Genomic DNA, 52,236 nt, shown 5'->3' on the forward strand with positions numbered 1-52,236 from the left:
AGCACATTTCTAACATTATAACCGATGAGTGTAGATTCGCCTTTGGTCTCTCGGCTGAGCCTATGAACTTGCTTCTCTTTTCTTCCTCTGCTGGAGCCTGATGGAATTGCTGCTGACAGAGGACAGCTGTAGGATAGGACCAGCCAGATAGCAACTGTTCCCTGAGTAGAGTCCATGTTTGCCAGGCTGGATGTACAAGCAAGTAGAGAGGGTGGGAAACAACCTCTGTTGGGATAGCAGAGGTGCTCATGTGTAAGAATGAAGTAAGTGCAGGCTTTTCTGTGCGTTGGGGAGTGAGTAATTTTGCCCTGCCTTTCAATGTGATATTAAGGTAGGGAGAGAGCAGCAGAAATGAGAGTGTTTTTATCTTGTATATTTTGTGAGTATGGCTGGGTTTTTTTCTTTTGTATTGTGGATCTGCTAATAGTTATTATGAGCTCTGTATGTTGCCATTGTCTGTAGTTTATACTGATTTTTAAGGGGGTATCTTATCTCAGGCATAGCCAACATGGTGCACTCTAGAAGTTGCACTATACAATCATAGAATTATAGAGTTGGAAAGGGCCATGAGGGTCATCTAATGAAATCCAACCACCGGCAATGCAGGAATCTTTTGCCCAATGTGGAGCTGAAGCCCACGTCCTGAGATTAAGAGTCCCATAAATCCCTCCACCTCTGGCTGTTGGCCATACTGTCTTGGGTTGATGGGCATTGGTGCCTGAAAGCATCTTGAGACCACAGCATTGGCTACGCCTGTCTTCTCCAATTGACCAGTGCCACTGTAGTGGCCCTTTTGAACCTGTATATGGAAAGAGAATGAGATTCGGAAAGTAAAAATATATATATTTCTCATCTCCAGGGCTGTACTGGAAGAACTTCAATTTTAATAATCTAGATTGCTGGTATTCAAGGGTTTGACAAATTGGTCTTCTTACAAACTAAACATATTTAAAGGGCAGAGGGCAAATCACCTTTTTTAAAAAAATATGTGGCATGATTTTGTTTCTCATACAAATATTGAGGCACATGATCACTCAGTGCCATCAGCATACGAAATGCCTGGCTCATTTAAGGCTATATAGAACAGTCATCCCCAAACTTTGGCCCTCCAGATGTTTTGGACTACAATTCCCATCATCCCTGACCACTGGTCCTGTTAGCTAGGGATCATGGGAGTTGTACGCCAAAACATCTGGAGGGCCGCAGTTTGGGGATGCCTGATATAGAACATTTATTCTCAGTAATGATGGAATTCACAGATGGAAAATACTTTTATTTTTACAAATCGTTATTATTTGTAAAGGAAATCTTTGTATGAATTAATACTTTATTATTCCTTTGGAGCTGTGCTGTATCTTTGTACGTCTGTCCTGTGATGCCTTATGATTTAAATTTTTGATTCTTTGTTTTCTTTTTGTTGTGTTTGCGCTTTTATTTATTTTATTTCTACTTTTCTTATATTTCATCATGGTGCTGTAAACTGCTCAGAGATTTCTTTAAAATAGGGAGCAGTATATGCATGACTTAAATAAATAAATAAATAAATAATGGACATATGTGCTTGGGATGTCTCTAGATACCCAGAAAAAAAAACTGTGAATATTTGATACCATGGAGTGGAACAGTATAGAAATAAAGGAGCATGTTTTCCATTGCATTTATGTTGAGGCTGTACACATGTTTCTAAATATATATATATATATCTGAATCAGCAGCCTCTGGGAATTCAGATCTCCAAAACGAAAATCATTCAGTGTAGCTGCATCATCACATGAAGAAAGGAAAGCAAGTCTGCAGTTTGTGAAAGAGGAAGTCACCAAATTGAGAGTGATTTATTTTACCAAAATGTGACAACAGGGTTGTACAAATCTACTGAGAGAGGGGAATGAGCTGCGTTTTGTTACATCTCACTGTTCAGTGTGAGGCACCACAAATGGGCTCACACAAGCACTGTCCTGGTGGAAGTCTGTTTTGGGGGTACCGAAAAGCCTTCTCTTTGTTGAGATCATAGTCGACTCACCTCCCGCCTCCAGATCTCCTCTCCTATTTTTCTTCATACGGCAAATGATGAATCTATTTTCCAGATCACATGAACCAAAATGTGGGGGAATCCTCTAAGGAGCAGAGACTTGTTTGAAGGTGATCAGAAAGAGGTATGGACTTCATAAGGGGATGAACTCTCAGGCAGAACGGAAATCTTTCATGCAAGTGAATTGTCCTCAGGAAGCTACCAGAGATATGACTGAAGAAAGTGTCACCAGGAAGTTCAGTGCCCCAATCCAAACATACTTCTGTTTCGCCATCATTTCTCTCACAATCTGCCTTCTTGCATCTTTGGGAACCATTGTGGTCTTGGTACTTCAAAGGACGGTAAGTTGCTTTCTGCTTCTGCCCTAGGGCTCTCTTCACTCCTGTTGTCCAGATAAAATGTTGAGTTTCAGCTTCCATGGCACACCTTTTGCAATTATTCAGGGTTTGGCTTCAACTGATCCATGAAAGCCAACTCCACTGTACAATGCCAGTCAATTGCATTGCAGAGAGTAGGTGACTGGATATGAAATACAGGCGGAGATCTTTACTGCTTGAAATGTCACAAAATTCCTACAAGCAGACTCAAAGTGTTGATTTCAAGCTTTTGGAATAAGGACATTTGTTTTGCTGATGGTATTCTGTAAAACATGGGTAGGAAAATGTTCACATCCAGATATTGTTGGACTCCAATTCCCATTAGACTCATCCACTGTGGCCAATATTCAAGCATGTTTTAGGCCAAGAACTATTTCACAAATACAGAGAACAGCAAAAATTAAAGTGCTATTACATTTTGTTTTATGTATTAGTCTAGAAGGTGAGAAATAGGTTGGTTTGCTCAATTTAAATCCTCCTCCATCCCTAATTGGAAACTGCCTTATACAGTATGTGGTCATATTTTACTCCTTGGAGTCTAAGGTAGAGGTCCTTTAACTGGGAAATGACTGAAATTGATCCCAGGACCTTCTGCATGCAAACACTATGCTCTAGCACTGAGCTATGGTCCTGATCTATCTAGTGGATGCTTATTTAAGAAAAGAAAATGTTTGATAGATTAAAAAGGCGCCCCATATAATTGTGCACATATGTATGTACACACATATTGGATCCAACTAAGTTATACATACAGTAGACCCATTGAAATTAATAAGCCTAAGCCAGAAATATTCATTCATTTCAATGGCTCTACCCTAAGTAGAACAAACACTGGATTCATAAAATCATATAACAGTAGAGTTGGAGTGGCCCTTAGGGTCATCTAGTCCAACCCCCAGCAAGGCAGGAATCTCAATAAGGATAGCAATAAGGATTCAAAACAGAGAATGGGGAGAAGGGTTAGAAAAGAAATAGCAGAAGCAAAAACTTTAGGGGTATCCAATATCCTTACTTGGATGCTCCCTCCCCCCAAAAAGTATGGCCCATTAGTAGATGATTTTGGGATACTCTCCCTCATGTTCTGAGCTCCTGAGGAGTCTCCAGAGGAAGCTCTCTCACAACCCTTGATTATTCATTATCAGTTTGTGGATTTCCTTTTATATAAATGTCTCATGAAAATTCATAGAAATATAATAAGATCATAGTTTTAAAAGCAGTACAAAACACATACTGAAAACATGACTTAAAACAGTTCCAAATGAACCCCTAAGGCAAGATATATTTTTTTCCAGTGAGCTGTTGAAATGTCTTCAGGTATTTCCAGAAGGTGCACATAGTGGGCATCTGCTGTATCCTGGCAGGTGTGCTGTTTGCAAATTTTGCTATCAATATGACATATGACAGAGTGAGTCCCTGTGCTGATGGGGTGCTTTTTTCCTGATGAAATGTTTCAAGTAAATATGCTAAGATTTGTTTGCATGAAGTTCTAATATGGGAGTGGGAAAATATTAAAGGGGAGACTGGTCACTTAAAAGGCGGCTTTGTCTCCTCTTCATATAAAATACAAACAAACATTTCTTTTGACTCTAAGCAGGGTCTTGGACTCTGGCAGAAATCTAACTGGGACACCTCATTAGAGCAGGAAGAATGGAAGGCACTATGATCCCAGCCATCTTATAAATCATCATCTGCCCAAACAAAAGAACTGTCACTAAAGGTGACCCATGGCTGGTACCTAAAAACTTGACAGCTCTCATTTATGCAGTCAGGGTGTTCACACATGTGCTATAAGGGTTGTCCAGACACATGTGGTGGGATTATCCCAAAGTTGAAGATTTTTGGAATAAGGTATTTAAGGAGATTTCTAAAACTACAATGCTATTCATCCAATGAAGCTGAATGTCAGAAGATTCAGAGCAGGCAAATTATTTCTCCCTGCAGTGCATAGTTAAAGCTATGATATTCACTCCCACAAGTTATACTGATGGCCTCCAACTTCGGTGATTTTAAAAGAGGATTAGATAAATTCATGGAAGATAAATCCGTCAAGGCTACTAGCCACAGTGGCTGTAATCTGCCTTCATGGTCATAGGTAGTATGCCTCTGAATACCAGAGTATTCAGAGTGTGGACAATGCTGCTGTTGCACTCAGGTCCATAGTTTGTGTGCTTTCCATGGGCATCTGGTTTGCCACCTTGCAAACAGGATGCTGGATTAGATGGGCTATTGCAGGCACGTCCAACAGGTAGATCGTGATCTACCGGTAGATCATTGGACGTCTCTGGTAGATCACTGGTAGATCACTGGCTCCCCCCAAAGAAGCGAAAAAACTTTGGCTCCGCTAAAAAAATCTCAACATCTTTGCCCTGCACCCCTAAAATGACCTGAACCACCAAAAACAGGGCTTTCCTTCCTAGAAAAAAAAGCTCATCGTCGCTTTCCTCTTCCCTAAAGAAGCTCAACAACTTTTACGTGAACCCCCCAAAACAGGGCTTTCCTTCCCAAAAAAAAGCTCAACAATTTTGACCTGAATCCCCCCAAAGCGGGTAGATCACTGCCAGTTTTTAATTCTGTGAGTAGATCACAGTCTCTTGGAAGTTGGCCACCCCTGGGCTATTGGCTAGATCAAGCAGGTCTATTCCCAAGTTCTTATGAAGGGAAATTCCTAGTACAGATAAAATAAAAAAAATTCCTTCAGTAGCACCTTAAAGACCAACTAAGTTTTTATTTTGGTATGAGCTTTCGTGTGCATGCACACTTCTTCAGATACCTAGTACAGATAATTCAACAGTCGTTCTGTGAGCATTTAGAAAAGGATGCTGTGGTTACTAAGACCCAGCATGAGTTTCCTTTAAAAAAATCTTTTTTAAATATGGAATTACACACTTGGTGGATCAGGGAAATGCTGTGGATATAGTGTATCTTGATTTCAGTGAGGCTTTTGACAAAGTCCTCCACGATTTTCTCATGAGGAAGCTGGTAAAATGTGAGCTGAACAAGGTAACTGTTAGGTGGATTTGTAGCTGGTTGAGTACTCATTAATGGTTCTTCACCATCCTGAAAAAAAATTAAAAGTGGGGTGCTGCAGGGTTCTGTCCTGGGCCTGTTGTTGTTCAACATCTTTATAAATGACTTGGATGAAGGAATTGAGGGGAATATCATCAAATTTGCAGATTACACCAATCTGGGAAGGGTAGCTAATGCCACAGAAGGCAGAATCAGAATTCAAAATGACCTTAACGGATTGGAGAACAGGGCGCAAGGTAACAAAATGAATTTCAGTAAGGACAAATGTTAGGTTCTGCACTTAGGCAGGAATAACCAGATGCACAAATATAGGATGGCAGACACCTGGCTTACTAGCAGAACATGAGAGTATTATCTAGGGTTATTGCAAAGCTAATGCTATTCTAGGCTGAATCAACAGAAGTATAGTGTCCATATCAAGGGAAGTCATAGTACCGTTCTATTCTGCCTTGGTCAGACCACACCTGGAATACTTTGTCCAGTTCCAGGCACCAAAATTTAAGAAGGATGTTGACAAGCTGGAACATGTGCAGAGGACGGCAACCAAGATCCTGGGCCTGGAAACCAAGCCTTATGAGGATTACTTGAAGGAGCTGGGCATGTTTAGCCTGGAAAAGAGGAGACTGAGAGGAGATATGATAGCCATCTTCAAATATCTTAAGGGCTGTCACATGGAAGAGGGGGCTTCCTTGTTTTCTCCTGCTCTTTCAGATAGGATTCAAGGCAATGGCTTCAAGCTCCAAGAAAGGAGATTCCAACTAAACTTTCAGAAAAACCTTCTGACAGTAGGAACTGTTCAGCAGTGGAACAGACTCCCACGAGAGATGGTGAACTCTCATTCCTTGGATGTTTTTAGGTAGAGTTTGGGTGGCCATCTGTCATGGATGCCTTAGCTGAGATTCCTGCATTGCAGGGGGGCTGGATTAGATGACCCTTGGGTACCTTCCAATTCTATGATTCTGTGGTTTTAAGTCTGGAAGATTCAGGACAGACAAAAGAAAGTACTTCTTCACAAAGCACCTTGCTAAACTATGGATTTCAATCCCACAAGAGGTGGTGATGGCCATCAACATGGATGGATTTAAAAGAGGATCAGACAAATTCATGGAGGATAAGGAGGATATTGATGTCTAAGTTCTACCTCCTCACTACTAGGAATGAGGGGTGTGTGCAGAAAGCAGTATTTTGTAAGGCACAGCGCACAAATTAAGATGCACATCTGCATCTGGTCCGACTTACCATTGGTTTGTGGCCCCCGGAACATTATCCATGAGGGCGAGCACCGCCAGGATTGACACCATGGTGCCAGAAACAAAGCCCCAGGATTTGTGGTTTGATCTGGTAGACATCAGTGCTTCACTTCCCAGACGTCACAAAAGCGGGGGAGGCCAGGAAGAAAATGATGTTGCTATACTTTCAAGAAGTAGCAGCCTGTGGTCATTACATTGGTTGATAGGGTTTGTGCAAATCCAGTTGGGAAAATCAGGTGTTGCTTGCTGGTCCTCTTCTTAGGGTTGCCAAGCCACTACAGCTGCAGTAATAGGTAGAAACCAAAACTAGGAAAATTCCCCCGTTGTTGTCTAGACTCTAGACATTTAGCAGCCACTTCCTTCAGGCACCCTGGGTCTATAGAACTCTCCTTCGTACTCCCATCTCTCCATAGCTTACAATCCTTCCTAGTCTCAACCACTATGGAATTTCTTTCCTAATTAAAACCGTAAAATCAAAGAGTCAGATGGGATCTTGAAAGTTAGCTAACCCAACCCCATGGGTTTGTGCTGGATCTTCCATGCAGGATGCAAGTAGATCAGGCATCCCCAAACTGCGGCCCTCCAGATGTTTTGGCCTACAACTCCCATGATCCCTAGCTACCAGGACCAGTGGTCGGGGAAGATGGGAATTGTAGTTCAAAACATCTGGAGGGCCAAAGTTTGGGGATGCCTGAAGTAGAGCATCCTTGATGCACGACTGTCCAGCCTCTATGACAGAATATAAGAAGAGTCCTGCGGCATAATGCCCAAGGCAGGGCTGATTAATTTTAATGAGGATTTGTTTTCTTTACAAACTGATGTGGGAAAATGAGAAATCAAGAGGAAATGGTATTCACAGATTTGACCAGTCCTAGTCCTGCTAGATTTCCACATGTGGCCAGTGAGGTTGGTTAGTCCAAAGTCATACTGTCAGATTAATCACAGAATAGCACGCCAAAGGCCCATCTAGACCAGCATCTTGCTGCAGAAGCCCATAAGTAGGATGTGATAACAACACATAGCTGCCAAGTTTTCCCTTTTCTCACGAGGAAGCCTATTCAGCATAAGGGAAAATCCCTTTTAAAAAGGGATAACTTGGCAGCTATGTAACAACAGGTCTCTCTTGCTGTCGTCCTTCAGCAACTGGTATTCAGATAAACTGCCTCTGAACAGGGAAGTTCCACTGTGTTAATCATGGCCAATAGCCATTGATAGACTTTTCCTCCATGGATTTGTCTAATCCCTTTTTAAAAGCCTTTTTGTGGGAAGCCATGTGATTTAAATGTGTATCAAATGCTCTTTAAAAGTATGGTGTGGATCTGACCTGTGTCAGCAGTCTTCACCACCTCTCCTGGCAGTGCCTACCTTATGTGAAGACCATTTAATTAATTTTAACCTGGATATAAAATTGCAGGTTGTGTGTGTGTGTGTGTGTGTGTGTGTGTGTGTGTGTGTTTGTCATAAAGCAAAGGTTCCCTTTCCAGAAGACCAAGCCTCTGGAGCATCCCTGATCATTAGCTATGATGGTCTTGATGGCAGGGGCTTATAGGAATCAAGATTGGCACCCATCCCTAGAAAAATAGGATCACCTATCCCCTGTCACTTTGTGTTTCAAATGTGTGGAACCCCTGAATGCAGGGGAAACCCCTCCATAAAGGGAGGGGAAGATTTGGTATCATGAGAATGTGTGTGTCTCTCAATCCCTTCCGATCTGTGCTTTATTTTGTCCGACCAAAGCTGGCAATGTCAATGGGAATAGAGCTTTGGCAGTATCTGCTGCTGTTTATTCTGAACACAAATGTCATCATTATGAGTAGTATTCTTTACTAACCCTTCACCCTAAGGTTTTTTTAGCACAATGTCAAAACTACGATAGTTTAAAACAAAGTAAGATCACAGAAATAACAGGGGTCCTAAAAATACACATCCTAGGTGTCAAAACCAAGGGTAAAGAGATATGTCCTCGGCATTAACTGAAAGCTATATACAGTGGTATGGGACCCAGGTGGCGCTGTGGTTAAACCACTGAGCCTAGGGCTTGCTGATCAGAAAGTCGGCAGTTCGAATCCCCGCGACAGGGTGAGCTCCCGTTGCTCCATCCCAACTCCTGCCAACCTAGCAGTTCAAAAGCACACCAGAGTGCAAGTAGATAAATAGGTACCGCTCCAGCGGGAAGGTAAACGGCGTTTCCGTGTACTGCTCTGGTTCGCCAGAAGTGGCTTTGTCATGCTGGCCACATGACCTGGAAGCTGTACGCCGGCTCCCTTGGCCAATAATGTGAGATGAGCGCCACAACCCCAGAGTTGGTCATGACTGGACCTAATGGTCAGGGGTCCCTTTACCTTTATATACAGTGGTACCTTGGATTACAAACACTTCGGGTTACCGACTCTGCTAACCTGGAAGTAGCACCTCAGGTTAAGAACTTTACCTCAGGATGAGAACAGAAATTGTGCGCTGGTGGCAGCGGGAGGCCCCATTAGCTAAAGTGGTACCTCAGGTTAAGAACGGACCTCTGGAACAAATTAAGTTCGTAACCAGAGATACCACTGTGATGAAGATGCCAAATTCACATCCATGGGGAGGGAACATTTAGGGGACTAGCCTGCCACAAAGAATGTCCTCTCCTGCCATCTACCAAACTTCTTAGGGTGGAGGAATTGCCAAGATCCAGTGCTTTATTTTCTTTTAAAAAAAATGTTTAGGGGTACTCTCATTCTTACTCAAGAATATCACCATTTTATAGTTCAAACAAACAAATACAGTAAATGGACAAAAGTACAAAGATTCACAAAATGTTTAGGGGTATGCGTACCCCTGTGTCCCCCCCCCCCAGGCAGGGGCGTTGCTAGCCGCTCCGTCTGGAGACACCCCCGGGGGTGGGGCGCCACTCCGCAGCATCGTGACGTCACGACGCATACGTCACGACGTGCAGGCGTGACGCAGCCTCGCTGGCCTGCCCCTCGACTCCGCCCTGCCGTGCGCCGCAGCAGGAATGGAGAGTGTGCATTGGCTGAGCAAGCCAAGCCCTGCAGCGCCTAGCAATGATTTTGCCGGGCGGCTGCCGGGACTGGCTTGCTCCCTCGGCCGACGGGCGCTTTCTCTTCCTGCTGCAGCGTGCGCTCTCCCTGGGTGGAGTTGAGGGGCAGACTAAGGAGGCGACGCTTGTGACGCCCCTCGCTGGCCCGCCCCTCCACTCCGTCCAGGAAGAGAGCGCGTCAGCTGAGGGAGGGAGGAAGCTCAACCCGGCCCGCCGCCTGGCGAAAACCTTGCTCGGCTTGCGGCAGCGGCTGGCTTGTGGGGGTGGAGCCGCGCGCGGAGGCGAGGGGCGTGCCAGTGAGGCGTCACGCGTGGGGCTGGTGTGACGCCCCTCCTCGTTGTGGCCCGCCCCTCGCCTCCGCACCCCAGCCGGGGAAAAAAGGGGAAAGCACGAGCCGGCAGCGGCCGAGCGAGAGAGCAAGCACAAGCCAGCCGCCGCCTCACGCCAAGCAAGGTTTTGGGATCGGCTGAGTCGCAGATCGCGGGGGTGGGGCCCCAGCGAATGTCTGTCACCCCCTCTGGGGCGGTGCCCGGGGCGGCCCGCCCCCCTGTAGTGACGCCCCTGCCCCCAGGGAAAAAAGCACTGCCAAGAGGAAGTGTGCATGCACACGAAAGCTCATACCAAAATAAAAACTTAGTTGGTCTTTAAGGTGCTACTGAAGGAATTTTTATTAAGATCTATAAAGACTGTTGATGTTAACCCCCAGGGAGGCCTGTAGAAAAGGACGTGGTCTTTCAGTTATTTGGGGCCTGTGTCATTTAGGGCTTAAAATGCTAAGATAAACAGCTTTAAATGGACCCAGAAATGAACTAGCAACCAGTGCGGCTGTTGTTTTTTAAGGGAGTTATGTGAGATTTAAATGGAACCCAATCCAGTAATCTGGCTGCTGCATTTTAGGCCAACTGAAGTTTCTGAGTCATCTTCGAGGGCAGTGCCATGTAGAGTGCATTGCAATAATCCAAATATGGATGTTACCACCCCTGAAACTTCATGCCCCATTGTTGGTGTCTCACACCACCTAAGGACGCTCCATCTTATTCTGAGAATGCGGGGCTTCAAAACATCATTGGCTTCTTTACAAACATTTTGGCATTGTCCAATTGTCCAGGTTTGATGGGGCACGGTTGCCATTTTATCAGTGAAACAACTGGATACTCATTCCACAATTCCCCAAAATAATAATATTATGTTATTTGAAAAATATGGTATTGGTCAGTAGACCAGGGAGACTAGGCTAGTCCCCTAAATGTTCCCCTGGCATCTCCTTCCCAAAGTCTGGGAAGCTTCTTAGGGGTGATGGATGTTGTATCTTAACATATGGGGTGCAGCTTAGCCACCTCTGATTTAAAATGAAGCCCATTACGAGTCAATGTTCATTTAAATGTAATCTAGGATAATGAATGCAAGGAACACAAAAAATACGTCTAGGACATCATAGATGTAACTTTCTCTTGACTTTTTGTCTCTTTGAAGGGATCTGCGGCTGAGTACGATGGACACCAAGGTAGAGAAAAATGTGGTAAGATGATATGAATGAGATAAGTTACAAGTGAATATTTTTGGCCTGGGTGGTCTGAAAATGTTGGATTTGAGCCAGTTGTTGCTTGGGCTGATAATTCCTTGGTGGTGGGGAGGGGGGCACTTAAAGCAGGCACAGTCACACCTGCCAAGTGGCTTTGCCGAGTCACGCAAAGCAATTTAATCTGGTCCCAAGTTGCTTATATACTTGGCCTAGTAGCAAATCAGCAACAAGCAGATATCTCTGAGCACAGGTGTTATATGCCTCACTTCTGTCAAGGATTGTCCCGCAGCATTGTGCACTAACTGCAGCTTCCAGATCAAATGTGAGGGAAGTCTCACATGGAATACATTGCAGTAATCTAGTGACAGAGACTACCATAAACAAAGGCACCATTTGTATCTACTAGGGTGTCTACCGTACTAAGAGCCCTCTCTGTGGGCACGCATGCATCGCCCCAGCAGGGCCGTAGCTTCCGTGCTGGGGGAGGAGAGGAGAGGAGGGCTTGCATGCAAGCAGGAGTGGAGGCGGGGATCTCTCAGAAGTGAGAGGCTTCGCGCTGGGAGATCCCCACCTCTACTCCTGCTTACACACATGTAGGAGCGGGATCGGGCAGCTCAGCTGAGAAGCGTCTGGCTGCCTTCAGGTGGTGCAGGGGCTCTCAGATGCAGCTTCCGGGTTCCCTCCACCTTCCCCAACCCCAGCAACTATTCAGCCTGGCTGCCTTCACGGGGTTGTAGGGGATCTGATGAGGTGGAGGCTCCTTTAAACTTCTCCCTTGAGGGGAGTGCAGCTGCGAACTGCGGTGGGTTAAATGCCCTCTCCTTTCTGCTTTCCTCTGTTCCTCTCTCTCTCTCTCTCTCTCTCTCTCTCTCTCTCTCCAGTATAGGAAGGGGTAGGTTCCCCCCTACCCCCTTTTGCCTCTCCTTCCCTGTAGTGAAATCTGTGGAATTTCAGGTCAACAACTTCAGATCAGCAACTCTGAGGAACCTTTCCTAAGCCTAAGGTCAACAAGTTTGGGGTCTCCCCCGCCGCCCTTAAGACAGCCCTGGATACATAAGCCATTCAGAAAGCCAGGCAATAACTGAAAAACATGTTTAATCAAGTAAAAGAACCTAGAGAAGTATTAATAATATATTCCTTGTCCCAGCTGAGTTCAAGCATGAAATTTCCACTCATAGCCAGTAGAAGGCTCTATTCTATTGCATATGAGAAAAGTGTTAGATGCACATAACCTGTTTCTAAGAATCCTGCATCCATCTAGTGTAAAGTCATAATTAATGGCACCAATCAAGCCTCAGTATCAGGCTCTGATGCCTGCCAAGCCAATGATGTTCTTAAGTTGTGAAATTCTTCCTTGGTGATGGAACTCAAAAAGCTGAATCACTGCTTCTAATTTGAGATGGTGTCTCTAGGTGATTCTTGGTGAATTAAGCACACTGAAAGTTCATTATCCTACCAATAAACTCACATGATCCGATTCAATGCATTGATAAAGAAATGTTTTATGGTAATGCTCTAACACAGGGGTGGAAGAAGATGTCTACACCACCCATCAGCCCCACCCAATATTGCAAATAGCCTGACCCTGATCTGGAGTATCTGAGGTTTACCAGCCAAATGTTTACCACCCGGCTCTGATATTTACAAAGATTCCTCCTTCAATGTTTGCACATTCACCTAAGGCCAGGGAGGTAAGGGTTAATATACCCACTCAGCCATGAAGCTTACTGGGTGAGCCTGGTAAAGGTAAAAGTAAAGGGACCCCTGACCGTAAGGTCCAGTCGCAGACGACTCTGGGGTTGCAGCGCTTCATCTCGCTTTACTGGCCAAGGGAGCCAGCATACAGCTTCCAGGTCAAGTGGCCAGCATGACTAAGCCGCTTCTGGTGTTCCAGAGCAGCACACGGAAACACCGTTTACCTTCCCACCAGAGCGGAACCTATTTATCTACTTGCACTTTGATGTGCTTTTGAACTGGGAGCTCACCCAGTCTCCGGGATTCGAACCACCAACCTTTTGATTGGCAAGCCCCTAGGCTCTGTGGTTTAGACCGTAGCTGTCAGGTTTTCCCTTTTCTCATGAGGAATCCTATTCGGCATAAGGGAATTTCCCTTTAAAAAAGGGAGAACTTGACAGCTATGGTTTAGACCACACCACCACCCGCGTCCCATGGGTGACCCTGGACCAGTCACCATATCTCAACCTACACCACAGGGTTGTTGTGAGAATAAAATTGAGAGGGAGGGGAGCTCTTTGAACAAAAGGTGGGACATAGAAGTGAACATAAAGAAACCGCTCAATGCAGTACCAACCTCAGGCAGCAGGATCCGCAGGGGCAGCTGATCCGGCCTCCAAGGAATTCATCATCCCGTGCTGCTGCCACTGCTGTGGAACACTACTTGGAAACCAGATCTGCCACCTCCTTGGCAGTCCCCCCACCCAATGCTGCCTCTAGGGGCAAATAGGAGGTGCTGATGGTCTCCTCCCGCCCTTATGGAGGAAGTGGGGGGGGGGAGCTGCTTTCTGAGTTGTCTTGGGGTCTGCACTCTCCGGGTGTGATTCAGAGCAGGCACCTTTCCCCTCTGTAATAGCCTTTGATTCCCACTTCAACCATCAGGTAAGGTTGATTTGACACCCCCACCCCACCCTGTTCCTGATGTAGCTCTTTACCCCTCCTTCCCTGATGTGAGGACGGGGGAGGGGGGAGAAAGAGATGCCAAAATGTCTTGGGCTGGCCCTGGCTTAATGAAATCTACATTTAACAATGTAAAACAAACAGATTTCCCTCCCAGCTTCTCCACTGTTTTTAATTCCACTTTTATTGTGGAAATTCCTAAAATTAATACCAGAACTCAAACCTGCTGAATGTTGAATGGCCATCTTTAGCTGTGAGTTCAGCATTGAAGGGTGTTGGACAAGATGACACTTGTGAGGTCCCTTCCAGTTCTTGGGTTTTATTAAACGTACCAGTGGAACCAATATGGGTGTCTAAGCTCTATGGAGCAAAAATAGCAAGGCTTCCCACATTTGTAGAATGCTTTCCCTAGGGAAACATAAGGTAAAGGGGCCTCTGACCATCAGGTCCAGTCGTGTCCGACTCTGGGGTTGCGGCGCTCATCTCGCTCTATAGGCTGAGGGAGCCAGCGTTTGTCCTCAGACAGCTTCCGGGTCATGTGGCCAGCATGACAAAGCTACTTCTGGCGAACCAGAGCAGCGCACGGAAACACCGTTTACCTTCCCGCCGGAGAGGTCCCTATTTATCTACTTGCACTTTGATGTGCTTTCGAACTGCTAGGTGGGCAGCAGCTGGGACCGAGCTCACCCTGTTGCAGGGATTCGAACCGCTGACCTTCTGATCAGCAAGCCCTAGACTCTGTGGTTTAACCCACAGCACCACCTGGGTCCCTCTAGGGAAACATACTTAGCACCATTATTCTCAGTTACTAGATGCCATTCTCAGACATTTTTATTTACCTAAGCTTTAGGCAGTTATGATCTTATAGTGGGATGGGACAGGATTTGCCCTTCTTATTTTTGTTGTTCTTGGATGAGCCACTTTCAGATTCTTTTTGTGCATAGTTCTCTTATTTTCATTTGGCTTTTAATTCATTTTATTTGTAGGTATTTATCATCGTGCCACAACTGCCACCACATGTGATGGCCACACCCTGGCTGCCTTGGGAAGAGACATTCAGCTTTGAAGTTTTCAAAAATGCCAACTCAGGTTAACTATTTCCTGGGGCTCAAATGGTTTTTAAAAACCCCAAATTACAGTACTTTTCTCTCACACCTGCTTCCTGGAGTTCAGATAATAATCTCAAAAACACCAATACTCCCACCTTTCTGTGGTCTTTAGTGGGGATGCTAAGTCACTTCGGAGCATCATTTTTGTTTAAAGAAAGAGCAGTAGTAACAACAGTACATTAGTAACAAGGGTTTTGTTTGTTTTCTTCTTGTCTTTTCAGTGCCATGGAAAATATCAGCAGAGACTTTGAAAAGTCTGCAGACTATGGCATCTGAGAAAGCAGCTGCATATCTTCAAGGTCAGTGAGAATAAATCAATGTATGAGAGGTCGCCCTCTCCTACCATAAAAGACTCATTGCTTCTTTCTGTATACCATATAATATATACTTTGAGTTGCACAAATGCTCTTATCTACCCCCTGACTCCCCACTGCATACATGTGTGTAGAATAGGGTGTGCTGCACTACCAACCATGGCTTTGCAAGTGAGTGTGCCCACTGTCTCCTAGGAGTGGGACCTTAGCTGCTGAAGGTACTGGCTGGAGTGTGACAATCCTTTGGATCCATAGATATCTACAACGTGCCTCTGGAACATCCTATTCTACACACATGTATGCAGTGGAGAATCATAGGGTAGATAAGAGCACCCCCTTTCCAGCTTGAATCTAGTCAGCAGAGTCAATATGAACACACCACCAAGTCAATGTGGACACACCAGGCCATATACACCAGAAGTAGGGAACTTCTGGCTCTCCATATGTTGTTGGACTCCATATGTTGTTGGACTCCAACTCTCATCAGCCTCAATGGACATGTCCAGTGGCCAGGGATGATGGGTCTTGGAGTTCAGCAGCATTTGGAGGTTGACAGGTTCCTCATCCCTGATATAAATATAGTTAGTTGTGTTCAACTAAGTCATACTCAAAGTGTAGACCCATTGAAATGAATGGGCATGACTATCTGAAGCTTGCTTCTTGGGAGAAAAGCAATGACAAACCTAGAAAGCATCTTAAAAAGCAGCCTTGCCAACAAAGGTTCGTATAGTTAAAGCTATGGTTTTCCCAGTAGTGATGTATGGAAGTGAGAGCTGGACCATAAAGAAGGCTGATCGCCGAAAAATTAATGCTTTTGAATTATGGTGCTGGAGGAGACTCTTGAGAGTCCCACGGACTGCAAGAAGATCAAACCTATCCATTCTGAAGGAAATCAGCCCTGAGTGCTCACTGGAAGGACAGGTCCTGAAGCTGAGGCTCCAATACTTTGGCCACCTCATGAGAAGAGAAGACTCCCTGGAAAAGACCCTGATGTTGGGAAAGATGGAGGACACAAGGAGAAGGGGACAACAGAGGATGAGATGGTTGGACATTGTTCTCGAAGCTACGAACATGAGTCTGACCAAACTGCGGGAGGCAGTGGAAGACAGGAGTGCCTGGCGTGCTCTGGTCCATGGAGTCACGAAGAGTCGTACACGACTAAACAACAACAACAAAATCTGAAGCCTATTCATTTCAATGGGTCTGCTCTGAGTAGAATTTAGTTGAAGATGACCATTCATATCCAAAATCTTCTCAACTGCAGCCTGTTTTAGAATTTAGTCAAGAAGACATGCCAGGAGCAAAATCTGTAACTAACCGACTCAACACAAAGCATGTTCCTCCTGAAGATGTAATCTCAGAGGGACTTCTTTGTGTAGCAGAAACTTCAGTTACATCAGTAACTGTATATGACTATTGCATAGGACTGAGTCAAATCCTGTCATGCAGCACATCCTAAATCAGGTGGTGGCACACAATTCCGCAGTCCCAGCAGCAGCATAGGAGAAAGCTGAAGGAAATTACTCATTGAAGTTTCTAGTTCTGGCTCCTCATTTGACCTTCCTGCTCTTATGTCTGGTTCAGTTTCGCCCTTATGGCTGCTTTCAGCTGAGCTCTGAGAATGCAAGTTGATGTGGATTGAGGTCATCCAGTTGATTCAACCATTTGTTGCATGACCAGCTGATGACATCGTGGTGCGATAGAAGCTCATCAATCAAAAGGCTTTCAAGGCAATCTGAGGCCTCCCACTGTGCCAAACTAATCAGTTGATTACTTTGCCTCACCCAGAGCAAAAGAGCAGAAGGCCCTTCATCAGGGCTAGATTGAAGATACCTGATCTAACATTTCCAGATCCAATGACAACCTTTTGAGAATAATAATAATAATAATATAATAATTTATTATTTATACCCCGCCCATCTGGCCGGGTTCCCCCAGCCACTCTGGGCGGCTTCCAACAAAACAGAAATTCTAAAATACAGAGATCCATCAAACATTAAAATACAGAAATCCATCAAACATTAAAAGCTTCCCTAAACAGGGCTGCCTTGAGATGCCTTCTAAAGGTCTGGTAATTGTTGTTCTCTTTGACCTCTAGTGGGAGGGCATTCCACAGGGTGGGTGCCACTACCGAGAAGGCCCTCTGCCTGGTTCCCTGTAACTTGGCTTCTCGTAGTGAGGGAACCGCCAGAAGGCCCTCGGAGCTGGACCTCAGTGTCCGGGCAGAATGATGGGGGTGGAGACGCTCCTTCAGGTACACTATTGCCTACTTAAGGGCAACATGAGGTTGTATTAACTTTTTTGAATGGGCAGAAATGTGTGTGTTCCCGTTAGTAAAATGCAGCACAAACAGAATCCACACAATGCCACACAAACAGAAGTATGTTGCATTTCATCATACAATCAAGTGAAGATTAGATTTGGGTGTTAGGTTTTGCAGTTTCTTATTAATGAGCATTGGGAACTGGGGGGGGGGGGTTGCGGACAAATGAATGGAAAGTTTCAGAGCACATATTATATATATATATATATATATATATATATATATATATATATATAAGAAACTCTCCATTTTAAACAAGAATTCAGGACAGGAACTGATGATAAAGCAAAGCCACAGAAGAACGAAGAAGTGAAAAAGTGAAAATCCTATTGTGCAAGGTCTATGAGCTCAGGGCAAGGTGCATGCCCCAGCAGGAAGTACATGTGCAATATCTGGAGCCATCTGGCCCTACTGCATCTTCTTATTACTACTGAATACCTGCTATTTCTGAGCAAATGAGGAGTGGGAGGAAAAGGAGCAGTTCACTGCCAGAGTCCTTAACTTTCCCCCTGGGAGGTGGTCAGAGTAGGGCCAGAAGGAAAGCCAATGGGTGGTCAGTGATGCAGAGGTGATGGAAACATTGATTGGTGTGACCCACTGGTGACAGCTTGCCCTAGGGCCCCCAAAATCCTGGCACCAACCCTGGTACCCAGCTTTTTTGAAATAAAATTATTGGTGGATTATTATTATTTTATTAAACAATAAAGCAGACAGTACAGATGGAAAAAAAATATGAATTCAGTACAAGGAGCTGTTGATGATAAAATCCAAAACTCAGATAGTAACACATCAGGAGTAAATAGAATGAATATCGTTATGAAGATATAAATGGGATTGAAAAGTCATAAATGGGATTTACATTGAACAATAAAAGAAAAGGATTTTGCCTGTTTGTAGACTCCTGTGTAATTGTGTTGTCCTATAGTTTTTTATTATTTGTTGTTCATTAGATTTATATACAACCCTTCATCATAAGATCTCAGTGCACTTCACAGAATAAAATACAGGATAAAAACACAAGTAAATAATTAAAACAAAGCAGCAAAACAATAACCCCGTGTTATGTATTCAGTGGACTGTGTTTGCATGAGCTTGAGTCTGGACTAAGGATTCTGAGCAACTGGTGGAGGAAGAGGAGTGCGGGGGGAGCACACTGCCCCCAGCAGCACAACCCCGGCAGTGTTCCCTTGCGGCTGCTCCCCCGCCTGCGCTGGGCGCCCTGCCCCTACAGGCGGTGCGCCACTTCCCCAGGACACGCTTCACACCCCTGTGGACAGTGCATCCCTAACAGTCATGCCCCCAGGGTGCACGCCCGCCTGCTCTCCGCTCCCCCCGGTGCCAGAGCATGAGGCTCCACCACTGTTCTGAGCTCCTGTGTTCTGATTCGATGCATGTTGTCCAATCACAGAACATTTCAGGATTTTGGCCTCTGCCATTGCCCTTTGAACTCTACACAGTTTGGAAGCGTAGGCAGCTAATCACGTTGGGAGTGGGTGTGACCAAGGCTTTCAGAAATGTATATAAGTACAGTGGTGCCCTGCTTAACGAAATTTCTGCTTAACGAAATGATTTTTTGAGCGGGGGTTGCCTCGCTAGATGAATTAGTTTTAGGAAAAATTCATCTAGCGAATCGCGGTTTCCCATAGGAATGCATTGAAATTCAATTAATGCATTCCTATGGGCAAAAAAAAAATTCAATGCATTCCTATGGGATTCGCTAGACGAATTTTTCGTTATAAGAAAAGACCCGTGGAATGAATTAAATTCGTCTAGCGAGGCACCACTGTAGTTGCTTTGCCTCTGTTTCCCAGTTATGTAGTTCAATAAAGGTTATTGCTGTTATCACTGTGTCTTGCCTCATGAGAACCCACCTACACCCCCCCCCACAGACACATTAAAAAGGCTATAGAATATTAATCAGCTAAAGGTGGAAGAGGAATATTTGCACCTGTCATCTAAAAATATATAATGAAGGTGTCTCCCTGCGGAGAGCATTCCACAAGCGGGGAGTTCTTGTGCTGCCACCCTCCAGACCTCACATGGAGGAGGCACACGAAGAAGGGCCTCAGAGGATGAATGCAGAGACCATGACAGTTAAATGGGTAGAGGTGGTCCTTGAGATCCTGCGGTCCTGCACCATTTAAGCCTTTATAGGTCAAAACCAGCACTTTGAATTGGGCCCATTGGCAGCCAGTGCAGTCAGGCTAGGATCAGTGTAATATGCTCAAACTGTCTTGTCCCAGTGAGCAGCCTGGCTGTCAAATTCTGCACCAGCTGAAGGTTCTGAACCATCTTCAGAGGCAGCCCTACGTATAACGTGTTAATAATTAACCCTCAAATAGAAGTGAAATCAGAAAGATCAGTGCTATCCCTAGCCACATAAAGTCAGAAGATCAATTTCCCTGGCTCTGCTTCATTGAGTGTTTTTTTCTCTCCTCTGAGTGGTATATGTCCTTGAGCTGTGATAATGTTTCTTGCTTGTTAGATGGAGGATAGAGAGGAGTATGTGAGTGCATGTAGAAAACAGCCTACTGTACAAAGGCAAAAATTGCATTTGCTGGGCCTCTCACTTTTGTCCCTGGTCCCGCCTACCTCTGACATGGTTGTCCCAGAAGACAACGTGACCATCTGGCTGAAATTGGTCTCCCACCCATTTTAAATGATGAATGCTCATATCTCATCCTCTTCTTTCTTTAGTGCTTAGGCCAATCAACCAGTCAGAACTGCGATGGATTGATGAGGGCATCCTGTACAACATTCACTACAACCATGGAAGGCTGGTGATCCAGACGCCTGGAATGTACTTCATCTATTGTCATTTGCACTTTTACATTGCCGAGTGCAAAGGTGGAGAGATCACCATAAAGTTGGAGATTCTTGTGGACACATCTGTGGCGAGGTCAACTTTGCTCACTTTGTGTAGCTCTCAGAAATATTTCAGACGCAAAAGACAAGACCTCTTTGTAACTTTATTGGCAGAATTGAAGAAGGGGAATACAATAGGAGTACAGGTCAATGACTTCAGCTATGTGGATGTATCTGACTTCCCTGAAAACAATGTTTTTGGAGCCTTCAAGTACACTGGTGAAAACTGGAGGTACTCTTTGTTCAAGACAGAAGATGAAAAATGACTTTAATTGTTTTAAATAAAGGTATATGTATATTGAGGGCCTGTCATTTGAGATGTGCCGAATTCAGTCCCTCTTGAAGAGACTATGGAACATTTGGTAGCTATTATGCAGAGAACAGTGGAGGCTGGTCCACTAGGACAAACAGCACACTGCCCCATCAACATCAATCTGCGCTTAGCCAGCCTGCACTTGCCTGCCTTCTTCTTTACAACCAGACAAGGGTTGACCTTGGCTTCCAGCTTCTTAGTGTTGCCCTGGTAGAACTCAAAGGGGAGGAGGATGGGGACAATACCAGAATTAGTTGACTCCACCTGTCATTGGCTCTGGATCTGGATCTGGATCTGTCTTCTGCCCTCCCTCCCTCCCAGTCCCTTTGGGCACCACTCACCAATGGCAGAAAGTGGGGTGTGAAATACACACACAAAGAAACAAACAAATCTGTTATTGCTGCAGAAAAGTTCAAAGGTATTTCTGATCTTATAAAATACAAGGATACCCTGAACTGGCATAGAAATGGGGGGAGTGGGTGCTATATTTTCTTTTTTCTATTTATATGGTAGGAGAAAATACAGGTATGATCTAGTGGTTATATGTCCATTGATTTCAATGGAAGAGCTTTGTGGTGCAATTTTACATGTCTGCTCAGATATAAGCCACATTGAGTCCACTGACAGGGATGGAAGAACCTCAGGTGTGGGGGCCATATGTGCCCATCCAGGCCTCTTTATTTGGCCCTTGGGATTTCCACCAGGCTGCACCAGTTCTTCAGCCACATCCCCTCTCCCCAGACCACACCATTCACTATCTCTGTCAATGCCTCTTGCAAGCCTGGTCAGAGGATAGAGAGCAGTACGTGACTGTGTATAGAAACTAGCCTACTGGAAAAAGTAACATTCACATTTGTTCCTCTGCCAGGTCTTTCAGCTGGCTCACACACCACTTTGGCATGTGGCTGCAGGAAGCTTCCCCAGAAGGCTTTGTGGCACTTCAGATGAAAATTATTTCCCATGCCTGGTGCATAGGATTGCAGCCCTTCTCTCTCCCACTGAGAATAATTGGACCCTAAAAGTCCATTTTGCCCATTGGATTTATATTCCAGGGATGCAATCCCATACCCAATTTCCTGGGAATAAGCCTGTTAAACACAGTGGAATTTATCTAGGAATTGGAACAGCCATGTATAATATTGTTAGAAGTAGAGAAAAGCTGTGTCTTCAAGATGACTTCAAAGCTCAAATGAAATTTTTCCAAAATCTGATAGAATTTCAACATGACTTCCAGAAAGTCAAACCTTAGCAAGTTTCTTTTCAGAAATGCAGTTTCTGAGGAATGGGTATAACTCTTAATTTTGTTGATGTCTTAGGAGGCACTATATGAAACTACCAATCAATGGCAATACTGTTAGAATACCACTGGTTATTTTTTATCTTTTCTTTTGGGGAAATCCCAAAATCCATAATGCAACATGAAAAGGAAAATGGTGGGTTGGGAGCCACTAGTGGTTCATAGCCTAGACATCTCTTGAGATTCATCTGCTGTAATAGCAGAGTCTAGATCCTCACAGGTGCAAGCAATTTAATCCTCAAAATGCTTTGCAAACAAGCCACAGCGAGCTACTGTCGGTTCTGCCACCTCCTTGGGCCAGACTGTTCAAGGCCACACACTCCCAATAGAAGTTCTGCTGGACAGCAGAATGAGGATGCAATGGAGGCAGCAAAGTATGCCTTCATTGCCACTAGGTAGGCTTGAAGATGAGCCCTCACCGTGTTCAATTGCATTTGACTAGAGTTTTCCTCTACTTATGTTCAACCTATCACCTATCTCGCAGCTTGTTTCCTTAACCTAAGCTCTGGAATATACCAGAGAAGCAAGCAGGCTCCACAAAGTGAGAGAGGGCACTCAGCGGCAATCATGTCAATGGCCTAAGCCATTCTGATGTTCCAGAAATCATCCAGGGCTTTGACAGAAGCAAAGCACCAAACATATCAGCCAGAAAATCACCCAGAGGCATCTGAAAACCCATTGAATCTATCATCCTTCAAGGGTGGACCATCCTCAAAGGTCCACAGGAAGTGAGATGGCTATGACAAGGGACTACTTTCAATATCCCCTATTTTCAGATCACCCTCTTCCAGATCCAGAGTATGGCCTGCCACATCCATTGGGTCAGTGATATGTTGAGACAGCCTCATGGTTGTCATGAAAGCCATGAAGTTCAGAGGCACCCCAGAGTCAGTCACCTCGGCTTGGATGTTGTCAGCCTCGATAGCTCAGTTGGTGAGAGTGTGGGGCTGATAATGCCAAGGTTGCAGGTTCAATCCCTGTATGAGCCAGCTGCATATTCCTGCATTGGACTAGTTGGACTAGATGATCCTCAGGGTCCCTTCCTACTCTACAGTTCTATGATTCTATATAGTACCCCAGAACTGCAGAGTTGGAAGAGACCCCACAGGTTATCTACTATAACTCCCTGAAATGTTTTTGTTTAGAAATGCAAAATTCACAGCTAAAGAACCCCTGACAGTTGGCCATCCGACCTGCTTAGAAACCTCCAATGAAGGTGAGTTTACGACCTTCCAAGGTGTTGTTTAGTCGTGTCCGACTCTTCATGACCCCATGGACCAGAGCACGCCAGGCACTCCTGTCTTCCACTGCCTCCCGCAGTTTGGTCAAACTCATGTTCGTAGCTTTGAGAACACTGTCCAACCATCTCATCCTCTGTCATCCCCTTCTCCTTGTGCCCTCAATCTTTCCCAACATCGGGGTCTTTTCCAGGTAGTCTTCTCATGAGGTAGCCAAAGTATTGGAGCCTCAGCTTCATGATCTGTCCTTCCAGTGAGCACTGAGGGCTGATTTCCTTCAGAATGGATAGGTTTGATCTTCTTGCAGTCCATGGGACTCTCAAGAGTCTCCTCCAGCACCATAATTCAAAAGCATCAATTCTTTGGGGATCAGCCATCTTTATGGTCCAGCTCTCACTTCCATACATCACTACTGGGAAAACCATAGCTTTAACTATACGGACCTTTGTTGGCAAGGTGATGTCTCTGCTTTTTAAGATGCTGTCTAGGTTTGTCATTGCTTTTCTCCCAAGAAGCAGGCGTCTTTTAATTTCGTGACTACTGTCACCATCTGCAATGATCAAGGTAGTCCACGCTATTGTCAAATGTCTCTTACAGTGCAAACTGATTCAAATGTCTCCTTCACTCCTATTCTCCACTGCATCCCTGTTAAGATTATTCTGGATTCAGAGTCAAAGTGGATGGAGGGGGTGGGTGGGAGCCCTGCTCCCCACTCTAAGGAATTAGGCTATCCCATTGAATGGGTGCAATGGGAGATGCTTCTGTCCTGGTGGGGGATGGGCCATAGCATACCCCCCCAATGGTGATTTTAAAGGGATTGCACCAATTTGATGTATGTCATAGGATGATCCTTAATCTAGAATTATCCCTGCCAAATAATCATCCAGCAGGGAAGCTGGATCATTCAGGATACACACCCAATGCTTATGGCAAAACCTAATGGCATCTGTAATCTATAAAGTTGTAGCCTGTTTAATCCCAAAATGATTGTCCTGTAACGATTACATCATCCCATGCTTTAACTCTAGCCACCTGCATGTGGGCTTGGCAAAAGTTTAACAAAGAATGGGATATATATAGATTATATTTAAAAGAACATTATTCACATATGAAATCTTTGACATGCTTTGATTAACTTTTGCAATGTTGTATGATATAAAGATTACAGACAATTTATGATAAATTAAAGGTTATACAATATGCAATCAACAAGGAAACGAAGGACCCAAACTGAGGAAGACGGAATTCTCAATGTATGGAAGAACTTTATTTTATATGTAACTTTTGGGGTGGGGGGGGAGGGTATTGGATGTGACTTGTTTTTTCTTTTGTTCTTTTGTGGTGAGTGGATTCAAAATATTTAAAATCAATAAAGATTAAATTGCAAAGCAATGTAATTAACAGGAAAGTAAAATAATATTTTAAAGGTTTCAAAACAAAACATTGCAAATGAAGTCAAATGCAGAATGCACATTTAATTCAGCATAATTAGCAAGATAATAAGAGGAGGAGGAGGAGGAGAGGAAGAAGAAGAAGAAGAAGAAGAAGAAGAAGAAGAAGAAGAAGAAGAAGAAGAAGAAGAAGAAGAAGAAGAAGAAGAAGAATTTGGATTTGATATCCCGCTTTATCACTACCCGAAGGAGTCTCAAAGCGGCTAACAATCTCCTTTCCCCTCCTCCCCCACAACAGACACCCTGTGAGGTGGGTGGGGCTGAGAGACTTCAGAGAAGTGAGACTAGCCCAAGGTCACCCAGCAGCTGCATGTGGAGGAGCGGAGACACGAACCCAGTTCCCCAGATTACGAGTCTACCGCTCTTAACCAATACACCACAAAGTATTATATTAAGCATAGAAAGTATCTGTTGCTGTTGCAGCCAATCCTATACCCATCAACATTTTGTAAAAATAAAAATTGGGGCACCCCACTGTCACTCGCCCCCTCCCTGCTGCTGTACCATGTCTCCCAATGCAGCACTACCTAGAGGAGCCTCCGGAAGGTTGCCCTAGGCCCCACCGAGAGACCTACAGTGGCCTTGGGGAAAATCGGGGCATCGCGGTTTAGGATCAGATGCTAGGACAGCTTCTGTAAATTCTGTAAATCGGGACACTTGAGGGGTCTGCAATCCTGCCAATGGCAGCTCATGGTGAGGAACAGTTGCAGAAGTCCAGGCTCGATGACCTGGATCCACTAAGAAACAGCCAAGATTGTCTCTCGCCTCTTAAGCAACCTCAGCTTTTATGGCTGGATTCCTTCTGGGCCCCACCTTCCTAGGGCAGGAGGGGAAAGGCCTGTAAGATAAGGGAGCAGGCCTTCCAGGACTCACAGCCAAGATGCATCTCACAAATTGAACTGTGTTGCATGAAAGCATAGGCTGAATGATTGTTACAAAAAGCCAATGGCCGCCCTTCTTTCGCCAAGCAGTGGCAAGAGCACATGGGATCCCCGGCACATATGCAGGGTCTGTGTCCCTTTGGAGAATAGAAAACATGGCAGAGCCCAAGCACAGAGTAGAGCCTAGCCCGCCCACGCTAGAACCTGAACCCAAACCAGAGCGGAGACCAAACAGAACCCAAACCTGAACCCGAGCTTCCCTCTCACAAACAAAGAAACTATAACAAATTAAAAATCAGCACGCACACCCCAGACCCAGACAATTGTTATAACTTGTAAAAACAAAAAACAAAAAAAAAAACCGTATGGGCATGTAGGCCCCCCAAAAGAGGACATAGTTGTATGGCAACCCTAGGCTGTGTTACCTGTCTGAACAAAGGACTTAAATTCTAAAATCAGCTCTCAGACCACCTTGTAAAACCATAGTAGATGTTTTAATTTAATATAAAAAACACACACCCAATCAATAGAGTTAATAGTGCACTATGCAAAAGTGCCACAGAAAGAATTGACACTGGGTTGTGTCCAACTAAATTCTACTCAGAGTAGGCCCATTGGAATTAATGGATCTAAGTCAGTCGTGTTCATTATTTTCAGTGGGGCTATTCTGAACAAGACTAATATTGATTGCAACCTATTGTCCCGTTACATTTATATTCTGCAGTTCAGAGGTGGAGGACCATGGCTATGCTTGCTGGAGCTGATGGAGTTTTGAGTCACACGTCTGGAAGACATCCAGTTCCCCGTCCATGCTCTGAATCAACCACTGAAGTGGATGAGTATGTTGAAGGGGAAATAGAAGCCACCTGTTGTCAGAACTAAAGAAAACAGATTATGACTGCAGATATAATCTCAGTAACCTTTCTTCTTCCGTTTCCTTTGGGTTTTAAGCCAATATTTGAGAACAGGGCAAGTGAGCTCTTATTTCAGTTAGCAACATTCTTGTTTCAGTTTGTAAGAAAGGAAGATTGTGAGTGGGTTAGTACATACTTTTGGCAACACCAGAAGCCTCCACAGGTTCCAACTGGGGAGGAGTGCTGTGTAGTGTCTTAGGAGCTAAGTTTCTACTACACATTTGAAGCTGCATTTTGCCACTTTAAAAGAGTCCTGGGAACCGCAGGTAGGAGACTCTGTTCCACGCAATTCCCAAAGTTTCCTGGCGTTAAGGAAAATTTCGGGTTGAGAGACTACTCAACAGCCAGAAATTCCAGCCAAGCAATTTGGAGCAAATCAGCAGTCAGTAGACTTAGATCCTTTATTGTTGTGCAACAGGTTCAACAGCAGCAAGTGAACCCTGAGCATGGGACGACATTGACTTTTAAAACTTTCCCACCATATCCCAGAATACAGTTCGCACAGCATCATTAATACATCATTGCTACATCACTAACATGTCACAAAAGGGGAGGGTTACACAAGATTAGCACAGACAGAGAAGTCAGGGCAACACCCAGGTATAAGATTAGCATAAGCAGACATGTGTTAAGTACCCACCAGCAGTCTGGTAATGAGATTTGGCTTCCCTTGGAGAACAATGAGCTCAGCAATTGTCACCTCTGGGCATTTCCTGGGGGTAGGAGGTGTGTATACATGTCTTCAAGCTTGGGGAGGTGGCAGGTAAAGGAGTCCTTTTTCCAATGGCAAAATGGAATGGTGCAGGAACTTCATCGTGGAGGGTGCGTGTTGCAGTGAGATCACCTAAACTGCCTCCTTGTTGTTGGGGCAGGACCTTTTGGATAGCATCAACTCCTCATTGTTTCCCCCTCAGTTGCTGGGGTAGAATTTGGCTGTTTGGGAATGTGGGGGCTATTTAAGCTGCTGCACATCGTGTGGAGCTTTCTCTTTCTTGCGACATTAATCAGATCACCCTCCCTATATTTAGGGCTGTTCTTCTGACTTTGCTATGCCTGTCTAGGGGTTATCTGTTTTTGGAGCAGGGACCCGGTAGGAATTTTGCCATTTGGCACATTGGCTGTAGCAAATCATCACAACTTTGTAAGGTTGGCGGTTAGGCATTGGTTCAATGTTGTGCGGAGGGGAATTGGTTGGCTGTGCCTGCCCCTCCATTGTTGCTGCTAGGGAATTCCATTAAATGAATCCAGGGGCTCGCCTTGCTTTTGTCTGAACCCTGCCAAGGGGCTAGGGCCCCTGGGAGCATCTGGGATGAGCTGTGAGACTGAAGCCAGGTTCTCGCTCCCCCAGGATACTTTCCCTTACTGACCTCTGGTGATGCCCAGTTGTCAGTCCTGTTCCTGCCACAGTGCAGGTTCAGGTAGTCTGGAACCAGTGCCTAAGCAACTACTCACATGCTGTAATCAATACACTTAAACTTAAACTTAAACTAAATCCTGTGTCAATTGTGTCTTTATTTTGGGGGTGGTTTTGGAGGTCTTCACACACAAAGGGCTTGATTTTATATGATTCATAAAGCTAGGTACAGTATCTTCCCTGAGCTGTCAAGTCGAAAGGATACACTCAGGCATAATATTTGTAACATTTAACAGCTTTTAAGATGTGCCCCCCCCCTAATTTCTGTAACACTGGGAAGAGGGATTGATTGTTAAACCACTCTGGGAGTTGTAGCTCTGTGAGAAGAATAGGAGGGTGGGGTCTCCTAACAACTCTCCATGCCCTTAACAAAAGTACAGATCTCAGAATTCTTGGTGGGGAGCCATGACTGTTAGAGTTGTATGATACTGTTTTAAATGTATTTTGCAGCTGGAGCCTGTTTGTTTGGGCTCCCTTACCTCTCACCCTATTGGTCTCAGTCAGCCCCAATTGCCACTGATTGTTACAACCTTTGTGTTGTGGGTGGGTACAATTGGATAGCCACAACACCCGATTGGTAGGTCCCTTGTTGCCGGGTTTAATCTGACCAATTGGACACTAGCCAAATGGATCAAGGGACCTATATATGCCAGTGCACATGACCCTGAGCTTTCTCTCTTGGTCTGTGCATCGGAACACCCGCCCACGTCTCCCTATATTTAGGGCTTGCTTGCTTGACCTTGCTATGCCGTCGTGTGTCATCTGTCGTTGGGACAGGGGCACGGCAGGAATTTTCCCCACTTGGCTGATGCCATTTGGGTTTTGCCTGCCATGTAGCAAATTGTCACAACTTGTAAGGTTGCGGATAGGCTCTGGTTCAGGTGATAGAGATGGGGGAACACACTCACCATCCCTATGTAAAGGGATATTCGTTAAAGGAATCCAGGGACTCAATGGTTTGGTCAATCCTGTGAGGGGTTGTGCCTGTGCCTGAGTCCAGGGGGGCATCTGGGTGGTGAACATAGCATGTCCCCGACTTTCACCCCATGTTCACCCTTGGCTGACCTACGATAGAGCTCTGGGCCAGCACTACCTGCAACAGTGCAGGGAGCTAGTCGAACCAGAACCTATGCAACCACTCATTGCTGTATTATACAGCAATGCTGTAATCAGTAAAGTTGTGGCCTAAATTCTGCCAAAAACCAAACCAAAAATTTGAGTCTTCTGTGAATTTATTTAAGGGGGAGGTTTAAAGGTCTGAACACGCAAATAAAAAAAAGGTTATCCTTATCATTAAAGTTTCAATTTGTTACACACCTTCAGCATAAGGCCCCAGGGTGGGCCACAGTAAACTTAAAATATCCTATAAAAAGGAGTACAAAACAAATTGGAGCCAGGCTGTATAATCTATATGAATAAAGCCAAAGGCCAGGGTAATGAAATGTGTTTTCAGCATACCTGTCAGGTGGACTCCCTACAGGTAGCCTCCCCCCATCATCCTGACCAGCACTTTGCCCATCAAGAGCAGTAGCAGTGGGTCAGGAGGAAGTGGAATGGAGGAGGGAAGGCTCAGCGAACTATCAGAGCCCTTGCACTGCTCCAGCCAACAAGTGGAGGAGCGAAGGATCAGCGATGTAGCAGAGCCCCCGACACTGCCCTAGCCAACAAGTAGAAGAGGGAGCACAGCCTCTTCTGGCGCCCGAATTCAGGCGTGCACCCAAACGCAGGTTTAGAGGGTGGCGTTTCGGGTTCCCCAAGCTATTATGCTGGCCCTGGAGCAGAAGGGCGCCATTGCCGGATTCTGAGAGTGACTAGGAGGTCATGTTTTCTGTTATCTCTGCACTGTGAATAGTATGCACAATAAAACAATAAAAAGACAGAGCGGACTGGAGCATCTTTACTTGGGAGTAGCCACAACAAACCCCTGACAATACCTATATGGAGCAATTGGTTTGTTCAAAGCACACTACATGTATTAGCAGTCCTTACACCAGGGTCACCAAACTAAGGCCCGGGGGCCGGATGCGGCCCAATCGCCTTCTAAATCCGGCCCACAGATGGTCTGGGAATCAGCATGTTTTTACATGAGTAGAATGTGTCCTTTTATTTAAAATGCATCTCTGGGTTATTTGTGTGGCACAGGAATTCATTCAAAAAAAAATTCAAACTATAGTCCGGCCCCCCACAAGGTCTGAGGGACAGTGGACTGGCCCCCTGCTGAAAAAGTTTGCTGACCCCTGCCTTACACTTTTCCTGTAAGGTTCACCCTGTACTTTTTCCCCCTTTAAAAAATAATGTTTAGAGGTACTCTCATTTTCCTACTCATATTGAAATGATGCCCCTGAATGAGGCCAAACATAGAGTCACAAAATGTTTAGGGGTATGCGTTCCCCTGCGCCCCACCAGAAAAATAGCAGTGGGTTCACAAACACTATTATCACTATGTAGCAGACTGGAGGCTTCCGGCAGCAATCCCATGCACACTTATCTAGGTAGTAAGGTCTACTGAACACAGTGGGTCTTAACTTACAAGAAAACACAAATATGATTGGACCGTAAGACTGAAAGAATAATGAAGCCACCTGCTGTCTTTATAAGGAAGCCTGAGAAAGTTATTCTTTGTGATTTATTTATCCACTGTATATCTTTTGAACACACACAGCCCAGTGTGGTCATTCTCTCTGCATTTGGAACTTCTTAAGATTAAGCTGGTTTTGATCTATGTTTGGATACCCTGTTTTGAATGAAGGTGGCAGACTAAACTGTTGCAAACCGCACTGGTTTGGTCACCTCTGAGGATATTGTCACCCAATTTGGCAAGATGGTTCCTGAGATGGAGGAGCAGGTTTAAATCATTGTTTGGAAAATATCGGATGCCTTTTGGCTCAGGGTGTGGATCCTGGCAGAATACTGGAATGACGTATTCATACTAGCTCTTCTGTATGACTCAGCGTGTAATGCAAATGGTGATGTAACCTTGGACTGCTTCCAGACTTTGCTTCTCATGTTGCTCTCCCTGTGTTTTGACCTCGGCTGCAACCGGACCTTTCGATTTGTATTGCCCTGGGAGTGGATTAGGACCTGCTGGATTTGTCTTCTCTGGAAACTGCACAGTATGCTATCTAAATGCAGTTATCAGCTATGGTTTGTAATGGAAACAGAGTCTTTTTGAGTTAGCGGCTCACTTCCTGGGAGGTTCACCTGGTGCTGGCACTGACTTATTTTTGGTGCCAGGTACCAAGCACTGAAGAACATAGGAAGGGCCTGCTGGATTAGGCCACAGGCCCATCTAGTCAAGCATCCTGTTCTCACAGTAGCCAACTAGATGCCTATGGGAATCTCGCAAGCAGGACCTCAGTACAAGAGCACCCACAATTAAAATGGACAGTAACGCAAGCCAATTTAGTTATAACAGCAATAAAAACCTATTGCAACATGAGATTTAAGCTGTTGTATTTATGGCCTGTCTCTTTAAGAGACGTGCCTGTTCTGCCAATAGAAACATCGCTTCCCATCTCTTGGTGTGTTTCCTTCCACCTTTAAGCTACTGCAAAGCCGTCTACTAATAAACAGGACTAATTAAGTTATTATGACTCCTGCTGTTTCCTGTATTAGGGCAGACCCAATGTGAGATTTCCTCACATAGTGAATACGGTAATCTTCCCAACAACCACACAATACTGCACAAGTCAAGAGAGCAAGGAAATGCATTTCAAAGCCGGCATGTATTCAAGAGCCAGCAGAATCCCAATACAGTACTGATGGGGCCCCACATATTTCATCAGGGAGAACATTTCACAACAAAGGTGCCACCAGGGGGAAACCCCACTTTTGTGTTACAGCAAACCTTAGAAGGGGGGCCTCTTATCCAACGCTGATGGCTAATCCTCAGAAATGCTCTTCAGATACTTCCCATCCAATGGGAAATGTCAGCAATCTGGATGACAATTGGCCAGAGCCAAGAATGGGCAGAAAAACAAATGCAAAGTTTCCCTTTGTACAGTGGGCCAGTTTTTTAATAGACAACTACCCACAGTCTTCTCTAACATCCATCAAGGAAATCAAGAGGCATCATCAGAGTTCTAGTACACATTCCAGCCAGGCACACACACTGAAGGAGTGTGTAAAGTACACTGGCGAGGGGTGAAATCTAGTGAGAGTGTGTGCAGCTGAGACTGAGTGGTGTGGCTTGGTAAGATCCCCAGACATAACATTTGCCCTCCAAGGCTTGAGGTTTCCCACCCCTGCCATAAACAAACTGAGCAATGTGGAGTGTTCCTTTATACAGTTCCAGTTAGCAAGCCATACACTTCCAAGTGATACTCCATTCCATTTTGCAGAAGTAATAGTACTGTAACCATAACTACATAGAAATAAAGCATGGATGGCTCAATTGGTTAGAGCATGGTGCTGATAATGCCAAGGTTGCGGGTTTGATCCCCATATGGGACAGCTGCGTGTTCCTGGGTTCCAGGGTGTTGGACTAGATGATCCTCAGGGTCCCTTTTTAACTCTAGGATTCTATGAAATATTAAAGAGAGAGAGACTCAATTCTATTCTGCCTCCCATCTGCCTCCCTGCCCCCAAAATATAGACAGTTAGCATTCCCTGGCAGGAGCATACTCAGTTCTCCTTGTGGTTATCTTGGGGGGGGGAGAAGGTCCCACTGATATTTTTCCCCAATATATTTTTGTACCCCATTGATTTTCCTCAGGCCTGCTAGTATTTCCTGTCATGCACAGGTGTTGGCATGTTAGCTTTAGAACCCTCAGCACTCGGAGCCTAAACATTAGAAATCAGAGGCACACTGTTTTTCCCCACCTGCATATACTGTTCAACAAAAGAAAGAAAGAAATGCCTTTTCTTTGGCTTTTCAGGTGATAATAAAGCAAACTATTGCATACAGTAGCCAGAGAACAGTATCCCTTCAACAGTGATGTAAGAGTGTGTGCATGAAGGGTGTGTGTGCGTTCAGGTACCGTGTTTCTCATATTTTAAGGCATCCCTACAAAATAAGGCATGGCAGGATTTTCCTGAGGTGGAAAAATATAAGGCATACCTCGAAAATAAGCCGTACTGGGTGGTGGAAGAAGGTCTGTGGCAAAGAAGGGTTGCTGCTGCCGCGTTAACCCCCAAGACCTGGCTGCAGCCTCAGCGCGCAGCGCATGCAGCCCCAGAACCTGGCTGTAGCCTTTGCGCGCGGACACCCGGGACCCGGCTGCAGCCTCAGCGCGCAGCGCGCGCAGCCCCAGGACCCGGCTGCAGCCTCTGCCTGCCGCGCGCGCAGCCCCAGGACCCGGCTGCAGCTTCTGCCTGCCGCGCACGCAGCCCCAGGACCCGGCTGCAGCCTCTGCCTGCCGCGCGCGCAGCCCCAGGGCCCGGCTGCAGCCTCTGCCTGCCGCGCGCGCAGCCCCAGGACCCGGCTGCAGCCTCTGCCTGCCGCGCGCGCAGCCCCAGGACCCGGCTGCAGCTTCTGCCTGCCGCGCGTGCAGCCCCAGGACCCGGCTGCAGCCTCTGCCTGCCGTGCGCGAAGACCCGGTGGGAGCAGGTCTGTCGTCTGTACAGATACCGGTACCGGTACTTATTTTTTAATTAAGACATCCCTTGAAAATAAGCCATGCTGTGTTTTTTTCAGGAAAAAATTAATATAAGACATGACTTATAATATGAGAAACACGGTAGATACCATTACTGAGAAAATAAGGGTGTCACTTGTCTAGCTCAAGCTGATTTAGTGGTCAGGAAGTTATCTTAACATATCACGCTGGGTTAGCTGGAGAACTTTCACTGCCTGTGTAAGCAAATCAAGACACACCACATTCCACAATCACTTAGTCACTTAGGCTATCTGAACTTTCTCACTTACAGCCATGAGAGGTTTCTGCCAGGCCCTTTTGTACCTGACTCAGGTGCTGTTGCGGGTTTTTTTTTAAAAGTTTTTTTAAAAAAAAGTTTTAAAAACTAAGAAAGAGAGAGAGATCTCAGAAATATGAAAGTGGTTCAGGTGAACGGGGCAGTACAAATCAGGAAGAGACAAATTGGGCCCCTTCCAAGCATGCATCACCTTTGCACATGTTGATTCATAAATATGTTTTCTCCTAGTTCTGCCTCACTCAAAAAAAAAATTGCATAAAAATTCACACACAAAAAATAATGCATTTTCTTAAGAAACTAGATAAGTGCTGGCTCTTGCACTGGATCTCTTATAGTATTATTGATTCATTGGTCTTATACAATATTTTATGTAGCTCAATGGGGGGGCATATGGTAGGATCCAATGGAATCACATGCCCCCCCCCAATCTTGTAGGAGAGTAACCCACCATACAAGTCTTTGCTTTATGTTTCCATCAGAGGTGGACAATATTGTATTGGCAATTTGAAACTCCTAGACAAGCATTTATCAAATAGCATTGCTACTGTATATACAATCAGGGGCGGAGGAAGCCGCTCGGGCACTGAGAGCGGCACCTGGGGGAGTGCACCCGGGGGCGGGGCATTGCCCCGAAACGCACATGTGCAGCATCACCACGCACAACGCATGTGTGCTACGCACATGTACACTATGCAGCGGCGGTAGCAAACCACTCCAGCGCCACATGGGGACGGTGCCAGGACCCTGCAGCCGATTCCGGCACCATCCGCATGGCGCTGAAGCGGCGCCGCTTGGCTTGGGAGTTAGGGGGCGCTCCGAGTGGCACCCCCCTCCAGGGTGGCACCCGGGGCAGCCCACCCCCATTGCACCCCCTTGCTACGCCAGTGTATACAATATTTGCTCCGTTTTTTGGCTCAGGGGGGAGAGATCCATAATAATTTCATCAAATTAATTTTAACTGCCATTTCCTTTGGTGGTCTATAGTATTTAGCATCTTCTCTAAACTACTAAATTGCCTAATACAGAATGTCTGCTTCATAATAACTAGAAATCTTTGGGACCTTTTGCCTTTTTGCCATTACAAATAAAGTTATTAATATTATTTTATCATGGACCACTTTTAAAACATAAAATTGGTAAATTTTGAAATAGCAGTTTTAATTTTGGAAAGGAATTTACTCTTTTTAACAAATAAGAGTTTTGTTCCAGGCCATATTCTGTTCTCACAAGGCTCCTGAAAAAAACAGGGGACTTGGCAGAAGCAACACCAAGCAGGCAGCAACACAGCAGAATTCAGGGCCCATCTAAGTAAGAGTCCACAATCTGAGATGCCAAATCTGAACACTCTAGGCCAGGCATGTCAAACCTGAGGCCCTCCAGATGTTTTGGACTACAATTCCCATCTTCCCCAACCACTGGTCCTGCTAGCTAGGGATCATGGGAGTTGTAGGCCAAAACATCTGGAGGGCCGCATGTTTGGCATGCCTGCTCTAGGCAGAGCTTTCCAAACTTTTCATGCTGGTGACACACTTTTTAAGACATGCATCTTTTTAAGACATGCATCTTTTAAGACATGCAAATAACACATAAAAATGTCTGAAGCCAGGATGTAAAATATGAGATTATGCATGTGCGGCAGCAAGAATAAAACTTAAATTTAATAAAGGCTTCTAGTTAATCAAGTCACCTTTGCAACCCTCTGAAATGTTGTTGTTGTTGTCATCCTGGTATTACTCCTAGGGATGGGTCAGACTAAGCTTGTCCTGTCCTATTCCCAGGTGAGTTTATAACGCAAAACCTGAGGAATAAATCTGAATTAATTGCTGCCAGCACTGTCTTTCTTCTGTGGGAGAGACCTAACCATTACAATTGGGCTGGATCAGGGTAGTTCTGGGCTGGACCAGACCAGATCTAAGACTCTAAATTGGTCCCAGAACCAGATCAGGTTGTGTGTACAAGTCTATGTTGGAGAATGTCCCTGTTTCAGTTCAAAAATTCATTCAAAGTGTTAATTGCAAAAGCTTCACGTGTCCCAGTTTTCCTGGGACATTCCCAGAATTACAGAAGCCATACTATCTTTTGATTTGATCCCAGAATGTCCTGCCCTGCCCCCCCCCACTCCAGCTCAGGGAGGAGGATGAGTCTTGCAATTGCGCCACACTCTTGTGTGAGTTAGCTACCTCCCGCAAGAGCACAGCACCAAAAGAGACATGTACTTTGGTCCCATGCTCTTGCGTTAGCCAGTTAACTCACGTGAGAGCTTGGCACCAAAAGAGACATGTCCCAGTTTTCATCAGAGGAATGTTGGAGGCAGAGGAGCCAACTCTAGGGAGCGAGGTCCCTTTGCCCCTCCAATAGAATATTTGAGGGGGCTGCCCTCCCAAGTTGATGGGCATTGCCATTCTTGTGATCAATTAGGCTTATCTGCCCCCCCCCCAGTATTTTATTCAAGTTGGCATCCCTGTTTGGAGTGTATGGAACTGGGTAATTTTGCCTATAAATATGGTACATACTGATTCAAGTTTCTCTTTCATCTCTACCTCCAAGAACATAACACGAAGAAGAACCTCCTCTGCAGATCCTAAAGTTGTTATATGGACAGGCACTCCACCATGTGAATAAATCCACTTGAGAGGATCTATGCTAATCTATTAGTTGACATTCCACAATATTCTGTTATGACTACACAGTGCATTGAGACATGCAGCAGGATAGAAATTTCAGTCGGGGACTGAAGCTGTCACCCAATTGTAAGATAATTTGTTTGCTTATTATTGCATTGCTTATTATCACCTTTCTTCCAATAAATTCAAAATGGTACACATGGCTCTTCCTCCCTCCCTCTATTATATCCCAACAAAGCTGCGAGGTAGGTTAGGCTAAAAGTTGATGCCCAGCCGAAAATCACTTAAGTGAGCTTCATGGTCAATTAGGGATTTGAACCCTGGTCTTCCATGTCCTAGTCTAACTATCTCAGTGGTTTTCAACCAGTGTGCCATGGACTCAAAAAGGTTGAGAACCTCTTCTATAACTGTCAGAGGTGGATTAGTGTTCATGAAAGAGCTGTCAAAATGTATAAACCTAGAGAAGGATCATGCCCTTTGCATGCACAAGGTCCCTGGATCAGTCTCTGGCATCTCTAGATAAACCAGATGTGGAGAACCTGTGGACTTCCAGATGTTATTGAATTCCACCTCCCTTCAGCTCCAACCATCACACACTCCTCTCCATCCTCCATCCAGGCAAGCAAGAAGCATAATCTCAATTTAAGGACACACTTCAGCCAGGTAGAGAGGTCTGGAGGGACACGATTGATCGATGGCCCTGAGGTTCCTCACCACTGCCTAAAGATGGAAGAGAGCTCCCTCACCCCTGCTCCTCTCCATGCTTTTCATATAGTGCTCGAGCCATTAAGCCACAGTATTGCTACCAGAGCTCAAAGACATAAGCACAGGCTCTGTAGCACGTCTTCCTTCCAGCACACCTACGCTGTTCTGGATGTTTCCCACAGTTTGGCACAATCCAGCTTTTTCTTTTCTTACAATCCATTTCATGATGTTGCAGCTTGCCCAACATTCCTTTGTTAAATATTGAAAAGGCTTTCCATACAAAAGTATAAATCTGGCTCTGAGGTCATGGATCATCAAAAGAGATGAAAAACAGAACCTTCATCTTTTGCAGGAAAAAAAATATATATTTATGGGAAATTGAACAGTCACTTGCTTTTCCCTCTCACTGCACACCTTTCCTTAAACTTCTCACATCACAGGAGAAGAGAGAGTATGCCACAGTGAAAAGAAAACAGCTTGAGAACCTGCAATATTTAATTTAAATTTCTGCCTTCCTCTGAACTGTGTTCTCCTCAGCTCTGTTGGTAAACTTTCCATGCTGAATTCAACAGGATATACTTCCAAGTAAATATGCATAATGTTATTCATATTCTTATGAATAAGGTTCAGAAAAGGGCAAGCAAAATCATCAAGGGGATTGAGTGCCTCACCCCAATGTAGGAAGTTTTCAGTGTTTGGGAGTTTAGAAAAAAGGTAAGCAAGAGGCAGCAAAATGGAAGTTTATTAACTTATGCATGGCATGGAAAAGGTGGATAGAGAAAAATTATTCTCCCTCTGTCATAACACTAGAATGCTTGGACATCCAATGAAGCTGAATGTTGGAAGTTTTAGGCTAGATAAAGGAATGTTCTTCACACACTGTATAGTTCATCTATGGAACTCACAATCACAGGAGGCAGTAATGGCTACTAGCTTGGATTTTTTTTTAAAAAAAGAGTTTAGACAAATTAATGGACAGCAAGGCTATTGGTGGCTACTAGCTGTGCTATGTGTGCTCTGCCTCCATAGCTGGAAGCAGCTATGCTTCTGAATACTTCAGGAGGAGAAAGTGTTCTTGTGCTTGGATTCTGTAAGCAGGCTTCTCACAGGCATCTGTTTGGCCACTGCAAGACAGGACACTGGACGAGATGGGCCTTTGGCCTGGTCCAGCAGCCTCTTCTTCTGTTCTTATGTATTGAATCTTTAGCCAGCCCTCACCCCCTTTCAAGGAATCCTGGGCAGAAAACAGATACGCAATTTAAAAACAATTTTTTGTTGTTGTTTAGTCGTGTCCGACTCTTCGTGACCCCATGGACCAGAGCATTCCAGGCACTCCTGTCTTGCACTGCCTCCCGCAGTTTGGTCAGACTCATGTTGGTAGCTTTGAGAACACTGTCCAACCATCTCGTCCTCTGTCATCCCCTTCTTCTTGTGCCCTCAATCTTTCCCAACATCAGGGTCTTTTCCAGGGATTCTTCTCTTCTCATGAGGTGGCCAAAGTATTGGAGCCTCAGCTTCACGATCTGTCCTTCCAGTGAGCACTCAGGGCTGATTTCCTTAAGACAATTTTAAAACTGAGCAAAAGCATTCTAAAACCATTAAAACATTCTAAGAACAATTTCAGTTTAAAACATCTAAAAGCATTTACAGCTAAAAATGTTATTCCATCTGGTGATCTTGGGGTTGCCAGGAACAGTATTCTTCAGCCACCAAATGTCTGAGCAAACAGAAATGTTTTGAAATTCCTCCTGAAAGTTAATAATGATGAAGACAGCCACTTCTCTCTAGGGAGGTGTAGACTTGTTAGGGAGGCTAAGAAATAGTTGGTCATTCGCGGCTCAGAGAAGATTTGGGCTAGAAACTTTCTAATCTGGAGATGAGGAACTCAGCAGCCCTCCAAATGCTGTTGGACTCCTAGTCCTGTTGGCCCTAGCAAGCTGAGTCAATAGTCAGGAATGCTGTGGTTGTTCCAGCCTGGTGGATGATGCTTGTGGGCAACTGGTGTTAAGCTGTTAACCACATACAGTATTCAAAATGTATGTTCCAATCAGTTACTACAAAGACAGGAAACCTGTGGTGCTCCACATGTCAGAATCCCGGAATCATATAATTGTAGCGTTGTACATAGTTGTGCATAGAACTGTGCATCCAAGGATCATCTAGTCCAACCCTTTGTAGCTAAAGAATCCCTGACAGATGGCTATCCAACCTCCCATGAAAGTGGGAGTTCACCACCTTCTGAGGTAGTCTGTTCCACCGTCAAACAGCTCCTACCACCAGAAAATTCTTCCTAATGTTTAGTTGGAACCTAATTTCTTGTAATTTGAATCCGTTCCTTTGGATTTCCCCCCTTTGGAGTAAGAGAAAGCAAACTTGCTCTATTTCCCATGTGACAGCACTTCACATATTTTTATTCATTTATACGAGAATTTTTACATACATTGCATTATCTCCTTCCAATTTGTTAGATTTCCCATACAATTTCCCCTTCCCAACTCCCACCCCGGCCCGTATCCATTGAAAAGGTTCAAACGATTGTCCCCAGCCATAGGCACAACGTCTTTAATTTTCACCGAATGTCTTTTGCTTCAGTAGTTGTTCTCCATTGAAGATAGGGGTTCCATCTGGTCCTTATCATAGTGGATTTGACCCTCCGTGTTGTTTCCTGTACCGTGACTGCAGCAACGTCTGACGGGATAAATTCAAACAAATAACTAGACCAGACCTCTTCTGTCCATTTTTATCTATCTTTCCAACCTAAAGCTATTGTTGCCTTTCCCGCTAGTATCATAAAGGTGAGCTTGTCACCTTTCTCTATATCCATGTTTCCAAGTATACCCATTGTCATGAGGTTGAAGTCTATAGATAGTTTCACTTTAAAAACTTCATTAATAACCTTAAGGATTTTATTCCAGAATCCCCTTACCTCTGGGCATTCCCAATACATATGGGAGAACCATCCCTTGGCTTGTTCACAGTGCCAGCAGTTAGGGTTCAATCCTGATACCATTTTAGCTAGCAGGGCCAGAGTTCTGTACCATTTTAGATTTTTTTTTTTAATTTCAGCTCCCTAAATTTGCTTACTTTAATCTCATCTATTCCTTTCATTATTCTTTCGACTTTTAATTCACTAATTTGTTCTTCCTTGCTCAACATCTTTTGAATACTGTTCAAAAGTTGTCTGTTCCTTATTTGTGATCATCCTCTTATAGATTTTACCTATCATTCCTTGTTTGTCCCCGTCCCCCCCATTTGTTTATTTAATTCTTCTATTGGCTCCAGAAGTCACATTTCCTATCTCTCGGGCATTAAGGATTTTGTTATTGCACTTCACATATTTGAAGATGGCTATGTTATCATCTCTAAGTCTTCTTTTCTCCAACCTAAAGATACCCAACTCCCTCAACCATTGTCAATTTCCAGTTCCCATTTGGCCCCAGCAAGCATATCCCAGTAGGATGCTGGGAGCTGTCACTCAGAAACATCTGGTGAGCCACATATACTCCACCCTTCTTCTAATGCATAGTTCAGGCTCTGCATCACATGAGTTCTTAAGAGGAAACAAGTAATGAAGAGAAATTTGTGATTGGGGCATCAAAAGGACACCAGCAACTCAGAGCATTGCTCAGGGGTTTTGTGGCTTGGATGGCGGAAGGAAGTTGGCTCTTGTGTTTTCACAGGCAGAGTGGAAATGTCAGTGTGGAATCTAGCTTTCTTGTCTCAGCTCGTGACAGCCTCTCCATAAGCCTTCCAAACATCATCTGATATGATGTAACATGGAACAAAAGGGAAATACTTCCTCCTCCCAAGCCTCAGCTTGGAATTTCATCATGCCCAGAAGCATTAGTTAGTTGCTATTTTAAGTCATTTGTTGAAACTGCAGGGGAGGAGGGGTATGCATCCCCTCAAGAATAGAAATCAGCTCATCCTTAGCATGCTTGGGTGTGTGCAGCTGCTGCTAGAGAAATCCCCTTTTCAAAGTTTGAGAGTTTTCAGGTCTTTGGAATGCTTTTATAATGCCATCCTTGAGGGGAACATATTCCCAGCTGTTCCAAGAGACAGGATAAGTCATTTCAATACCTGGGGCATGCACACACACCATATGTGTAAATGAAACATCCCCAACACACTAAATCAGGTGTACATACAGGAGGAGAAATTTGATTCAGCTTGCATTTATAGGTGAACCTACCAGATTCACAGTTTATGAAGCAATTTGCTTCAATTTTTGCAATATAGTTCCCTAGCCAATATCTTGAAGAGAGGGGGGGGAAAAGAGGACAGCATGAGCTGCTGCCAGTCTGCGCTGGGGGGAGAGGTACGTGCAGGCATGTGGAGCCGCAATCACCACACCCACGAGCCTCTTTCCCTGGCTCGGGTTGGAAGTGGCTGTGGCATGCAGAGCACTCATGCCTGCATGCCTCTTTCCCCAGCTTGGGCTGGCAGCAGCAGTGGTGTGCAGAGCAGCCTAATCCCGAGCCACTCAAACCCAAGCTCATCTCTCCCCCCCCCCCATTGGACATTTCCCAGATGGGCATGTGGGTTTTCCCAGATGTATGGCAGCCCTAACATATGCAAAACACTGGAAAGCCCCCATGCCCCTGCTTGCTTTCTACTGTACATTGCATAACTGTTGGTATTTGCTGCTGCTGCTGCTGCTGTTTTACTTGCATTTCTGAGAGTTTGGGATGTTGTTGGACTGAGCAGTGTACACTGGCCTCCTTGCCTTGCTGCCAAACTCACATGTCTGTGTATCTCTTCTTGACGCTTTGTCAGATGGGGCTCACTCTAGCTTATGCAGCAGGCAATATACAGGGTAAAGCGAGGGCTAGAATGCATGTATTGGTGAAAAAGGCACCATATTTGGGTTTTTGTAAACTTAAGTATCTTTGCATACAAAAATGTGTATGTTAAGAGAAATTCAGACTGAAATGGTAATGAAGCAGTTTTCCCCCTTCAACTGGTTTCATGTTCTGCAGGAGGTTATAAATGGTTACACAGAATACAAACTTATAAGCATATCATAGAATCATAGAGTTGGAAGAGACCACAAGGGCCATCCAGTCCAACCCCCTGCCAAGCAGGAAACACCATCAAAGCATTCTTGACATATGGCTGTCAAGCCTCTGCTTAAAGACCTCCAAAGAAGGAGACTCCACCACACTCCTTGGCAGCAAATTCCACTGCCGAACAGCTCTTACTGTCAGGAAGTTCTTTCTAATGTTTAGGTGGAATCTTCTTTCTTGAAGTTTGAATCCATTGCTCCGTGTCCGCTTCTCTGGAGCAGCAGAAAACAACCTTTCTCCCTCCTCCATATGACATCCTTTGATATATTTCAACATGGCTATCATATCACCCCTTAACCTTCTCTTCTCCAGGCTAAACTTACCCAGCTCCCTAAGCCGTTCCTCATAAGGCATCGTTTCCAGGCCTTTGACCATTTTGGTTGCCCTCTTCTGGACACGTTCCAGCTTGTCAGTATCCTTCTTGAACTGTGGTGCCCAGAACTGGACACAGTACTCCAGGTGAGGTCTGACCAGAGCGGAATACAGTGGTACTATTACTTCCCTTGATCTAGATGCTATACTCCTATTGATCATGATAGAAAAGCATACAGATAATAGGTAAAAGTAAGATTGTATATGTTTCCTTCAGGTAGGGTGCATCAGCAGAACCTCAGTTGTGTTGTCCTCTCAATTTCTTCTTTCTCTTGAAGTGTGAGGTTCTTAGCCATAAGTTTAGTCTATTTACTATTTAATTTAAACCCCGCCACCCTCCCGTAATTATTAATATTTTCTAATACTTTGTTAATGCTTTCTTTAGGATTTTCCGTTGTTATACATAATAAGATCGTCCGCGAACGACCGTAGTTTGTATGTTTTATTTATGAGTGTTATTCCTTTAATGCCTTATTCCTGTCTGATTTTCTTATTTAACACTTCCATCACTAAGATGAATATTAACGGCAAGAGAGGACATCCCTGTATGGTCCCTTTATTTGTCTCATATTCTTCAGTTATGTTGCAGTTATAAATTATTCTTGCCTTTTGTTTGGTGTAGATTGCCTGGATTCCATTACAAAAAAATTCTCCAAATTCCATTTGTTGTATCATGGTTGTCATAAATTTCCAAGAAATTTTATCAAATGCTTTCTCCACATCAACAGATATTAATAGAGCTGGTTTATCAATTATTGTTTCCAAATATTCCCAAAAAATTATGATGTTTCTAATACTGTTCTGCATTAAGCATCAAGGGAGAAAGCCCGCTTGGTCTTCATGTTTGGAGGATGTTATTTAGCCTATCAGATACTGTAATATACTAGCAAATAACTTAAAGTCATTATTTAGTAGTGATATGTGCCTATAATTTGAGACCAAAGCTAGATCAGTTCCCTGTTTTGGAATCAGGGTTAAATAACTTTCCATCCATGATTCTACCATTCCACCATTTCCCAAGATATTATTCATTATTGTCTTCAATGGTGCGGCCATGACCTCTTCTGTTGTTGTTGTTGTTTAGTCGTTTAGTCGTGTCCAACTCTTCGTGACCCCATGGACCAGAGCATGCCAGGCACTCCTGTCTTCCACTGCCTCCCGCAGTTTGGTCAGACTCATGTTCGTAGCTTCGAGAACACTGTCCAACCATCTCATCCTCTATCGTCCCCTTCTCCTAGTGCCCTCAATCTTTCCCAACATCAGGGTCTTTTCCCCCCTCCCCCCAAGAATGGGACTCAAGGCAGCTCACAAAAATCAAAGCAAACATGGATTAAAAAAAGTTTAAAAAGAAGATACAATATAATAGTAAAAAGATAATTAAACAAATTCAGGTATAATGGATCTGAATTGAATCTGAAGAACAAATTGAATCGAAAATGCACAGAGCAGATCCGTTTGCTGCAGTGACTAGGTGACATCTTGACTATTCCGTCCAGGGACTCCTATTCCTGTTAACTTCCTGTAACAATGTAACATGCCTTACTTGAAAGAAAGGCAAGACTGAACAAAGCTATAGACTAGAATGATGAAAGTTGCTGTAACAGAGTTACTGTGAAGATCCAGGGCTCCAAAACACGTGGGCATGGGTTCTGTATCAAGTGACTGGAATCAATAGATCATTAAAAAAGAATTCTGTTGGCTTGCCAAAACCTACTAGAGACTCAGGATGCTTCTCAGAACTTCTGGCAGGTTGAAAGGGCAGACTGGTGTCTCTTTTTCATGGGCTTCCCAGAAACATCTCATTGACCACTAAGAAAAACAGGATGCTGGACTAGACAGACCCAGAGGTCTCTTCTTTCAACCCTTCTCCCAGCCATCAGGATCTCATGGATGTCTAGATAAAGATGAGTGGCCTTAGCTTGGTGGTAGAGCATCTGGCTTTGCATGGATAACGTCTCAGATTCAATTCCCAGCTTCTATAGGTAGGACTGGGAAAGGTCCCAGCCTGAGACCCTGGAGAAGAGAAGTCAAGTGTGTAGATCAGCCTTCCACAACCCAGCACACCCAAATGTTTAGAAGCCAACTCCAGTTGAGCCCTAGCGAGCAGGGGCAGTGGACAAGAGTGTGAGGAACTGCAGTTCAGCAACATCTGGAGTGCATCAAATTGAGGAAGTTTAGAGTAGAAAATACATAACTAAATGGGGCAAATATCTGACACAGGATAAGGCAGCTTTCTGGGTTCACATGATAAAGGGCTATTGTGCTGTTCAAAGGCACTGGCTTCTTTGCACCTAAGTTTGGGGACACTCTTGCATGTTTGCACACAAAGATACTACCTTTATTCACATACCCTATCCATATCCAGCTCACCCATCCCCTTTCCTTCCTCACTCTCTCCCCACGCTAGAGCATGCAAATACACATTCCATCCTCCTCTTACTCTCACTCATTTCCTCTCACACAGAGACATTCCCAACTTATTCATGTTCATCTTCACAACTCCATATGCATGCACACAACCTCTCACAACACATGGATGTGCATATGTTCTCTTCCACGTATGCACACTATTGTGTTCTGCACCTTCTCTCTCACACACCTGCGTCTCACACTCACACAATTTATCTCACCCCCCAGGAACATGCACATATGTGTTAATCATGTCACAGAGGCAGCAGAGGGACTAGTAGTTGCAGCAGCACTGGCCAGACTGGTTTCTTCACCAGTCAAGTTAGTCTAATCTAATCCTAGACAGTCCTAGACAGTTGTGGCCATTTTACTTTTCAACAAGTTTGTTTTATTTCTCAGGGAGGGGGAACTTTATGGTGGCTAGCATAGCACACACACCTATCTACCTGTCTGAAATTTGTCAGGGTTAATCTCCCCTTGAGGAGTTACCATGTCTCCAAATACCATGCCCCTACATGAGAAAGCTTGTTACTGGCATTTTGGTTTCCCAGTGCAAGTCAAAAGGAGGACTGCAGTAGAGCTGGGCAATGTGCCATCGCGATAACGGTTTCAGAATATTTGATCTGGCAATATATCACAGAGAGTGTTTAACACTCCAGGGGACAGTGAAGTCGCTGGCTGCTACCTTCCAAGCGTCAGGAAGGTGAGGAAAGCAAGATGCTCTCTCTCAGCTGCTTTCCCTTTCAGCTGCCCCCCTTCCTTCCAGGGGCAGAATAGTCCCAGCCTCAGTACCTCCCCATAACCATGACTGTGGAGGCATGGGGAAAGTCAGAAAGTACTGGCAAGTGATTGACGTGTGTTGGCTGGGATTTCATTTGCATGACGGTAAGTCTGTCTTGTTAGTGACAATGTGTCAGCAACAATGTGACTTAAGCAGGTGGTGTGTGGGGAGGTTGGGTTACAATTGTTTGGCATGAACTGCTTTTTGTCTGGAGTTAGTGTTTTGCTAAGTGTGTGTCTCCAATGGCCCATCTGGTCCAACACCCTGCATACCCTCCATTATTTATCTGATGAAAATAGGGACATCTTATTCTATGCGGGTGGCGCTGTGGGTTAGACCACTGAGCCTAGGGCTTGCTGATCAGAAGGTCGGTGGTTCAAATCCCCATGACGGGGTGAGCTCCTGTTGCTCGGTCCCAGCTCCTGCCAACCTAGCAGTTCGAAAGCACGTCAAAGTGCAAGTAGATAAATAGCTACAGTGGGAAGGTAAACGGCATTTCCATGTGCTGCTCTGGTTTGCCAGAAGCGGCTTTGTCATGCTGGCCACATGACCTGGAAGCTGTACGCTGGCTCCCTCGGCCTATAGAGCGAGATGAGTGCCGCAACCCCAGAGTCGGTCACGGCTGGACCTAATGGTCAGGGGTCCCTTTACCTTTACCTTTAGTCTACATCAGGAAGTTTCTTCCTCATTTGATCTGACCCCATGTGGAGACATCATGTACACATTGAGACTGGTTATCTTGTGCCTATGACAACCTCTCTGCCTCACCTACCTCACAGCATTGCTGTAAAGAAGAAATATGCAAGGAAAGGGATTAAGACCTTCAACAGATACAGGTGAAACTCGGAAAATAAGAATATCGTCGAAATGTGCATTTATTTCAGTAACGCAACTTAAAAGGTGAAACCAATATATGAGATAGATGCATGACATGCAAAGCAAGATATGTCAAGCCTTTGTTTGTTGTCATTGTCATGATTTGTCGTTAGGCGGCTGAATTATAAATGGAATGTAATTCATGAAATGTCATAGCGACATTTATTTTTGTTTATTTTTGTATGGTTGTAACTATTTGTTTTATTACTGTGGAATTTCCAAAAGAAAGCATTTGTCAAAATTAAAAGGAAAAAAAAAAGTTGCATTACTGAAATAAATGCAGTTTTCGACGATATTCTAATTTTCCAAGTTTCACCTGTAAATGGAATTAAAGAAAAAATTAGTTGTACGCTGCCTTGAGTCCCTGTCAGGGAGAAAGGTGGGAAAGGAGGAGGAGGGGGGGGAGTAAGCTCCATTGAATACAGTGTGACTTACCTCTGAGTAGACAGTGTTAAAGGTAAACGGACCCCTGACCATTAGGTCCACTCACTGACGACTCTGGAGTTGCGGCGCTCATCTCGATTTATTGGCTGAGGGAGCCGGCGTACAGCTTCCGGGTCATGTGGCCAGCATGACAAAGCCGCTTCTGGCAAACCAGAGCAGCACACGGAAATGCCGTTTACCTTCCCACTTGAGAGGTACCTATGTATCTACTTGCACTTTGACATGCTTTCGAACTGCTAGGTTGGCAGGAGCAGGGACCAAGCAATAGGAACTCATCCCATCGCGAGGATTCAAACCGCTGACCTTCTGATCTGCAAGCCCTAGGCTCTGTGGTTTAACCCACAGTGCCACCAATTAAAATAAAGGAATCAACACACAATATGTTTCCTTAAAAATGGCTGGCTGCAGAAGCATTGGGATGAAAGAATTTAAAGTGGATTGGTGACATTTTCCTTCAAAATTATAATCTTAAACATTTCAAAAGAACCTTGGCACATAAGGCCTCTTCAATAGGTTTTTCACCAACTTTTCTTACCCACCTGGGGTATGATACTGACCTCAGAACTGTGAAACAGAGGTTCTGGGATATTGCCTTTAATGATTTACGATCTCGTTCACATCTGACCTGTGGAATCCAATATGCATATTTTTATTTTTATATTGTTATCTCTCTACTGTAAGAATTTCACCATATCTAACTTTCTAAAGCCAGATTAAATGTTTTTCCATCTGGGAAAAGATTTATAATGAATTTTAAAAAGTGTTGAAAAACACCTTTGTTAAAAAAAACCAGAGGCCTTCTTACTTGGGATAACGGGAGATGAAATACTTAGGAAGGATGTTACTTTCTTTTTGTATGCCACAACAGCTGCAAGAATTGGAAGAATGAAGAATTACCAACAGTGGATGAATGGCAGAAGAAGTTGATAGAATTTATGGAACTGTCTGAGCTGACCGGGAGACTCCGGGATCGGAGTGAAGCAGCAGTGGAAGAAGATTGGAAGAAATTTAAAATTTATTTAAAGAATAAATGTATAATAGATTAGAATTAGTGGAAGTGAGGGAGATAAAATAGAGGTTGTAGATAATACAATGGTGTGAAATAAGCATTGATAGAAGTGAAGGACAATTTAATTAAGAAGTAAGATCTAGATAAAATATAAAAGGATAAGATATAAAAGATTAAAGAATTAAGGTATAGTTAAAATAACAATTAGAATTTATATAAGATTTAGAGTTTACTACGGAGGATATGTAAAGAATCGCAGAAGGAGGTGGAAAGAGGAAGTCAATAGATTGGAAATAAGGCTTATAGTTAGAATTTTTGTTTTTGCATTTTTGTAATTTTTTGTATTATTTTTGTATTCTTGTTTTTTCTTTTTTCTTTTTTGTAATTTTCTTTGTGTGTTTTGTATTTTTGTATGTTTTGTTGTTTGAGAAAATCTTTAATAAATACATTTAAAAAATTAAATAAATGTTTTTCCATCTGCAGTGCTATGGGGAAGATTGGCTGGTGTCCCATACAAAGACAGGCTGTGCCCACGTTTCCAGGATGCTGAATGTATGGAACACATTTTATTGCATTGTAGTCTGTATAAACAGATTAGAAAGCATCTAATCAATCCAATACTAACAGAACAGCGTGTGGCCGCTCTAGCCGGAGCATGGCCGCGGAGGGGCTATGCCAGCTTCCCACGGCTGGCAGCCCAACCGGCCGATAGATCCTGGCGAAGGGAGGTGGCTGATCAGGCCCGGATAGAGAGCACAAAACAGCCAACCACCACCTTGCCAGGCACCCTCCTCCTTAAAAGGACAGTGTCCTGGGTAGGGCAAAGGAGCCTGCTTATAGCTGCTGTACTGTTCAGGCTTATGCCTTCCTCCCAAACTTTTGCCTTTCCGCAGGGAGTGCATGAAAATCACCAGGGGTCTCTATCAGGGGATGCGGGGAACCAGTCAATCAATCTCTCCCCACCACAACCTTTTGGTTCTGCTCGCGTCACAGAAGCCACCTATCAGCTCCCCGATCGCCACCAGCATGATTAATGGTGGTGATCAGGCAGCTGCAGCGCGAGCAACTGTGTGCTACGTTCTGGCAGGTGAGTGATTTTCGGGGATCCCCCCCCCACAAAAAATCAAGCGGTCAATGCTGAAAATTGCTCACCTGCCAGAACGAATCGTGAGCCTGAGTTTTTAAGCCACAGGTGGCTGCTTGATTGTTGGGGGGGGGTATGCCCCCCTCAGCACTACCCATGTATAAGACGAGCCTAAAATTTGAACCTCATTTTTGGGTCAAAGAAAGCTCATCTTATAGATGGAAATATACGTTAATTAGCAAGAAAATAAAATATCTTAATCATAGAATGTATCTGCTGCTGTTGTTTCCAATACTGTGGGCCCTGGAGAGTGGCAGCTGTGGAAGCTCAGGCTAAGTGACCTGGGTCTGCCCTAAGAGACAGCCGGAATAGTCTCTGGCTTCATCGGCTGGCTCAGCTTTTGTAGCTGGAGTCAGTCAGGGAAAAGGCCAGCTAGCAAAAGGCAGGAAGGGCAGGGAGCAGGTCTTTCAGGTCCCACAGCCAAGTTTAAGTACTGTATATTCCTGCGTATAAGACTACTTTTTAACCCAGGAAAATATTCTCAAAAGTCGGGGGTCGTCTTATACGCCGGGTCGTATTTCTTATACGGCAAGTATATCCCAAACTCTATATTTTAACTGGAAAAGTTGGGGGTCGTCTTATATGCCCAGTTGTCTTATATGCCGGAATATACGGTATGTGCTGCATTAAAAAGACTTCCTTTTATATGTCTTGAATCTTCTTTTCTTGTGTAACTTTTTATTAGATTTTACAAATAATACCAAGAAACAAACCAAGATGATCTATTATCTTTTATACATGGCAAGACACTGCATTTTAAGGGCACTTCAAAAACAAAACAAGTTCTAGGGTTGTGATGGATGGAGAATAACCTTTCTCTATCCACTTTCTTGATGCCATGCATACTTTTATAAACTTCTATTGTGTCACCTCTTACACACCCTTTCTTCTTAGCTCTTGAAGGCCATAATGATTCTGAACCCCAGTTGTCGGAAACCACAGGAGAGCTAGCAACTGTGAGAACATGTGGTTAGCATATGTTTAGCAACTGTGAGAACAGGATGCAGGGCTGGATTGGCCATTGGCCTGATCCAGCAGGCCGTTATGTTTTTATGTTCTTACTAGTTCCTGGCCCGTTCCCAGAAGTGCTACTACATTCATTCATATTGTTGCAACATCTTGAAACAATGGAGCAGGTTCCTGTTATGATGAGAGAGAGTCTGTTCTTGCTACACACATAGCACACAGGCAACCCACCTCATTTTAATCTCCCAAAACAAAATGTAAATGGAAAGACAATTATTCATTTAAATTTTCCAAATTCTGTGATTCAGTTTTCCAATCAAAGTGCACGTATTGGAGAAATCGTGTGTAAATATGCATGTAACAGAGTGAAAACAACACAAAGAATCATGTTATACTGGGGGAAATGGCTTAGCATTCTCTTTTCATAAGCATAAAAATTGAAGACTGATGTGGAAATGCTTATGAATAGAAAACCATTTGAGATAATTCTGTTATTTAACCCTGGTCTGCACATCACATCTGATTAGATACTCTTCCCTATGTTGGAGGGTATGTCCCAAAAGAGAGACATACCTCCATATGTGGTGGAATTGTGGACATGCACATCAATTCTGGGGACAAGTCTTTAATGAAATATTGAAAATTGTGGGGGAACCTGTTCATCTTGAAGTCAAATTATGGGCTTGTCCACACTTCTGCTTGTGCCGTGCCTAGAAAACACAGGTCCGGGTGGTTTTCCACTTTACCCACACTTTCTAGGCACAGGTCTGAGTGGTTTTTGAACCGTAATGTAACAAATTTGGCCACAACGTTCCATGCCCATCAGGGAGGGATCTGGCATAAAAAATTTTCCTGAAAAAAACCACACCTTTCACACCTAAAATAATGATTAAACACAAAAAATTGGCGCCCAAATTACACGTCACCACCAGAAGCTCTGAAGACTCCAGCAGCATCCAATAGAAAGGCAGATCACAAGCTGCTGCCTCCAAAGCTGCGCCGCCAGATGACATCACAAAATTCCACACTAATGAACTGAAAACAGCTCCTTTTGCAGCAACAGCTTTTTGCAGCAACAGCTTTTTCAATAGGCCGCAGCATTGCACAGCAGGGAAAAATGAGTAGGCCTCACCGTTGCCCAGTAGGCCACAGGCAAAATCAAACAGAATATGAGGCTTTCACAATGGGGGGGGGGGTTTCACAGGGATGATCCACAAAAAGGGAGGGGGGAAACATATAGCCATGGGGGGGGGGAGGAAGAACCCTGAGTCAGCCAAAGCAGTGGGGGGGGGTGGGGTGGGACAGGGAAAACTGAGTAGGCTGCAGCATTGCCCAGCAGGGAAAAATTAGTAGGCCTCACCATTGCCCAGTAGGCCACAGGCAAAAACAAACAGAATATGGGGCTTTCACAACAGGGGGGGGGGGTCACAGGGATGAGGCACAACAAAGAGAGGGGGAAGCACACAGCCACGGGGGGGGGAGAGGTAGGACCCTGAGTCAGCCAAAGCAGTGGGGGGTGGGGACATTTTCAGGAACATGCGTGGGGGGAGTCTTATTTTTGAAACTTGCAGTAGTGGAGTCAGGGTTGGGACAGGGCAGGTGAGGGGACTCTAAAGGGAGACTCTGAAGGTCTATTTAACAGGAAAAGGTCCATTTAACACAAAAACCCACAGCAACGCGTGACCGGGCCAGCTAGTTATCGATATTTGAAGATGATAGTGCTGACTTAACTTGGACATCTATATATATATAAATGTAGGCATTGAGCATGCGGATGAAACAGCCTTTCTCCATAACCGCTGAACCGATGCGTGCGCAGGGCAACAGAGGGCTCAGACAAAAGTGCATGCTGGGAAATAGAACCCAAAAGCTGACAGTTCCTTCTCCAAAGGTGGGGGTCTAAGTATGGAAATACAGGAGGAGGGGGCTTGATAGTTCGTGAGTCAGCACAGGGTGGGGCCAGTCACA

General features: G+C 44.6%; 1 protein-coding gene across 1 annotated transcript; it reads left to right on the forward strand.

Annotated features, from left to right (window-relative positions):
* The first annotated feature begins 1,806 nt into the window (after positions 1-1,806).
* On the forward strand, positions 1,807-20,981 carry TNFSF8 (TNF superfamily member 8). Its single transcript, XM_035112441.2, has 4 exons — positions 1,807-2,370; positions 11,197-11,242; positions 15,210-15,287; positions 20,323-20,981. The coding sequence occupies exons 1-4, from the start codon at positions 2,173-2,175 to the stop codon at positions 20,754-20,756; spliced, it is 756 nt and encodes a 251-aa protein (XP_034968332.1). The 5' UTR covers positions 1,807-2,172; the 3' UTR covers positions 20,757-20,981.
* Positions 20,982-52,236: the final 31,255 nt, after the last annotated feature.

Source organism: Zootoca vivipara, chromosome Z (assembly GCF_963506605.1).
Source record: "Zootoca vivipara chromosome Z, rZooViv1.1, whole genome shotgun sequence".
Lineage (NCBI taxonomy): Eukaryota > Metazoa > Chordata > Lepidosauria > Squamata > Lacertidae > Zootoca > Zootoca vivipara.

Excerpts from the sequence above, each read along its gene's own strand:
- TNFSF8 (XM_035112441.2), top strand. The coding sequence starts at position 2,173 with ATGAACTCTCAGGCAGAACGGAAATCTTTCATGCAAGTGAATTGTCCT. Across the intron at positions 2,371-11,196 it reads TCTTGGTACTTCAAAGGACG|GGATCTGCGGCTGAGTACGA; the intron begins GTAAGTTGCTTT and ends GTCTCTTTGAAG. Across the intron at positions 11,243-15,209 it reads CCAAGGTAGAGAAAAATGTG|TGCCATGGAAAATATCAGCA; the intron begins GTAAGATGATAT and ends TTGTCTTTTCAG.